At 36.1% G+C, this 72,089-nt stretch overlaps 4 protein-coding genes and 1 long non-coding RNA gene across 5 annotated transcripts; 1 reads left to right on the top strand and 4 right to left on the bottom strand.

Moving 5' to 3' along the window:
- Positions 1-18,959: 18,959 nt before the first annotated feature.
- LOC138896628 (uncharacterized) lies at positions 18,960-19,776 on the bottom strand. The gene is made up of 2 exons (XR_011409996.1): positions 19,580-19,776; positions 18,960-19,124 (listed from the first exon to the last, which is right to left on the bottom strand). It is a non-coding gene; the product is annotated as an uncharacterized lncRNA (long non-coding RNA).
- A 15,986-nt stretch (positions 19,777-35,762) lies between these two features.
- On the bottom strand, positions 35,763-37,569 carry LOC104114878 (early nodulin-like protein 1). Its single transcript, XM_009625417.4, has 2 exons — positions 37,213-37,569; positions 35,763-36,787 (listed from the first exon to the last, which is right to left on the bottom strand). Exons 1-2 carry the CDS (start codon positions 37,376-37,378, stop codon positions 35,940-35,942), a joined length of 1,014 nt encoding a protein of 337 aa, XP_009623712.1. The 5' UTR covers positions 37,379-37,569; the 3' UTR covers positions 35,763-35,939.
- A 5,639-nt stretch (positions 37,570-43,208) lies between these two features.
- On the bottom strand, positions 43,209-48,865 carry LOC104114877 (protein DETOXIFICATION 18-like). The gene is made up of 7 exons (XM_009625416.4): positions 48,426-48,865; positions 45,376-45,923; positions 44,784-44,870; positions 44,620-44,676; positions 44,093-44,331; positions 43,829-43,947; positions 43,209-43,503 (listed from the first exon to the last, which is right to left on the bottom strand). Exons 1-7 carry the CDS (start codon positions 48,720-48,722, stop codon positions 43,372-43,374), a joined length of 1,479 nt encoding a protein of 492 aa, XP_009623711.1. The 5' UTR covers positions 48,723-48,865; the 3' UTR covers positions 43,209-43,371.
- Positions 48,866-53,935: 5,070 nt separating this feature from the next.
- On the bottom strand, positions 53,936-57,782 carry LOC104114876 (protein DETOXIFICATION 18-like). Its single transcript, XM_009625414.3, has 7 exons — positions 57,255-57,782; positions 56,111-56,655; positions 55,595-55,681; positions 55,443-55,499; positions 54,599-54,837; positions 54,394-54,512; positions 53,936-54,151 (listed from the first exon to the last, which is right to left on the bottom strand). Exons 1-7 carry the CDS (start codon positions 57,549-57,551, stop codon positions 54,020-54,022), a joined length of 1,476 nt encoding a protein of 491 aa, XP_009623709.1. The 5' UTR covers positions 57,552-57,782; the 3' UTR covers positions 53,936-54,019.
- Positions 57,783-63,546: 5,764 nt separating this feature from the next.
- Positions 63,547-64,035, top strand: LOC138897011 (uncharacterized). Its single transcript, XM_070182962.1, has 2 exons — positions 63,547-63,822; positions 63,880-64,035. Exons 1-2 carry the CDS (start codon positions 63,547-63,549, stop codon positions 64,033-64,035), a joined length of 432 nt encoding a protein of 143 aa, XP_070039063.1.
- The last annotated feature ends 8,054 nt before the right edge of the window (positions 64,036-72,089 follow it).

The raw sequence follows: 72,089 nt of genomic DNA, 5'->3' as shown, positions 1-72,089 counted from the left end.
ATCTCGAAATGAATCGTCCTAGGGCGGCTATCCGCCCCGTCAGCCTCTGCACGGCCTTTACATTATCCACTACCGTGATATCCTCGATAGCTTTGATTTTATCGGGGTTGATCTCGATTCCCCGATTGGACACCATGAAATCAAGAAACTTGCCAGAGCCAACCCCGAATGCACACTTTTCAGGGTTGAGCTTTATATTGTACTCCCTCAGTATATCGAAAAATTCCTGCAAATATTTTAAATGGTCCTTTGCTCGCACGGACTTAACTAACATGTCAACAATATAAACTTCCATTGATTTTCCTATTTGTTCTTTGAACATTCGGTTTACTAGGCGTTGATAAGTTGCACCAGTATTTTTTAGACCGAAAGGCATTACGTTATAACAGTAGGTACCGTACTTAGTGATAAACGAGGTCTTTTTCTGATCCTCCGGGTTCATCTGTATCTGGTTGTACCCGGAGTAGGCATCGAAAAAACTGAGAGTCTCGTGGCCGACTGTGGCATCGATCATACAATCGATATTAGGCAAAGGAAAAGAATCTTTAGGGCATGCTTTATTCAAGTTTTTATAATCTACACACATTCTAAGTTTGTTTCCCTTCTTAGGGACTACTACCACGTTCGCTAGCCATTCGGGGTACTTTACTTCTCGAATAGATCCTATTTTGAGAAGTTTGGTTACCTCGTCCTTGATGAAGGCTTGTGTGACCTCGGACTGGGGCCTTCTTTTTTGCTTCACCGAATTAAATTTCGGATCCAAGCTTAGTCTATGAGTGGTGATTTCCAGTGGGATCCCTATTATGACAAGATGGGACCAAGAAAAACAGTCCATGTTAGCTATAAGAAATTGAATAAGCTTTTTCCTAAGCTCGGGACTTAACCCTGTGCCCAGGTATACCTTTCGTTCTGGCATGTATTCGATTAGTGTGGTTTGCTCCAGTTCTTCGACCGTTGATTTGGTAGCGTCGGAATCATTGGGGACCACGAAGGATCGAGGGATACCATAATCATCATCTTCGTCAGTCTTCTGCTTCTCTAGTTGGGTCAAGGCTAACATTTGTGATTGCTATTTGGTATCCCATTTTTCCTTCAAATTTGATCCCTTTGTCGATGAGAGTGATGATATCGGAATCACTTCATCGGCGACAAACATTTCCTTTGCGGCTGGCTGCTCCCCGTAGATTGTTTTGATTCCCTCTGGTGTTGGGAATTTTAGAGCCTGGTGAAGGGTCGAGGGTACTGCTCTCATGTTGTGGATCCACGGCCTCCCGAACAGGGCGTTATACCTCATGTCTCCCTCGATCACGTGGAACTTCGTTTCTTGGATGGTCACGGCCATGTTTACTGGCAGAATTATCTCGCCCTTAGTAGTTTCACATGCTATGTTGAATCCGTTTAGTACCAGGGTTACGGGCACGACCTGGTCCTGTACACCGAGTTGCTCTACGACTCTCGATCGAATGATGTTGGCCGGACTACCTGGATTAATTAACACACTTTTAACTTGAGTTTTATTCATAAGTATAGATATTACCAGTGCATCGTTATGGGGCTGCATGATTCCTTCTGCGTTTTCGTCATTAAAGGACAAGGTTCCTTTTGGTATGTGATCCTGAGCTCGAGATCACTTCTCTCTTACAATCGACATCTTAGTGCGTTTAAGTACTGGCCCCTGGGGGACATCGATCCCTCCGATGATCATGTGGATAACGTGTTGTGGCTCTTCTTGTTCATTTTGTCTGTTGAACTCTCTGTTTTTGAAATGATTCTTGGACGGGTCACTTAAGAACTCTCGAAGGTGCCTTTCATTGAAAAACCGGGCTACCTCTTCTCTCAACTACCTGCAATCTTCCGTTCTGTGGCCATGGTTGCCATGATATTTGCACATTTGATTGGGATTTCTCTGGGATGGATCGGTCTATAGAGGTCGAGGTCATTTAGTATATTTGATGCGTCCGATAGCGGATACAATGACGGATGCATCAATGTTGAAGTTATACTTTGACAACCGTGGTGCTTCCTTAGGTCCGGTATGCCTGTCGAAACCATTCTTGTTCATCAGCCCTCGATACCCTTGTCCTCGATCACTTTTCCTTTCACCTCGTACGGAGTTGCGTCCTAGTTCGCTGCCTCTACGATCTCCATTATACGGTCGGTATCGGTCCCTGTTAGACCTCGATTCTCGGTCGATGTCCCTTTTAATAACGGATCCAGAAGTGTTCCCCAACTTGGCGTCTTCGATTGATATCGATTATGTACATTGGCCCAGGTAATAACCGGGTACTCAGTCAAGTTCTGCTTCAACTGTTATGAAGCCATTGAGCTTCGTTCGTTTAGTCCTTGGGTGAAAGCTTGAACGGCCCAATCGTCCGTGACCGGTGGTAGATCCATTCGTTCCATTTGAAAACGAGATACAAACTCTCTTAGCATCTCCTTATCTTTTTGCCTACCTTGAAAAGGTCTAACTTTCTGATCTCGACCTTTATGGCTCTGGCGTGTGATTTCACAAAAGAATCTACAAGCATGGCAAAAGAATCGATAAAGTTAGGTGGGAGATTATGATACCATATCATTGCTCCCTTTGACAGGGTTTTCCCAAATTTCTTTATAATACGGATTCGATCTCGTCATCCTCTAGATCGTTCCCTTTAATGGCACACATGTAAGAGGTGACATGTTTGTTGGGGTCGATTTTGGAGCTGCGCTTGGGGGGAAAGGCTTTTGTACGAACTTTTTGGAATCTAAACCCTTCAATATTGGTGGTGCCCCCGGGATCTGATCAACCCTGGAGTTATAAGTTTCTACTTTCTTGTCGTTTGCTTTAATCCTTTTTTCTCCTGTTTCTATCCGTTTTGTCAGTTCCTCGAGCATCTTTATAATTTTGGGGTTAGTCCCCGATTCTTATTCATTTGACCTTACTATAGCTGGCCCCATTCTATGGGTGACTTCTCAGTGTGGACCGGGATCAGGCCTACTCGGTGCCTGGGTTTGGCTCTGCAACTGAGCTATTACTACATGTTGAGCTTGCAACATTTCGAAAATCATAGGCAGGCTAATCCCGTCTTCTCCAACATTTTGGGTATCTCGAACTACAGATCGAATTCCACCATGAATGTTGTTTTCGAGGTTGGAATGTTGGTTTGCTTCAATGGCCCCATGCGAATTAAAGTCAATTGGATCTACGGCCAGAGTTCCAACGGGGTCAACGAGTGGCCTTTCATCCTCGGGCGTCAGGTTGTTATTCTCACCTTGATGGCCAGTTTCATTGTCGATAGGTAGGGCCATTAACTGAGAATTTGTCATTTTCAGCCTGAAATCAAAAACACTTTCGAGAGAAAGTGTAACATAGTGTGTGTTTTACAGAGATTTATATCAAATAACCACTATTATGCTTATCCCCACGGTGGGCACCAAATTGTTTACCCGAAAAACGGATAAAATTGAATTTATACGTAGTTCTAAGGATACGTGATATAAATTGATACAAATTGGGAAAGATATGTAAATAAATATCAAAATTAGTTATAAAAGAGACGAATGCAAACCGAATGAACTAGTTAGCCTAAGCCTTCAAGTTTTATCACCTTCAAATTGAGTGAAGAATAATTGGCAGAAGAAACAATATGACTAAATATCAAAAGCCCAAAAAGGATAGTATTTGCTCTCTTTTCCTGTATATCTCAGAATGAATCTAATGCTCTACAAATGATAACAACTCTTAATATAGTGGGGGAATTTCATTTTGGATATAATTAAAAATACATAGTGGGGATCCCATGATAAATTAATTAATTAGTTTTTCCTTGATTCAAGCCGTGATTTCCGCCGAGATTCTTCCCCGCAGTTGCGGCTATAATGCCTTTTTTGTTTCTTGGCTCGGTCTCGATCTTGGCCGATCTCAATCTTGATCGGTCTTTGGGTCTCGAGTTCGATCTTGGCCGATCCGATATTGATCGGTCTCTTGACTCGATCTCGATTTTGGCCGGTTTCGGTATTGATCGGTCTCTGAGTTTCGAGCTCGATCTTGGCCGATCTCGATATTGATCGGTCTATGGGGCTCGAGCTCGATAATCTAACTTCGCATGATGGCTCGATATTACAATGATGAACCTTGGACCATCATGTTCCAATCTCGATTAGTCATGAGAAGGGCACACTCGGTTTTGACCGTATACATTTATGGGTAGATGGCAGGTTTATAAATTGTTAACTTAAAATTCTTTTGAAGGAATGTACGTATAATCATCAGTTCTATTGGAAATCAAACTGGAAATTGTCAAAACCAAAAAAAAAAAGCAACCTACTGACTGTTGAACATCTGTTTCCAAACTGATTAGCACACAAGAGAATTAAAATGAATAAGTATTTCAATCACGTTCGAAGCAAACATATTTAAAATAATTCCCCATGAACTAACGGTAAAGTTATCTTCGTGTAACATATATATTACGGGTTCGAACAGTGGAAGCAACCACTAATGCTTGCGTTAGATAGGCTAGGGGCGTATGCAGTGTGTTAGTTATGGGTTAAATTGAACCCATAACTTCCGACACAGAGTAAAAATTTATTAAAATTATAAAAATAATAGATATGAACCCATAATTTTAAAAATGTAATAGGTTCAATGTGTTTGCAATAAATTTGCGCAAAAAAATAAAACTGCAATCACAAACAACTATAAAGAAAAAATGGTTTTATTGATAAACATTGCAGGTTACAACTCTATTTATCCCTTGATTCTTCCCTCCAATTTATTACCCGTAATTCGAGAGCCTTAGCGGCGTATTTCTCGAACGCATGATGATATGCATCTCCTTGATGTATTTGATGATCAAGAAGCATGTAGCAACACTCCATTAAGATCTTGAATGTTGCTAGAAATTTGAGCAAGACATATTTGACATGTCTTTGATCTCTTAATAAATATTCCAAGAGTTTTATGAAATTTTGGAGATCGTATATTTGATCTTTTTGTGCATAATTCGGGAGTTTATGAAATTGCTGAGATCATCTTAATTTTTCGAGATCTTTTATTAAGGGAATATGTAACCCTTTGTTTATAGGAGTGACTTAGGGTTAGGGTAGAGTAGCCTCCACATTAGAGTTTTAGTAGAGTAGCCTCCAAGCAACCCTAATAGACTCCTAGGATTTCAAGAGTTTTGTAGTATATTGAATTTAGGATTTAGTTTGATCCATTAAAATTTCGATGTCTACAAAGGCTCCTACTTCAAGATTTATCGGGGTGTAGGCTTGCCGTAACTTGAAGATGAGACTTGAAGTACACCTTTGATCTTGTGTTGACTTCGACGAACAGGAAGCAAGAGATATTGCCCCCAACTAGTTTTGGAATTTGCAGACCTTGCTTTACGAGAGAAAGAGATGAAGGGCAGAATTGGTCCCACTAGGCATGCCATAATTTGTAAATAATAAATTTGGCATCAAGAAAATAATTGAGACCGAAAAATACTGCAACAATTGTAGTATTTGATTTCAAATAATATGAGTGTACAATTTCTATGAATCCTCTTATTCTTCTTTCCAATAGTAAATAAATTCAAGGCCCTTTGAGCTTGATCTTGAATCTATATTTGTTGACATGTACGATGATCTTGAATTCAACTAACACGAACTTTGATTTGAACTCGTACTCCTTGAATGTTGATTTGATATTTATTCTTGAGCTTGAACTTGATTTCTTGAAGATTGAAACTTGTAGAGAAATTTGCAGCGTTTGATCTACGAGCTCTCTCTTGCTTCTTGTTATAACTTCTGGTATCTTTTCTGGGTTATGAAGACCTCTATTTATAGTTATGGGAAGGGAAAGTTATGATAAGAACAAACTCTTTCCGACCAATCAGATTAAAAAGTGACAAGGCCGCATTTGATTGGCCAGAACATGTCACTTGCACAGGTAGCGCAATTTCATTGGCCATTTAATTTGCCTTGGCATGCCTTGTCATTTTGACACGTGGCATGATCCTACTGGCTCTTTCGTTTGACTTAGCGTGTCATGTCGTTTGACACGTGGTACCAAACTGGGCCTCTAGGAAGATGACATCTTGGGCTTAATGAAGTAGGCTCATCACTTTAGTCCAATTAAATGGGCTAGCCCAATTGATTAAGACTTATTTATTTAATCTATATATATTGGACTTATATAACTAATCCAATTATATTAGCCCACTAAATTTATTTGAACTAATATCTTGAAGTTAAAATATAGTCCAAATTATTTTATTGAATCTAAATTCAATAAAATATAAATGCTTACACAATGTTAAAAACTTTATGAGTTGAACTCATAAAATTTAAATTTTGAATCCGTCGCTTTGGAATAGGTTGTCTCCATCACATCCCTTGATGATGATAATGGAAAGGAATCACAAATTGCATACTGAGAAGCTGTATTTTCTTTCACCAAAACTAAACTTAAAAATACAAAATGATAGTACTATAACATTTGAAGTGTAAACAACACGAGGAAGATACATTTGAAGTACAAAGGGTAATTAATCAGATTCTCAAGGAACTTATAGGATGGAGAAAAGAGAGTTTGTTATTGTCGACTGAAATTAACATTCATTCTATGTTCCAAGGCCGGCTCAAGGGGATGCCAGTAAAGTAATTGCTTTAGATCCTCAAAACCAAAAGTTGAAGTTCCCAAACTTTTTCTATTATTTTATACTATATATTATAAAATTATTACTAATAAAAAGATTCTATATTTTATTCTTATTTATTTAGATAAATAATTTCAATTTCATAAAGACATAAAATACGTGAAAAGGAACAATTTGATGGCGGTATTGATAATTAAAGAAATAAAGTCTCTTATAGTATTTTTAGAGTTAAGTGTTTCTTATAAATAATGGATCAAGATATTTTTCACTTCAAAATAGACTTGAAATATTTCAAAGGTGTGAAATAAATTATTTTTACAATCAATTAATTTCTCATTTTTTGTTGCAATTGCTTTCGAGAAAGGCTTCCCAATCCATACTTGTGTGTCACATTGTATACGGTCAAAACCGAGTCTGTCCTTCTTATGACAAATCGATATTGGAACATAATGGTCCGATGTTCATCATTGAAATATCGAATCCATGATGCGAAGTTAGGTTGTCGAGCTCAAGCCCCAGAGACCGATCGATATCGAGTTCGATCAAGTTCGAGCACGAGACCCAGAGACCGATCAATATCGAGATCAGCCAAGATGGAGCTCGAGACCCAGAGACCGATCAAGATTGAGATCGGCCAAGATCGAGACCGAGCCAAGAAACAAAAAAACCGTTATAGCCACAAGTGGGGAGAGAATCTCGGCGAAAATCACGGCTTGAATCAAGAAAAAGCTAATTAATTAATCTATCATGGGATCCCCACTATGTATTTTTAATTATATCCAAAGTAGGATTCTTCCACTATATTAAGAGTGGTTATCATTTATAAAGGAGGACACTCATTCATTCACACATTCAGATTTACTGAGATTTACATAACATATAGCAAATATTATCCTTTTTTGGCTTTGATATTGATTCATCTTGTTCTCTTACCAATCAATCTCTATTCAATTTGGGTTTGTATTCATTCTTTTTACAGTTAAATTTCGATATATCTTTACTTATTTTTCCAATTTGTACCAAGTTATACCACGTATCCTTAGAACTACGTATAAATTCAACTTTATCCGTTTTTCGGGTAAACAATTTTACCAAGTTATATCACGTATCCTTAGAACTACGTATAAATTCAGCTCTATCTGTTTTTCAGATAAACAGTTCGGCTCCCACCGTGTGGATAAGGATAATAGTGGTTATTTAGTACGAATCTCTGTAAAATACACTATTTTACACTTGCTATTGGAAGTGTCTTTGATTTCAGGTTAAAAACGACGAACTTTCAATTAATGGCCCTACCTATCAACAAAGAAGTTGGCCTTCAAGATGAGAATAACAACCTGATGCCCGGGGATGAAAGGCCACTCGTTGACCCCGTTGGAACTCGGATCGTAGATCCAATTGACGTTAATTCGCATGTGACAATTGAGGCGAACCAACGTTCCAACCCCAAAAACAGCATTCATGGTGGAACTCGTTCTGTAGTTCGAAACACCCAAAATGTTGGAGAAGACGGGATCAGCCTGCGTATGATTTTTGAAATGTCGCAAGCTCAACAGGTAGCGATAGCTCAGTTGCAGAGCTAAACTCAAGCATCGAGCAGGCCCGAGCCCGGTCCACCCCGAGAATTCACCCACAAAACGGGGCCAGCTGTAGTAAGATCAAATGAACAAGAATCGGAGAATAATCCCGAAATTATTAGGATGCTCGAGGAACTGACAAAACAAATTGAGTCAGGAGAAAAGAAGATTGAAGCAAACGACAAAAAAGTAGAAACTTATAACTCTAGGGTTGATCAGATCCCGGGGGAACCACCAATATTGAAGGGCTTGGATTCCAAAAAATTCTTACAAAAGACCTTCCCCCGAGCGCAGCTCCCAAACCGATCCCCAAGATGTTCCGCATGCCCGAAATTCCTAAATATAATGGAACAACTTACCCCAACGAACATGTCACCTCTTACACATGTGCCATTAAAGGGAACGACCTAGAAGACAATGAGATCGAATCTGTATTATTAAAGAAGTTTGGGGAAACCCTGTCAAAGGGAGCAATGATATGGTATCATAATTTGCCGCCCAACTCTATCGATTCTTTTACTATGCTTGCAGATTCTTTCGTAAAAGTGCATGCCGGAGCCATAAAGGTCGAGACCAGGAAGTCAGACCTTTTCAAGATAAGGCAAAAGGATAACGAGATGCTAAGAGAGTTCGTATCTCGTTTCCAAATGGAACGAATGGATCTACCACCGGTCACAAACGATTGGGTCGTTCAAGCTTTCACCCAAGGACTGAACGAACGAAGCTCGATGGCTTCACGACAGTTGAAGCAGAACTTGATTGAGTAACCGGCTGTTACCTGGGCCGATGTATACAATCGATATCAATCAAAGATTAGAGTCGAAGACGACCAGTTGGGTTCCGGGTCTGTTATTAAAAAGGACATCGACCGAGATCAAAGGTCGAACAAGGACCGATACCGGCCGTATAATGGAGATCGTAAGGGTAGCGAACCTGGACGTAACCCCGTACAAAGTGAAAGGAGAAGTGATCGAGACCAAGGGTCTCGGGGGCTGATAAATAAGAATGGGTTCGACAGGCATACCAGACCTAAGGAAGCATCGCGGTTATCAGAATATAACTTCAACATTGATGCATCCGCCATCGTATCGGTTATCGGACGCATCAAAGATACTAAATGGCCTCGACCTCTACAGTCCGATCCAGCCCAGAGAAATCCCAATCAAATATTCAAGTATCATGGCACTCATGGCCACAGAACAAAAGATTGCAGGCAGTTGAGAGAGGAGGTAGCCCGGTTATTCAATGAAGGGCACCTTCGAGAGTTTTTAAGTGACTGGGTCAATAACCATTTCAAAAATAGAGATTTCAATAGACAAAATGAACAAAAAGAGCCACAACACATCATCCACATGATTATCGGAGGGATCGATGCCCCCCAGGGGCTGGTGCTTAAACGCACTAAGATGACGATTATAAGAAAGAAGCGATCTCGGACTCAGGATTACATACCTAAAGGAACCTTGTCCTTTAGTAACGAAGACACGCAAGGAATCATGCAGCCCCATAACGATGCACTGGTAATATCTATACTTATGAATAAAGCTCAAGTTAAGCGTATGTTAATTGATCCAGGTAGTTCGGCCAACATCATTCGATCAAGGGTCGTAGAGCAACTCGATCTACAGGACCAGGTCGTGCCCGCAACCCTGGTACTAAATGAATTCAATATGGCATGTGAAACTACTAAGGGCGAGATAATTTTGCCAGTAAACATGAATGAGACCATCCAAGAAACAAAGTTTCACGTGATTGAGGGCGGCATGAGATATAATGCCCTATTCGGGAGGCCGTGGATCCACAACATGAGAGCAGTACCCTCGACCCTTCACCAGGTTCTAAAATTCCCAACACTAGAGGGAATCAAAACGGTATATGGGGAGCAACCGGCGGCCAAGGAAATGTTTGCCGTCGATAAAGTGATTCCGATATCATTACTATCATCGCAAAGGGATAAAATTTGAAGGAGAAGCGGGACATAAAATAGCAATCACAAACGTCAGCCTCAACCCAACTAGAGAATCAGAAGACTGACGAAGATGATGATTATGGGATCCATCGATCCTTCATGGTCCCCGATGATTCCGACGCTACCAAATCAACCGTCGAAGAACTGAAGCAAATCACACTAATCGAACATCTGCCTGAGCGAAAGGTATACCTGGACACGGGTTTAAATTCCGAGCTCGGGCAAAAGCTTATTCAATTTCTTATAGCTAACATGAACTGTTTCGCTTGGTCCCATCTTGACACGACAGGGATCCTACCGAAAATAACCACTCATAGACTAAGCTTGGATCCGAAATTCCATCCGGTAAAGCAAAAAAGAAGGTCCCAGACCGAGGTCAACATGCCTTCATCAAGGACGAGGTAATCAAACTTCTCAAAATAAGATCCGTTCGAGAAGTAAAATACCCCGAATGGCTAGCAAACGTGAAAGTAGTCCCTAATAAGGGAAACAAACTTAGAATGTGTATAGATTATAAAGACTTGAATAAAGCATGCCCTAAGGATTCTTTTCCTTTGCCTAATATCAATCGTATGATCGATGCCACGACAGTCCACGAGACTCTTAGTTTTCTCGATGCCTACTCCGGGTACAACCAAATACAGATGAACCTGAAGGACCAGGAAAAAACCTCGTTTATCACTAAGTATGGTACCTACTGTTATAACGTAATTCCATTTGGTCTAAAAAATGCTGGTACAACTTATCAACGCCTAGTAAACTGAATGTATGAAAAATAAATAAGAAAATCAATGAAAGTTTATATTGATGACATGTTAGTTAAGTCCCTGCGAGCAGAGGACCATTTAAAAAATCTGTAGGAAACTTTCAATATACTGAGGGAGTAAAATATGAAGCTCAACCCCCAAAAATGTGCATTCGGGGTTAGCTCGGGCAAGTTTCTTGGTTTTATGGTGTCCAATCGGGGAATCGAGATCAACCCCGATAAAATCAAAGCTATTGAAGATATCATGGTAGTAGATAATAAAAAGGTCGTGCAAAGGCTAACGGGACGGATAGCCGTCCTAGGATGATTCATTTCGAGATCCTCAGATAGGAGCCACCGGTTTTTCTCACTACTTAAGAAGAAGAGCAACTTTGCATGGACTCCGGAATGCTAGCAGGCTTTGGAGGAACTAAAGTGGTATTTATCGAGCCTGCCACTGCTTCATGCCCCGAAAGTGGACGAACAGCTTTACCTGTACTTAGCCGTCTTGGAAATAGTGGTAAGTGGAGTCCAGGTTCGAGAAGAACGAGGTACGCAATTCCCTATTTACTATGTCAGTCGGACCTTAGGCGAGGCTGAAACTAGATATCCACACTTAGAAAAATTAGCGCTTGCTTTAATAAGCGCCTCTAGGAAACTAAAACCATATTTCCAGTGTCATCCGATATGTGTTGTAACAACTTATCCTCTTCAAAATATTTTGCACAAACCCGAGCTTTCGGGTCGATTGGCCAAATGGGCCATAGAAATCACTGGGTACGATATTGATTATCGACCCCGAACCTCCATCAAATCTCAAATTTTGGCGGAGTTCGTGGCTGACTTTACGTCGGCCTTCATACTCGAGATTAAAAAAGAACTACTGATAAAATTGGGTACCTCTTCAGGAGCCTGGACCCTCTTTACGGACGATGCCTCAAACGCGAAGGGTTTCAGACTAGGCATCGTACTAAAATCACCCACAAATAATGTAGTTAGACAGTCTATCAGAACTACAAAATTGACTAACAATGAGCCGAGTATAAGGCTATGATTGCAGGTCTCGAACTAGCTAGAAGTTTGGAAGCAGAAGTCATAGAGGCTAAGTGTGATTCTCATCATAAGCCCAAGAGGAAAATCCCGAACAAAAGAGGGATTTCTATAGGCCACGACCACCCCACTCGGGGACTGATACTTCAGGCAAGCTTGAAAGTAAAACGGAAAAATAAGCCCAAGACGCAAATACCGGACTAAAGAGGCTACTGTCGAATTAACACGAATCGGAGACGTCCGAATTCCGTAATAAAACAGGCCTTTGAAATCAATCATAAACCGGTTAGAAAGGTTACCCCCCGACAAAATCATAAAAGGCTTTGATAATATCAAACCTTGAAAACTCTAATGATTACAAAATTATTCGAACTCTCGAACAATTCCCTATTTCATGCTAAGGCATTACAAGTTTCGCAAATATGAATGATAAGAAACTCTTTCAAGACGGAAAGGGGACAAAGCCACAAACAATCCTTTTTTACAAAAACCTAAGGGTTACTTTACTTCGAATTCGAGCAAGCACTCACTCGACTATAAAGCCTAAGGGCTGTTTTCTGCTTTGAGTTCGAGAGACCGTCCTCGCTCAACTAAAAATCTAAGGGTTACTTTACTTTGAGTTCGAGCAAGCACTCACTCGACCATAAAGCCTAAGGGTTGTTTTCTACTTTGATTTCAAGAAACCATCCTCGCTCAACTAAAAACCTAAAAGTTACTTTACTTCGAGTTCGAGCAAGCACTCACTCGATCAAACGGCCTAAGGGCTACACTAGTTCGGTTTTGATCAAATTATCTGAACCCCGAACTTATAATACAACTTCATAAATTTATAAGGCAGAAGGGAAATAAAAGCAAGGTTAACTCGAACCCTCGAACACAATTTTGTGCTAAGGCATTTTCGACCTTTGTAAAGTGCAGAAAAGCAAAGGAAAAACACAAAAATCAAAAAGTCAAGAAAAGCCTTATGTTTATATTCAAAGGTTTTTACAAAATACCAAATCGGCCCCAGAATAAATACAAAAGAAAAACAAGAAACTTAAATATCCTAAGTGTCTTGGTCTTCATCGGAGGCCTCGTCCTCAGGATTTTCCCCGTCTTCAGATTCGCTCGAGCTATCGGAGTCTTTCTCAGGGAAGGCCAGCCTTCCACGTGGGTGGTAATTGATTCCTCAGGCGATAGGACTACCACGTACTTATCGCCCCAGTTGCATTCCTATTTTACTTTGTCGAGAATTTTCTCAGTGATTGAACATTGGTACCTTGAAACCGGCTCACATCGGCCCAGTACCGAAGAAGGTTTTTCAACCTTAAAATCAATGATAATTGAGCACCCTACCGGAACGAACTCCTCGGGGCGAGGCTCCGCCGCATCCTCGCCGCCGGCAGGTTGTGATGAAGAAGCGACCTCTTTTTGCGGCATCGTTTTGGAGGTTTTCGCCATTGATGAATAAAGGAAAAGAATATTAGGGTTATATACGATGTAAAGTATATGAAGCAGAGGGATTTTCTGAAGAAGATGAAGTGTATGAAGCATAGGGATTTTCTGAAGAAGGTGCAAGAATAGAGAAGAAGCTTTTGAGTGAAAAGTTTGGATAAGGATGAGAGTTTGAATATTTATAGCCTGGTGATGACGATTCAGAACCGGTAGTGGCCGACCAATGACTGACAGATATTTAATGCCTTGGTAGCTGGACCGATGGGACGTTTGTAACATACGTCATAATCGGGCTCATCGCTGACATCATCGTCCACTTAGTCGAAGATCGGAAATTCTTATCGTTTCTCGTCATCTTCTTTCCGAGAACCGAGGGGACTATCTGTATACTGTCAAAACCGAGTCTGCCCTTCTTATGACAAATCGAGATTGGAATATAATGGTCTGAGGTTCATCATTGTAATATCGAAGCCATGATGCAAAGTTAGGTTGTCGAGCTCAAGCCCTAGAGACCGATCGATATCTAGTTCGACCAAGTTCGAGCTCGAGACCCGTAGACCGATCAATATCGATATCAGCCAAGATGGAGCTCGAGACCCAAAGATCGATCAAAATTGAGATCGGCCAAGATCGAGACCGAGCCAATAAACAAAAAATCTGTTATAGCCGCAAGTGGGGAGAGAATCTCGATTGAAATCACGGCTTGAATTAAGAAAAAGCTAATTAATTAATCTATCACGGGATCTCCACTATGTATTTTTAATTATATCCAAAATAGGATTCCTCCACTATATTAAGAGTGGTTATCATTTGTAAAGGGGGACAGTCATGCGAATGCAGTGGGTCTGATGGTAAGAGGCGCCACTACAGTTACATGAGATGAAATTTTGACTCATCGCTTTATAACCAACAATCCTTGATGAAAAGCCATCTTGAATGTGTGCCTTTTATGTTCTTTTTATTTTTTTTGGTATTTTTTCGACTTTCCACTTGAGCGAAGATGATGAGGAGGAGGAAAGGTTGAGTGAAGGCTGGCTGTGGAGAAGAGGAAGTAAGCAATATGCGGAGGAGTTTCAGGTTTAATTTCATCCTTATATGCCGGGGTTTACATGAACCGGGTTGATTCGATTTTTATTAAAATCAAACCAAATCAATTATATCGGTTTGGATTGGTTCGGTTTTGTCGGATTTTTGGGTTTTTTTTTTTATTACATGAATATTATTTCAATCTTACTTTGTTAAAGTTATAGATAAAGTTTTGATAAGTGAATATATGTTTAGTAAATATCGAGAAAATTGACAAACATATGATTCATTAAAATATTCTAATAGGAGAATTTTTTTAGTAGCACATAATAGTTATTTTCTTAGTCGTCTACCAACAATTTTTGTTAGTGTACGCTTTCAAGGTTAACACATGAGAGGATTCCAAATATTTTTACATTTAAAAAAAAATTCAATATAAAGTCTTAAAAATAGATATAAAATTTATATATTTATATGTCGGTTTGGTTCGGATTTTTTTATTCAATACCAAACCTAGTCGGGTTTTTTAATCGAATTGGTTTGATTTTTCGGTTTGGTGCAGTTTTGTGATTCAGTTTGATCACCCCTACTTATATGGGTTTAAGGGTTTGTGTAAATATGTTTTCAAAGGGGCGGAGATAGAATTTCAGATATACGGGCGGCCGAATTCAATAACTTTTGCTCAAATAATTTATTTACATTAATTTTTTATTAAATATATATACATACTAAATTTAAAACTCAATTATTAATATTTGAGTTTACGTCGCCATCCTAAAATCTAGAACTCAAAAAGTCGAAATCATGGCGCTGAGCTCTCTTATATACATGCATAGGGTAAATGCCAAATGCAAGAGTCGTGGCTATGCTTCTTCAATATATGGATTCCGCTTGTCCTCTTGCATTCAAATATAAATCAACGAATTTAATTAGTAATACCGGGTTAATTAGTATTTTTATCGAATTAGTAACAACATTTATAAAGGAATTTATTATATATAAATATAATTTTTAGTTTTTCTTAGACAATTAGATCATTTAAATTCTTCCTTAGTTCTGTTAAATAATTATAAAGATAAAATTTTCCTTCTAGCCAATCGAACATTTTTACTCATTTACCAAATTCCAAAGAGAAAATCACTTATTTTATTTATGAAAAATATTTCTCAGAAAAACATAAACAAAGCACACCCTACATGCAGGGGCGGATGTAGTCTTTTGACTACGGGTTCATCTGAATCCATAACTTTTGGCACAGAGTATAGATATATATATATATGTAAAAATCTATTAAAATCTAAATAATATTAGATTTGAATCCATAATTTTAATGGCATAATTAATTTAGTGCAAAGCTGAACCCATTAAGTTTTTGTCTTCAATCCGCCGTTGTCTACATGTGAATAATTTTTGTTGATTTTGCTGGTTATGGCTACTTATCAAAGTAGAAGAGAAATTGTACTCATTTCTAAAATGACTTTATAAGCAATTTTGTTAAGGATTTGTTTTATATTTTTGTTAGTGTACATGGATTTTCATATTGTGTAATTTAACATGTTGCAGAAGATTATTGGTCTTAATTCACAAGTTACTAGTTTCATTTATAAATGATTACTTTAAACCAATTTATTATTAAATGAGAACAACTTGTGAATTTGACTTTTACAACTTGTGGTTGTCACAAAAAAAAAAGACTTTTACAACTATGGATAATATTAAAGAATTAATTTCATTAAGTAGATAAAAATTATATTTCCGAGTTTCCTACATATGCTCATGGACATACATTCACAATCACAATCCCATTGTACCGGCAAGAAGTGGTAGCAATTAATAATAAGATTAAGTTATATACACGGTTAATGAATTTTTTTATGTTATTTATAGGTTGAAAATTGGTTATTTTACTATTCTATTTTCTAAGATATTATATCAAATTTGATATAAAGTCTTATCTGTTGTTGTATATTTAACATTAATTCGAATGTTAAACAATTATTTACTTTTGTTAGTCACGTACATAACCTCATAAAGAAAAATTTCAGTAGAATAATAATTTTGCCGCCATCAAGAAATTGAACTTTGACCAAATTTGCTTGCTGGAAAAAATATTTATATTATCAACAATTAAAATTCCACAAGGATATATATCCACCGAGACACGTTGCCAAATCAAATAATGTACGAAACAACAATAGACTTGGACATTCTTGTTAGCATCTTAGACTTTGGTTCTTTATTTCATTTTCTTTTTTCACTGTGGGTGCCAGACTGCTTATTTGTAAATGAATTTAAGTTATATATATTGATAATGCGATGAACTTTTGACATCACGATTACAATTTAATTTATGACAACATGTTACTTATCATCTATTTTAATTAACTAATCAATGTAATGAAAAATTACTATAATTCATTTTGAATGATATGATTGTGTACATAATTTATATAGTTATAATTGTTAGTAATCTGCATTTACAAAGTAATTTTGGAAATAAAATACCGTATAAACAGAAATGTGGAAGAAACAAAATTTAATTCGATCTCACTGAATTCACAGTGTTTCCTTAAGGAACTTAACCCCCCCTTAAAACTCGAGGTTGTGGATTATTTTTTTCCAAGATAGAACGGATTATACACTAGTGTAGCGGTACTTCAAACCCTAGTGTTTCAGCGAACACAATGATCGGTAGCAAATCACACTTACTGTTGCTTTCTTTGTAGTTAAACCAATGCATAAGAAAAGGGGGAGATTTCAGAATTTTCGTAAGAAAAAATTTGAGAGAACGGTCTGTTATTTATAGCCAACAGGTTGGGTTTACACGAAGAGGTGCAACTCTTCAGAATGACATTTATGACTGTTCGCGTATAAACGACCATTATGTAAATGGCTATTTACGCAAAATAAAACGGAAAAATCAAACGAGGAGGAAAATTAATTTACCGTTACAAAAACGGCTAATTTGGATTAAAATAATATTACGTTAATCTTAATATTAATAAATAAAATTGGTCCAAAAATTAATCAATCAAATCATTTGACCGAAGCCGAGCGAGCGACGACGACGGCGCGAGACTTGCCTTCTTCTTAACTCTTTAAGAGTTAGAAGAAGAACAAATATATATATACCCATCAAATCTCTTTTTCTCCTCCAATATGAGACAATATCCTTTTGTCAAAGAGGAAAATTCAAATATTTTTTTTTTCCTCTCTTTTTTTCCTCCATTTCCCATTTACTCTTTATTTTAAGCTAAACCAAATTGAAGCCCAACAATAACTTAAACTTTATATATGTAAGCAGGGGGGACCCACATAGGGTCAAGAGGGTTCATATGAACCTAATTCGTCGAAAATTTTTGGTATTTTATATAAGTTAAATTCTATAAAGTTCATATATAAGTATTGGTTGAACCCACTTAACTGGACATGTTTGGAGAAACGGTCCAGCGGGTTCAAAACGAAGCCTTGGTCGCGAGTTTGAACCTGCTCGCAGTGCTTAGTTGTGTCACTGTGTATAGTTTTTGCCTTGTTATATTTTAACATCGTGTATACTGCACAAGTGGACGTGAATGTCCAGTTAATTGGGCCTAATCAATAGCTAGCCTTGTTAGTTAAATTCTTCTTTTTCCTGTGTTTTATTTTATTTTTATTATTTCTACTTTATTGTCTATTTTATTTTATATTTGATCTCTTTATTCAAATCCAACAGGAAATATTCTACAGATCTATTTTACTTTTTAAGGATCAAAATTTTCTAGAAAAGTGAAATAACATTTCTTTACTAAAATATGCAAGTGCAGTCTTTGAAATTTAAAACTATGTTATTTTATCTTAAATTATTTATTTATGTTATACTGAAAGTGCTAATTTACTTTATAAGCTCTCTTCTCTTATAGATTGCATTAGTTTAGTTTATGTTATAACTCTTTATTTTTCGTTCTCTTTTGTTTGCAAATTAGTGACTTTGTTCTTTATCAATAAAAAAGTTTAGATTTTGTCAAATTTCTTAGAGTAATAAATTTCTAAATTGAGTAAATAGATTTTTAGTTAACGTTTAACAAATGGTTAGATTAAATAGATAATTTGTTAATATTTTTAGCTAAAGTTAGTGGTATTTGCTAAACATTTTAAATTTTTTGCTCAACTTTTTTTGAAAACAGAAAAACGAAAAAGGGGTGTCGACCGCAACTTTTTCAAATGATTCATTTTGTGGTAGCATTATGATTTTATGGCCCCAAAGAAAAAAGAGTATCGATAATTTTTTTACTTATCGGTACCGTCCACGTTATTTTTTATTGAACTCGCTTGCTTAAAATTTTGAGTTCGCCACTATACGTAAGTATCCAAAATAAAGCTCAAGTGTTACATGAAGATTTCATAGCCAGCCTTTTTATTAAGCTGTCATATATTTGGATAACTAGATATGTGTTTGCCCGGGCCCAACAGATTTGTTCATGAAATATGAAATACATTGATAAATTTTACTTTTATTCAATAAAAAAAGAAGTGAAGAAGCCACGTAAACTCAGATATGACAAAGAGATAAAAGAACGCAAAAAGTAACATAGGAATGTCAAAACTAAGAGATTTCCTTGAGGAAATATGTTGTCAAAAAAGAGAGGAAGCACACAAAGTATTATACCCTGTTATTTTGCTCCAGAATTGGCATCAATTAGCCTCGCCCTCTGTCTATTTTCCTGCAAAACATTTAAAAGAGCATATAAGTTTTTAGTATTCCTTAAATAATCAACTTTCATTGGCTAAGCATGCTTGAAAATTTTAAACATTTATATATTTGTTTACTATATATATATAGTCATTCTTCAAGTATTATGCGGTCCATCTTTATCTGCCGCATAAAATTTTATTTCTTGAAACTAATAGATTTCATTTCAGGTTTTTATTATGTTTCATTGCAGATGTAAGTATCATTTGCGCACCTATATGTTTTCAAGAAGTACAAGTATTCAAATGTTGCTGATTAGGCATTATTTCCATCATCAATGATACCTGGAACTTTTTCTTATCCTCTATTTTCCTCAGTTCCTCCTGTATTTTTACTTTATGCCCCTTTCTATCATTAGATCATGCCTCATAGAGCAGATAAAATAATATGATAAAACAATTTAAATTTTCACTTAAATTTGCTTACCTTTTTCTCAAGAGTGAGACTGCTGAATATTAGTCATATGTCTAAGATCTGCCGGATAATCATGTCTCTTTGTAAGAAGCAAGAGCATTGATTTGGTTATCTATAAGGGTTTTTTCTCTTTCTATTCTAAAAGTATAAAATACAGTAAAAATATGAAAAAGATCTAACATATCTATTACTATTATATTTACTCTTTCTTATTTCTTTTTTGAAAAGGTAAAAAGATAGAATTTCTTACATCTACTCAGTTCTTTTTTGCTAATTCATTGATTCTTTAGTTTTACCTAACTCTCCCACCACACAAAAAAATACTAAGATATAACTAATTGTTTACCTGTGTGCTATTCTTCCTCACATCCTTATACATTTGGATTTCGTTAAACTTCCTAAAAGTAGCAATTGAATTACAAGACCAGACTGTAGCCTAAGAGTCATATCCACACACAATCCAAAGTAGAATGCTATAGCGCACACATAATCTCTTATTACAACAATCAAAGTAGAAATGGATTAGGAGTCAAAAAGCTATCTAAGCTATTTGATTACCACTCTATATAATGCAATTAACATATTTTTAAACAGAGATCCATACTAAGTTCCAGGTATTAGAAGAAAAGATATATATATAAGAGACTATGTACGTGACGTTAGAAAAAGCAAAGTGCTCAAGTCTATTTTACCTTGGGAATTCCAAATTCTATTACTGGAATCTTTTCATGTGCATTTTACTTTGAGAATTTTAAATTCTATTACTGAAATCTTTTCAAAGCTAGGATCCATTAAATGACAAAGAAATCTCGGAGCTCTAGAAGTTAAGGAATTCATATCTTCTAAGGCAACAACATAAACCTAACAAATGTAAGCCTTGAATATCTGTTATTAAAATGGGGATGCCCTTTGGATGACTTTGAAGTGGCATATCAACATGAAACTTAAATTTTCCAACTGTAAGCCTTGAATATCCGTTATAACATTATATATCAATCATTCCAATGATATGAAGCTACACACAACCAAGTAAGCTGGGCATGTCATACTCATAAGTAATTTGGGCTTTAATACCCGATTATAGTAATAAGAGATTTAAATTTTGACACGGAATACTTGCTTTTTTGCCTTGCAAATATCAGTGATTTTTGCAAGTCGATATATTGAGATATATATTCCCCCAATAATTGCAAGAGTCGGAACTTTTCAATCAAAACAAAGAATAGAAACATTAAGATGAATATTCCTTTTCTCCATTACTAATGCTGTTCCTGCAGCATCCATCAAAAATTTATCGGTGTCTCGATCTAAATTAGAGGGAAATTTTCATAACCAAAGTGGTTTTGTTACACAATGAAGACAACAACTACAAAAGGAATTCATTTTTCCCTGTAATGTAATTTAAATCTATCTTATCATGTAATATTTCCAATTCAGGAGTCACCACTATTTGTATCAATATTTCTAACTCAAAACTATATATTCTTTTTTTTCTTTTGATAAAGATTGACTCTTTTAAACTACGAGATCCTTGTCTGAAATTATCATTGACAATGAAATACCAAAATAGTGAACACATACTTCTCGATGTAATTTTTGCAAAGTCACTCGATCACCAACTTTGCATCTCTCTATTTTTAAATTTCAGTATACCATAATGGCTGACACAACATCAATGCACAAGTGAAGGAAACTACCGAAGATTTAAGAGCAAGAAACGATAAGATTCTAAACTTCTTTTTGAATAAAAGAATGATGCTCCAACATTGTTATTACCAAAAAGTCACAAAAGAAAATAAAGTGAATGAGGCTTCAAAGAATCTTTACAAATTTATTTTCTTTTATGTTACTTTCTCACGTAAATCTATGATTCAACAAGCACTATTGGATGGAGCTGCAAAGTTCATTGTAAGACACCAGACAATTTTTCTTTTTTAGGATTGCTTATAGTTCTAATTGGACTCCTTATCTTCTTAGATAAATGCCTACCACAAATTTGATTTTTCATTCTTGTTTCTTTCATTTTATTTATGTTCTCTGACTTTGTATCTAAATTGATGTGTTATTAATCTAATAACTTTGGATATTTTTTTCACAATGATACATGAATAAAGTAGTATCTTTTTCAGTTTAACATATTTAAATCTCTTGTTCCCCTTCTTCCTAATGGACTGCGAGGACTCTTAGAAAGAAAGATTATCGTACTGGATTATCCTCCTTAAGAACAGACTTTTTTCTAAGTTAAAATATTTAAAGCTCCCTAAGCATGCATATATTGTTAAATGGAAGTATGTGTTTGTCATCAACTTGATGCTCTTCCCTCTTTCTGTAAAATGCAGGAAAGTTTCCTCACATGTTATGTTAAGAAGAATCAATTAAATGCTAATTTTTAACAGTAAAGAAAAACTAACCCGTTTTAAGTAAATACCAAGATCACATTAGGTTTTGCTGCACAATGTTTTCACACAAATTATGCATCAATATAGACAATTTTGTTACTAATCAATTTTAGTTTCTTAATTGGTTGACTTATGGAAATATCATATATGCCAATACAAATTTTATAAAATCATTAGAGACATCTTCAAAGCACCATATTAAAAAAATGCATGAACTTCTAACAAAAGATGTCAACACGTCGATACACAAACCTTTACACAACAGCAGAATTATCATTCGGTATTATGACATCAAGCTTTATATGGCGACTCTGTTCCATGAAAGCTCATAGCTAGGCCAATATCAACCTTCAAGACAGATGCAAAACAAATTATTATAGAAAAAAATCTCAGTCAAAATCGCATGATAGAGACCATGGGAGTGAACACGACAACTTAAGTTGGAGGGTAGAAAACAAAACTACGAATAAAAGTTCTGAGCATTAATTTTTATAATTTTAAGATGCATATATGCAAAAATAGAGTTTTCCTCTCTGATTCTAACTCTCCAAAATATGAGCTCATTCATCTATCAAATTTATTTTTATGTTATAGAAGAAAATTAAAAAATAAAAAGGGCAAATGATGCTACTTAAAATTCAGAAATAACACATCAAAAATAAAATGTGATAGCATTCACATATTGGTCGAAAGTTGTACTCTTTTGATCCAGCAGGACCCGAAAAGGGTATCGCTTCAACTATTACAGTAACAAATTAGAAAATATTAAAACCATCATTAAAACCCGAGTCCATTTCTCGGAAGGTCACTGAAAGAAATTGTTTATGAAAGTCACTTTACTTTACTTTATTTTGTAACTGGAATGTCATTATATTTTGACAATTGTAACTCAAAAGTCACTCTACACTTTTAGGACATATTAAATATTAAGTTTTCATATTTCTTTTTCAACCCAACCGTTAAAAGATTAAAAACACCCATTTTAACCATGACCCAACCTGCTAAAGGAAAAATCGAAAATTGCTTTGACTCGATTATTTCGTAACAAATTGAATTAAGCAATTGTAACTCATTAAGTGACAAGATAAATGTGGATCAGTTTTTGAAGTATATAAAGAATTAAGTATAGATAATTAAAAATTATTGAGTAAATAATGAATTGAGTTCTCGCCAGTGTTGGAGTAGAAGGAGTTTATCCCTCTCTAATAAGCAGCGAACCAATTTCTCTTGCAATTCAACCCAGTTTGAAATCAATCAATAAAAAGGTTCTCATAGCACAATGGCTGGGGAATAGAATAGACGACAGAGCAACTAAGTAATAAAAGAGAAGTAAGAATGAGATGCAGTTTACATTCATATGGTCTTAGATGAGACGGAAATTCATGAAATAAACAAATGTAAATAAATTTAAATGGAGAAAGAGAAGAATAAATTTAGATGAGAGGAAATTCATGAATCATAGGAAAATATCAGGAATGGAACAAGGATCTGTTAAAGTTACAGTAATTGAAAAACTTTCAAGTATCATCTGTGATGAGATTAAAACCTATTCCAAAGATTGATTCCTTTTGGAATACTACCACAAATTATTAAATATTAAATGGAAGTTACGACTATTATTATTTTGATATGTTGTGTATTAGGTTCTTGACATGTCTTCGGCAAAGATGATAATTTCATCTTCAGCTCATACAAATATTTTTCACGGCAATTTATAAAGAATTATGATCGAGGAATCCATATCCTTAATGTGAAGATGAAAATATATCGACGACTTAACTTATAGTTACATCTTAAGCTATGGTTACATCGAAAGAACACTCAACTTCTCTTTATTATATTAAAAACAAGAAGTCTTAGCGAAAATATCGTTCATATTTTTATCTTCTAAAATTAAGATTCGCAAACATTAAAATTCAAAAATAAAATACTGATAATTTTATTACCATTTAAAAATTGAATATTATTAGATAAAATTATAATTACTAAATATTTAAAATTTGGTATGAGCTAGGATTAACAATTCGAATCAACAAGAAAATAAAATATTTTCTTATGTGAGAATAAATAATTACATGTTTGAATTAACTATTAATGAAATAATTCAATTTAATTTGTTTACACATTTATCATATAAATAAAATTATTTTTCATATTCACATAATATGCACATAAATTATGCCTTTAAAAGCTTGTTTGGATGGTCGTTACATATTGTATTGTATCGTATTGTTACTTTAAATACGATGTTTGTTTTGGTTGTTACTTAAATTTTATTGTATCATATCGTTAAATCCGTCGTTACATAATTACGAAAATGTGCCACTTTATGCAACGACCGATTTGGTGTGGTTGCGTCGTTATCTTGTCTTTTTCTCTCATCCCACCTTCACTATTATTAAATAATTTTATTTTATCATTTACCCTACCTTTTTATATAATAAATTTATTCCGTGTCATAATTTTTCTTTATAATATTGCATATTTATTCTTCATATTGCTGGTGCATGATATCATGAAACAACGGCAAACGATACAATCTATCCAAACATTATATTCATCAAACGATACAGTACAATACAATACAATATATTATGAAACGATGTCTAACAACCATCCAAACAACCTGTAAGAAGAGAATCGGCAACAAAAGAAATCAAAAAATGAGAGAAAATTTGGTTATAATATAATATTAAGAATCAAATTAATTAAATTACTATTAATTTAACTATTATTCACTTATCTGACACTTTTTTAAGCTTTTATGTATAACACAAATGTAATATTTTACATAATATTTGCATAATTTTAAGAAGTTATATTTATTGAGTTAGATACACGCGTAACGTGCATAGCCTAATACTAGTATATATATAAATATAAATGATTTATGTGGAACGACTTCCATAAAATTAAATCTGTCAACAACACATCAATGTGAATAATATAGTATTACAATTCGGACAAAGTATACACAATAATAAAATGATGGCATGCGTCAATCGAACTTTGTGTGGTGTAAGACGTGATGTGACATGCCTTGTATATTACATACATGGGTCCTCGTTGGTGTGCCGAGGTACACGTTTTTTTCTTGTCGCATATTAAGGCCCGTTTGGCCATATTTGTTTTTTCCATTTTCTTCCGAATTTGTTTTTACTTTTCGAAATCAGTATTTAATCATAATATTTTTTAATTTTTACTTGAAGATAAATTTTAATTTTTTTAAAAAAATTTAAAAACTTCAAAAAATTATTTTTCAAAATTTTTATTTCAGATCACTCACAAAAATTAAAAACAGTCCAAAATTGTATTCATGTAACACAACTTTAATTTTCAAAAATCATTTCACTTGTATTTTTTTTTTTTTTTTACTTTTTTCGGAATTTTATAATTCTTATGTCCAAACACCACGACAAGAGTGTGTTGCTCTAGTGGTGAGCACCCTCCACTTCCAACCAAGAGTTTGTAAGTTCGAATCACCCCAAGAGCAAGGTAGGGAGTTCTTGGAGGGAGGGAGCCGAGGGTCTATCGGAAATAACCTCTCTACCCCAGGGTAGAGATAAGGTTTGCGTACAAACTACCCTCTCCAAACCCCACTAGTGAGAATATACTGGGTTATTATTGTTGTATTGTTGTATTGTTGTTATGTCCAAACACCCACTAAGCTTGTGGCAACACGTGTCTGTTGAAGAATGAGTCGGCGACTCCTAAGCAGTGGCTTGGTTAAGGGAATCCACCGGAGTCGTAGCGAAAATAAGTTAAATATTAATTTAAAGTTAAATTCATTTTAAATATAAAATATTTTAAAAATAAATTAAATAGAAAAAATTATCACATAAAATGAAACATAAGAAAAGAGAGAGTAGTAGGTAGCTATACACGTATATTCACATTAATGTGCTAATAGAAGCGAATTTTGGGTGTATTGTACGGGTTCAATTCAACTAATTTTATATATATATATATATATATATATATATATATATATATATATATATATATATAAAATAAGATCACAATTATTTTTAGTCCACTAACTTTAGATTACGAAGCAGCTTGTTTGTGCCAAGAGCATAACACAAGCAGAAATTCTTAGAAAATGTTACAAAGTTAGGAGTAGTCGAGTAGACCTTAATTGTTGTTTAATTACACCTTATCTTGTATATAAGTGTGATTTAAAAACTCCTATTTTAGATTATCTTATATTGAGCTGGAATGAAATAAATTCTGATAGAACAAAACGGATATAAATATTATATTAACAATTTGAATTATTTTTTGAATCAAGACGTACGTAATGGAATAATCAGTAAACTATCTACACGTGTAAAAGCTAAAGTTGCTTGATGTTCAGACCGTGGGGCCCTCAGTCCATTATCCTAATTGGAGAATAGATTCTCAAGTCTCAACATTGCAAAGTCCAATTCGTTTGATGTGCAATTTTTATTTCCACCACACAATAATATAACTTAAGGAATGGATAGTTCTAGAGCTAACGTGACGTTCGAATTAGGAATTTCATTTGTTTAAGACAACAATACAAAGAAAAAATAGAAGAGAAAATAAAATTGTATAGTCGTTTTTAAAATTATATATATATATATATATATATATATATATATATATATATATATATATATATATTGTTTATCCAAAAAATGGATAGAGTTGAATTTATACGCAGTTCCGAGGATATGTGGCGTAACTTAACTACAATATATATATATATATATATATATATATATATATATATATATATATATATATATATATTGTTTATCCGAAAAATGGATAGAGTTGAATTTATACGCAGTTCCGAGGATATGTGGTGTAACTTAACACAAAATGTAAGGATAAATGGAAATGTAAATATAGATTGCAGAGAATGCGAAATAGATAAGGTTGTCAAGAACAATGAATCTTAGGATTCAACAAATAGAATCAATCTAAGAAATCTGTAAGAACGATTCTTTACTGTAGAAGAATAGAGCACTTTTATTACAATGTAAGCCTGAGAAAAACTTGTTTTACAGAAATGGTAACCAAGCCCTTTTATAGTGAAGGGATTTGGCTTTAAGTATAATAAAATAAATATTCAGTGGGAGACCCATGATAAGTCAGCTTTTCCATAATATCTGCTAAGATTCTCTCTAGTGGGATTGCAACGGCTTTTGTCTGCGAGCTCGATCTTGCTTAGAACCCTCGATTTTGGTTTGAGCTTGATTTCGGCTCGAACTCGTGATCTTGGTTCGAGCCCGATCCTGGCTCGAGCCCTCGAATTGATTCGAGGTCAATGTTGGTTGGTCTCTAGATTATCAGTATGATAGATCTACTCTGCATCATGGTTCGATTTCGATTCGAGCTTGATAATGATATCGAACTCGACACGGATCGACCTCCCCGGGTTCGAGGTTAGTTTGTTCCATCTTCGGGATCTTACTTCGATAGATCATCGTTCGAACTCGATCGGACGTGCTAAGGCCGAAATCTATTTCGACCGTATACAGATAGTCCCCTCGTTTCTCAGAAAGAATGTGGCAAGAAACGATATTATTTTTAACAGCTCGATCGGATTATATCCTGTCGTTTCCATCGGGTTCGACCATGACGCATCTGGTAGCTGTCCCGTCGGTTCAGTCTTTCAAGGCATTTAATGCATGTCAGGCGGTGGTCGGCCACTACTGATACTGAACCGCCATCGCTTAAACCTATAAATAACCCTTTCTTTTATCTTTTGCCACTTTTACATCTTTTATCTTCCAAGTTCTTCTTCGTACTCTCCAATTTACCAGTAAATCTGTGATTTCTTTCTGCAAAAGCCCCCCTTCAATTCTACCAAATCTTTGTCACTTTCTTCTATTCCTCACCTTTGAATTCGAAAATGGCGAAAACATCGCAAACCATTCCTCAGAAAGAAAAGGCTTCATCTTCATAGTGTGCCGTTGATGAGACACCGGTAGAACCATGGCCTGAGGAGTGTGTTCCCGGGGCGTGTGTCCTTACTTCAGATTTTAAGGTCGATAAAGGTTCATCGGTCCCTGGCCGGTGTGAGCCGGTATCGAGGTACATGTGTTCGATAACCGAGAAACACCTCGAACAGCTAAAGAAGGATTGCAATTTGGGTGAAAAAGAAATAATAATTCCTACCCCTGACGAAGATATCACTTCTTACGTGAAATGGTTTTTGAATGTGTATACTTACCCTTTCACTTTAGGTCCCCTCGATTCCGTTATTATTGACTTCTGTCGACAATACCAGGTAACCCTAGGCCAGGTCCATCCTTCTTTGCGGCGGATCGTTATCCTGATCCGATATTTTGTGAGCAAAATCGAGGGGATGTCGTTCACCCTCGACCATCTTATCCGATTGTACCGTCCTCGACTTTTTCGAGGAGGGTTAATAAAACTTCAGTGTCGGGCTACCAAGGCTCTGTTCTCGAGTATTGACGAGGACAAGGACCAGGGTTGGATGGGCAGGTTCGTTCGAGTAAGGATTTCGGACCTGTTTCCGACTGAAAAGATGACCTTTCCCGAGGAGTGGAATATGAAACGTAAGTGTGATCTTGCTGTTACTTCTACTTTGTTCTTTCATTTATTCTCTCATTGACACTCCTCTTTTTGTGATATAGCGGTTCCCTGGATGCCCGGAGCAGTTTCCGATCTCAAGAACTAGGTACGAGCCCTTGTTTCGACCTCCACATACGCCGAGCGCTCATGGCGTGATTTGTCAAAGGGTCGGTGGGAGGCCAAAAATCACGGTAAGCTCATTTCTCGGACTCTTTGATGATCCGAACGAGGTGGTTTTCAAAATATTTTATTAAGGTTTTCCATATGCAGGTTTAGGTAAAGACGCGGTTTTGAAGCCCTTGTCCAATGAGGAGGAAATTTCGGCCTCTGTCCCAAAGCCTGTGAAGGAAAGTAAAAGGAAAAGAGCCTCGGTTCTCGAAGATCCAAAATCGAAGAAGAGGATGGCTCGTAAGCCGAACAAGAATGTCATTCCTTTGACCGTGGAATCCGTTCTGCGTCTAAGGGATGAAGATGATGAAGAAGAAGAAGAGAATGATGAGTCCGCACTGGCGGTCCGAATAAAGAGAACCACCTATGCCTCATCGTCGGCTGGATCGATGATGCTCCATGAGGCTCCGCCTCGAACTAAAGATATACTGGAGAAAGATTCGGGTAGAGTCCCCGAACTATCGGATATCGAAGACGCGTCTCATCGGAGTCAACCGGCAGGGGATATGACCGAAGAGGCCCTCGAACCCCTTCGAACCAAGAAGAACGCTCCAGGCTATTCATTTGGGGCAGCAGCAATCGAGGATTTGCCTACCTTTCCCACTTTTTCCGCAGGGGTGATTCGGGAAGCTCAAGCTCTGGGAGCCCTCGATCTAGACAGGCCTCACGATGAAGATGATCCCTTTCGTGACCTGTTTACCGGTATTTGAGGACGTTGCTGGTGCTGGTGATGAATCGGATCTTTTTCACGGATTGCGGCAGGCTTTGATCAGGTGAGCTTTTAAAATTATTTTGTCGGTACTATCTTTATGTTCGTTTTTCGTTAACTTCGCTTCTTGTTTCTTTGTAGGCAGCGAAAGTTCATCGAGAACAATGTTCTCGATCCCAGAATGAGCTGCATCGATACAAGGCTGACCTACAACGGGCTACTGACGAGAGGAACTCCCTTAGACTTTCCTTAGGGAAGAGAGAAGAGGAAATAAAAGACCTCCGAGCTGAGCTGGCCAAGGCTTATCGAGATCAGACTGATTTGTCTGAGCAGGTAATGATGCTTTTGAAAGCCTACGGGCTACTTTTATTTCGAGTTCGATCAAACACTCACTCGACCATTACGCCTATGGGCTACATTACTTCGAGTTCGAATCATTCACTCGACTAAGCCTACAGGCTACTTTTATTTCGAGCTCGAGAAAACACTCACTCGACCATTACGCCTACGGGCTATATTACTTCGAGTTCGAATCATTCACTCGACTAAGCCTATGGGCTACTTTAATTTTGAGTTCGAGCAAACACTTACTCGACCATTATGCCTACGGGCTACATTACTTCGAGTTCGAATCATTCACTCGACTAAGCCTACATGCTACTTTTATTTCGAGTTCGAGCAAACACTCACTCGACCATTACTCCTACGGGCTACATTACTTCGAGTTCGAATCATTCACTCAACTAAGCCTATGGGCTACTTTTATTTTGAGTTCGAGCAAACACTCACTCTACCATTACGCCTACGGGCTACATTACTTCGACTTCGAATCATTCACTCGACTAAGCCTACGGGCTACTTCTATTTCGAGTTCTAGCAAACACTCACTCGACCATTACGCCTACGGGCTACATTACTTCGAGTTCAAATCATTCATTTGATTAAGCCTACAGGCTACTTTTGTTTCGAGTTTGAGCAAGCACTCACTCGACCATTACGCCTACGGGCTATATTTCTTCAAGATCGAATCATTGACAACTAATAAGCCTAAGGGCTACATCGCTCCAAGTTTGAGTAAGCGCTCGCTCGGTTACAGAGGCTGAAGTCCAAATTTGATTAAGTTGTTTAAATCATTGTGAAAACATTCATAAGGGATGAATAAAGTCCTCACAAGACAGGAAACAAAAACAGAAGCAAGTCGGCAAAAAGGGAGATATGTCTATATACAAATTTATCTGCATGGGTGATTACAACGTAAAAACTAAGAACTAAACTTCTCGGTCAGGAGCAGTCTCTTCTTTATCAGGCTCCCCCTCATTTTTGGATCCGCTCTTGCTCCCATCGTCATCGTCATCACCATAAGAAACCAGAGCTTTAGCATCGGCTTCAAGTTCTTTGGCCCTTTTTATCTCTTCAGCGAGATCGAAACCACGAGCATGGATCTCCTCGAGAGTTTACCCCTTTGTTAAATAAGCGAGCTATTTCCTCTCTTAGTTGCTTGCAATCTTCCGTTCTGTGGCCATGGGTACCATGATATTCACACGTTTGATTGGGATTTCTTCGGGCAGGATCAGTCTGCATGGGTCGAGGCCATTTAGTGTCTTTGATGCGTCCGATGGCTGACACGATAGCGGATGCACTAATCAAAGCCGCTCTTACTCATAAGCCCCCGAGAATTTTATCCTCGATCAATCCTTCGATTATTCCGAACTGCATTGCATGCTGAATCGTTGTTCACCCGATCTGCGACGTATGGTCGATATCGGTCTCTGTTCGACCTTTGTTCTGTGTCGATCTCCTTTTGGTTTTTAGTAACTGTCATGTTCTGATGAACGGGTCCGTACGGAGCTCCCAACTGATCATCCTCGACCCTAATTTTCGATTGGTATCGGTTGTGTACATCTGCCCAAGTTATCGCTGGATACTCGATCAAATTTTGTTTCAACCGATGTGATGCTGTCGAACTTAGCTCGTTCAACCCTTGGATGAAAGCTTGTATGGCCCAATCGTCTGTGACCGGGGGTAATTCCATGCTTTCCATTTGAAATCGGGATACGAATTCCCTCAGCATTTCATCCTCCCTTTGCTTTACTTTGAAGAGGTCTGATTTCCTTGTTGCAACCTTTATGGTACCAGCATGTGCCTTTACGAATGAATCTGCTAACATGGCAAAAGAATCGATGGAATTCGGCGGTAAATTGTGGTACCAGATCATCGCTCCCTTCGAGAGGGTCTCCCCAAACTTTTTCAACAACACGGATTCGATCTCATCGTCCTCCAAATCGTTGCCTTTTATGGCACATGTGTAAGAGGTGACATGTTCGTTAGGATCGGTCGTACCGTTATATTTGGGAATTTTGGGCATACGAAATTTTTTGGGGATTAGCTTCGGCACCGCACTCGACGGAAAAGACTTTTGTATGAATTTTTTCGAATCAAGCCCTTTTATTATTGGTGGAGCCCCCGGGATTTGATCGACCGTGGAATTGTACATTTCCACCCTCTTGTCGTTGGCTTCGACTCATTTTGTGAGTTCTTCGAGCAATTTAGTAATTCCGGGAGTAGTCCCCGATTCTTGCTCGTTAGATTTCACTATGGCAGGCTCTGTTCTGGGGGTGACTTCTCGAAGTGGATTGGAATCTGACATGCTTTGTGCGCGAGTTTGGCTCTGTAGCTGAGCTATCGCTACTTGTTGGGCTTGTAGCATCTTGAAGATCATACGTAAGCTGGCCCCGATTTTTCCTGCGTTTTGGGTGTCTCGGGTTACGGATCGAGTATCGCCCTGAATGCTTCTTTCCGGTTCGGAACGCGGATTCGCCTCCAAAGCTATTTGTGAATTGACATCCAATGGTATTTCGGCTCGAATTTTGGATACTTCAATTCGAGCCTCGGTGCCATCGTTAATTAACCTTCCGGCCCCGGTGCCAAGTTGTTGGTTTCATCTTGAAGGCCGGCTTCGTAATCGATCGGTGAAGCCATTTGATTGGTGGTTTTTCATAGCTGATTCGAAATTTAAGATGTTTTCGGAAATAAGCGCAAAGCACAATGGCGTATTTTTTCAGATTTGTATCAAATAACCACTGTTATCCTCGGCCCCATGGTGGGCGCTAAACTGTTTTTCCGAAAAATAGATAGAGTTGAATTTATACGCAGTTCCGAGGATATGTGGCGTAACTTAACACAAAATATAAGGATAAATAGAAATGTAAATATAGAATGCAGAGAATGCAAAATAGATAAGGTTGTCAGGAACAATGAATCTTAGGATTCAACAAATAGAATCAATCTAAGAAATCTGAAAGAACGATTCTTTACTATAGAAGAATAGAGCACTTTTATTACAATGTAAGCCTAAGAAAAACTTGTTTTACAGAAATGGTAAGCAAGCCCTTTTATAGTGGAGGGATTTGGCTCTAAGCATAATAAAATAAACATTCAGTGGGAGACCCATGATAAGTCAGCTTTTCCATAATTTCTGCCAAGATTTTCTCTAGTGGGATTGCAACGGCTTTTGTCTGCGAGCTCGATCTTGCTTAGAACCCTCGATTTTGGTTTGAGCTTGATTTCGGCTCGAACTCGTGATCTTAGTTCGAGTCCGATCCTGGCTCGAGCCCTCGAATTGATTCGAGGTCAATGTTGGTTGGTCTCTGGATTATCAGTATGATAGATCTACTCTGCATCATGGTTCGATTTCGATTCGAGCTTGATAATGATATCGAACTCGACACGGATCGACCTCCCCGGGTTCGAGGTTAGTTTGTTCCATCTTCGGGATCTTACTTCGATAGATCATCGTTCAAACTCGATCGGACGTGGTAAGGACGAAATCTATTTCGACCGTACACACACACACACACACACACACACACATATATATATATATATATATATATATATATATATATATATATATATATATATATATATATTATGTATGTTATATACAAGAATTATACAAATTTTATATATTTTTTTGGCTATCAATTATAAATAATTTCTGGCATGGACTAAAAGTGACAAAAGCAAAAAAGGGGAAAATACTCTTATCGCTGCTAATATGGTGGGATAAATGAGATATTCCATATTTAATTACAATTCTTGGGTTTTGAATTTTAGGAATGAGTCGAGCGTCTATTGAAAACAACCTCTTTATCTTCACAAGATAGGAGTAAGATTTGCGTGTCACACTATCTTTCCCAAATCTCATTACGTGAGATTACACTGAACGTGTTATTGTTGTAATTGTTGTACGTTGAGTTTTAGGAATAATTTTTTTGATAGGAAGTACTCCTTAAATATATCTTACGAAGTGCAAAATTTAATTAATTGGGTAAGTAGATTTCGTATATCAGTTGTTAAAAGAAGGGCATTCCTTTACCTTCTTATCTTTGATGCTTAAGTTTTAGTATATGCGCATTGGCTTCCAAAACCTGTATATCTATTTAAATATTACATTTAGACCTCTCTATAACAGACATCCTCTATAATAACACTTTATTATAAGGGACAAGTTTTTTTTGAAATTAGTTTTTTATGTTATATTATAATATATGTTCCCTATAACAGTATTTCACTACAATAGCTAAAAAATATCGAAACAAACAAAATTATTAGGGATAGGCTTCACTGTGTATCCAAAGGAATGAAGCAGAAAATTGGGTTCTCTTTGAAGTTTGATCAGAGAGTGCTTGCCATAGGGCAAGTTGGCAACTTATATTATTGTACAACATGACAAAAGTAGGTAGTGATTTATTTTTCTTTGATCTGTTTTTTCTTTCTAACTCGATTGAGAAGTACAAGTAATTTGCTTAAATAGCTACAACAAAGAGATTGAGGACCAAATATATTTAGGATGGGAAGGACACGTTACCATTTTTACTTTGTTAAACTCGTAACTAACTACGAAATTTTTTGTTAAATATATGTATTAATACTATAAAAAAACTGATAAGTAGGAAAAAAAATAACAACACTCTAGCGTATTGGTTATGTTCTTGATTTTACTCTAAGTGGTCGTTTGGTATGAGGTATAAGAATGTATAGTGCTGGTATAAAAATTTAATATCACCTTAATACTTTGTTTGGTTAGGAAACCTGGTATAAGTTATCCCGGGATTAAAATTAGTACCGAAATAACTTATACCTTGTAGAGGGTGGGGTAATTATTGCCGGGATAACTTATACCTTCTTCTTAGAAATTATGCAATTGTCATTTTTAATATAACATACCAAACAGTGGATAAAAAACAATATCAGGATAACTAATCCCAACATAACTTATCCCGGCATAAGTCGTATTCAAACCAAATGACCCTTAAGGGGTTAGAGGATCGAATCTCAAGTAGCACGTGTTTTTTTGCAAATATTTGGTATGACCTTTTCTAAAAATTGTGATAATTGAATTCAAGATATTTTCTAACTTAATACTCAATAAAATCAATGGACTACGACTTTATGTCCGTAAAGGATAACAATCTCGGAATAAGATATGAGATTATTTTATATTGCATTTGATTATGAGAATTAATTAGTCTGAGGAATCATTTTGTACTAAAATGATAGATTAGTTATCCCGTATAAAAAAGGACGAAATATGTAATAGCATAAGCTATTCCAACTCAAAGCATATTCTTATTTATCCCATCCCACCGACCAAAAGGCAAAATTTTCAATTCTTTTCCAATGGTATTAATTAGCATTTTCCAAAAGCAAAAACAAAGAGTTGAGTTTTAGCTTGTTACAACACTTTATAAGGACCATTACGTAAGCATTAATTTAACATAAAATTTTGGAAGGCTGGTCAAACAAAAGTAATATCTTTGTTTAATTGGTACTTAAGTTAAGTTTACATTATTACACTAAAAAAGAAAAACTGTCTCTACGTTCCAGCTTGCTCTTCTTGGCAAAGTAAATTTTCTAAGCTGCAACTGTCCGATTATAAATTTTGCATATCAGCTAAACAATAAATATATCAGTTCGAGCTCCATTAACCAGAAGTATCAGGTTCCAGGTATCCAATAAAAAGCGCTATCCTTATACAATATGATCTAAGTTAATTAGACCAATGAGTTTCAAATGTTAGATAATTAATAATAAGAGAAAGAAATATACTATCATAAACAAGATTAAATTTCATATATACACTTCGTGTGACCTATAATGTTACGAGTTGAAGCTGTAGAAATAATTAATAATACTAGCATTAAGATAAATTGTCTATATTATACCTTTGAAGTGCGATCCTTTCTCGAATCGTATGTGAATGTGAAATGCTTTGACGAAACTACCTTTTTTTATTTTTATTTTTTATGAATTGTCAATTTAATGTCAACGACAATACAACAAAAGATTAACATAATAACTAAATACTGCCTTTGTATATATCCAAAACTCCCAACAATTCAATGTACCAAAAATCAAACAAAACACAAAAGAGAAAAAAAAAAAAAAAGAGAAAGAAAACCAAACTAAGTAACTACATAATTTAGTATTTTCTCTCTCTTTTTTTTTTGGGGACTATTTTCCACTAAGGAGAAACGACGAATCCACCGAAAACTATAGTCAAAACGATTGACATCAATACAGCTGAAGGAGTAAATGCTTTTACTGCTGAATTCTTGCTGTTGGGCGTTGAACCAGTAGGTGACTGAATATCCGCCGGCGGTGAGTTCCCACCGCCGGTTTCCGGAGCAATACTTCCCGGCGGTGACTTCCCTGGTGATCCCGACGTACTTGTTGCCGGAGGAGAAGAAGTTGGAGATGATGATGATGAGCCACTCGATGAAGGCGATGGAGCTGTTATGGCTCCGGATGGTGAAATAATCGCCGGTGCCGGAGATGTCGCCGGAGTTATTGACGGCGATGGAGAAGGTGATGGACTATTGATTGACGGCGCATGAGATGTTGACGGAGATGTAGCCGGAGAATTCGCCGGAGTTGGAGCATTTCCTGGTGATGAAGTAGGTGTTTGATTTACAGGAGCAGGAACTGGAGATGTTGCCGGAGTTGGAGCATTTCCTGGAGATGAAGTAGGTGTTTGATTTACAGGAGCAGGAACTGGAGAAGTAGCCGGAGATGTCGCCGGAGATGTTGCCGGAGGAGAAGCTACTGGACCATGAGCTGGAGTTGAGGGGGTAGGTGGTGTAGGAGAAGGAGGAGGAGTTCTAATAGCTAAAACAACAATAATTAATTTTTGTGATCCTTTTTCACAATCATTTTTATTTCCGCTAATAAAAAAGAAAGGACCAGAACGATCAAACTTGAATATAGAATTGCCATCTTCCATTTTCTTGATTGGATTATCAGTGTTGCACTTGTCATAATCATCCTTGTTTACTACTAACACTGAGTTTGATCCTTTCTTGTACTTGAACACTACATAAACCAAACACAAAACAACTAATCAACGCATGTTTAAATAAGATGATCACACATTTCAATCAGAACTTTAAGATTACGAGCACATATTTTAGACGAGATGGTCAATCATACAATTTCAAAAATAAATATCAAGATTACGAGCACATATTTTAGACGATATGGTCAATCATACAATTTATTCCGAACTTAAAAAATAGAAACACATCTCTTAAACGGGATGATTATACGAGTCAATCAACAACAACAACAAATCGAGTGAATTCACAAGTAGATTATGAAGATGGTAGTGTATACGAAGACCTTACCTTTTGGAAGAACAAAAAGGCTGTTTCCGAGATCATACAAGTCAATCAGAACATAAAAAAAATTTACGAGCAGATCTTATAAATGAGGTGATCACACAGTTAAGCAGAACTTACGTAAAGTGTCATTGACTGAGAATCTCGTTCGTTCAGCCCAATTGTTGTAATTTTCGGAAGGGTTAGGAACCCAACCATCTCTTCCACCAACGTAGAATTGATAAGCATAAGAAGAGCTGATCAAACAAGCAAAGAAAATAACTGAAAGATGTTTCTGCAAAGCCATGAATTATAATAACAATTTCTTTGACATAAATGTATAAATACAGAAAAGAGAAGATGAGTGATGAGAAAAAGGGAGAAAGAGAAAACTTTACGAAAAGTCTTAAGCTAGAAATTAAATTGCAAAAAGGGGAAATAATTAAATAGAGAAGAAACTGAAATATAATTAAGAAGAATAGTAAGAGGAAATTTTCTAGACTGATAGGTTTAAGAATTAAAATGGAGTAATATATAGTCTATACTAGGAGAGGGGCTAGGGGTTGGGTTGGGTGGGTGGGTGGGTGGGGGTTGTTGTTGCAAAGGTTACCGTTGCAAAGTAAAGAAAAGGCACTTCAATTTAGAACAAAAATGTGTTTGTTAAAACAATAAACTGGAATAATGTGTTTTGGGGGGGGGGGGGGGGGGGGCGCAAAAGTGTGAATGGATTACATATTATACACGTGGAGAAAGGTTAAGGACATAACGGTAAGTGTATTTAATTAATTAAATGGGTTTCGGGTTTGATTATTGACAAAGTAAATAGAAAAAAACTTTACAAAAGTGTGAATGGATTACATATTATACACGTGGAGAAAGGTTAAGGACATAACGGTAAGTGTATTTAATTAATTAAATGGGTTTCGGGTTTGATTATTGACAAAGTAAATAGAAAAAAACTTTACAAAAGTGTGAATGGATTACATATTATACACGTGGAGAAAGGTTAAGGACATAACGGTAAGTGTATTTAATTAATTAAATGGGTTTCGGGTTTGATTATTGACAAAGTAAATAGAAAAAAACTTTAGGTTTGATAGTGATCTGCGAGCCACGTAACACTCGGCCTAGTTTGGATTGATTTAGTGAAGAAAAATGGTCGAGATCGCTGAGAAAAAGTCTAAAAAAAAAAAGTGAACTTTTTGAACAAAATTTCTAAAGTTGTAAAAGAAACTAGAACTATTTTAACGAAATTTTATGAACCTAGTTTAGACGTATTGTCTAATTTTTTAGGAAGGTCTCACACAATGTAGTAACTTTAATCAAATTATCGAAAATTTTAGAAGAACTTGGACTAAAAAAAAGGTAGCTCGCAGAATTCGGGAAAGGGTCATATCCCAAGGGATGTAATATAGACAACCCACTCTAATACTAGTATTAGTGGCTTTTCTCACAGCTCAAACCTACAAACTATAGATCACGAAGATAACTTTAAAGTCAGCTCCAAGATTCTATTCAAGAAGAACCTGAACTATCCTATAAAAATTTCTATGGCCAAGCTTTTAGATGTTCGGAACCTGTAGTATAAATTTTTTCATCTTTTTGGTGTCAAGCGCTAGGTTATATTTGCGAAACTTTTAAAACATAGACAAAAAATAAAAGGGCAAATATATAGACGGCTCCTTAAACTTGGCTCCAGTTTTCATTTTGACACCTTAATTTAACGCTTTTCCTATTGAACACTTTAATTCTATTTTAGTGTATACCATTTAAACATAATGCATGTCCGGCCAAAGGCAGAGGCGGATCTAGGATTTAATTCTTATGGGTTCAATTTTAAATTTTTTAACATTGAACTCATTATATTTTTAAAGTTATGGGTTCAGATTTACTATTTTTACAATTTTAATGAATTTTTACATATAAATTTTTACTCCGCATCGAAAGTTATGGGTTCAGTTGAACCCGTACATAATATACTACATCTGCTTCCCAAAGGAGCGTTATGTCCACACATAATAAGCGCGTGAATGTTATTAATATTTGCTTAGGTGGATATTCCAACAATAAAAATAAAACCCACCCGTTAGACCCACTTTAAAACACCCGATTTTTTCATTTTTTCTCTCAAGAATACCCTAATTCCTCTTTCGTCTTCTTCCCTTGCAAATTCGCCATTTTTTCCTTCTACCGAAACTTAGGTGTCCAAGCTTGAATCTTGATCTGATTTATTCCTCATCTTTTTCGTTTATCAGTTCCATGTCACAAAAATCAACAACTTCTCGCAATGGAATGAAAATTTGCCACTGTGAATTTAATGCGGCACTGACTATATCATGGTCATCTGCAAACCCAGGTCGCTGATTTTATGGTTGTAAATTGGTAAGTCGATCGTATTGTTTTTGTTAGACCCTTGAATTTCTTAATAAAGAAATTTATTTTTAATTTTTTTGGCCGCATTACTTTTTGAATTTTGTAGGGACGAGGTGGCTGCAAATATTTCAGATGGTATGATGATGAAATGCCTGACCAAGCTAAGAAGGTTATACAGGGTCTGTTGAAAAGAGTCGAAAGAACTGAGAAAACAGTTGGACGGTTGAAGTGGTTATTTGTTGTGGTGTTGTTGTTGTTTCTATAGATTTGGCGTTGCTGATGCTGGTGGTTTGAAGAACAATGTAGTATTTTTATGATATGCTGGTGCTAATAGTGTTGTAGTTGCTGCTATTAGTTCAAGAAAAATATAGTATGTTGGAAGTAGGTACTAGGAATTTGGCCTTTTGTTAATGTACATTATCTTGTTATGAATGAAATGGAAATGACCAGTTTTTAATGCAAATTTAAGTTCAGCTACACATCCATAATGTGTTATGAATGAAATGCAAATTCATATTCATGAATTGAAAACATAACTGCCTAAACATTCCATTGCATAATGTAATGGACTAGCATTACATCCAAGCTAAAAAAAATAGAGCATTGTTTTGATCTATAAATTACAAAAAAATAGAACATTGTTTTCCTAAACATATAACTGCCCAAACTAGTAAACTCTAATAGAGCATAACTGCCCAAACAAAAAACTGGTAGTGACATCTTAGATAACATAAATAAAAACTAGTCTGCTTCACAGTGTAGATGCAACTGAACTTGTTTGACATGAAAAACCTTTTTCCTTGCTGCACTCATTTGCTGAAGTTGTGACCTTGTCACTGCATTTCTTCCTTTAAACTTCAATCCGGGGGCTTACATCCAATGTCTATGTTAGTTGCACATGTATCCTTGAATGTCCCAGCTGATATGACTCTCTCAGATGATATACCAGGCTGTAAAATACAATGAATTAGTAAAAAATAGAACAATTCCAGCCCACAAAACTGCATTATAATAAACTATACACCCTTACATTCAGGATAGTAGTTCCAGTCATAGTGTCAGTGAAATCCCAAAACCAGTATGCCTTGGCCTTTTATGTCCAATGGTTGCTGCATTAACTGAGCCTCCTCCTAGTGTAGTTCCTCTTCCTTTTCCCCTACCTAGTCCATGGCCTCTTCCTCTTCCTTTACCAAGCCCAGTTAATTGGTTGTTGCTTTGTCTTTTGATAACACTTGTATCCTCACATATAGAGGATGTATTGCTTTGTTGAGATGGCATTTCCTGAGATGATCTTGGTGGAGGTGGTGACATATTTTGACTTTGTTGAGTAGCACTTCTTGGAACATGTTGACAGAAGTAAAAGAAAAGAATATCAGAATTGCAAAAAAAGAATGTAAAAGACAGAATTACAATTATCAGAACTTACCCCTTTCCTGCATCCAGATTTGTTGTGTCCTGTTTGTTGGGAGTTTGAACAAGTCATCTTTACCCCTTTCTTTGATAGTTTACCATGCTTTTTTCTTGGTTCATCCTTGGCTTTTCTCCTACATCTCTTTGGTCTACCCAAACATCAGCTAGATTTTCCTCAGACACAGATGTGTTATCTGCATCACTTTCTTGGACATTTATATCCTCTGGAACAGTAGATGTTGCCCTAGCCTCTTTATTTAATATATTTTTACTTGGTTCAACAACTTCTGGCCCACATAAAAGGCCACATGGGACAGTCTCATCAAGCAACACAGGCTCATTAACTGCATGCTTAATATATAAATCTAAATGATCAAGATGATTAAGGTGACAAACTATATTATACAGTTGTTCATCATTTTCAATCAAGACAAAGTCATTAGATTTAGGATTAATTAAATAAAAACCCTCTACCTCAGCATAATCCATATCTTCTGTGTAGGACAGAAGCTCAAAAAGAGAAGAGTGGTTCTTGTCTATCATGTGACCATCCTCACCCCTCTTTCCTACATATCTCGGGACAGGATCCTTGACAATATGTCTACCATGGTGAAAATCGACAAGAATATATTCGTTTGCAGACATGTCTAGATCCTCAAAACTTCAGTCACGACCAGCTCCAGTTACGACCAACTCCATTCACCACCACGGTCAAAAGAAGCAAACGATTACCCGTGTATAATGGCCAAATAGTTGACGGACAGTTGAATCTAACTCAAAATCGATGAAGATTCCATCGGGAATCGGTCTCAATGTAGTTTATTAGGGTTTATTAGGCTAAAGAAAGGGGATTTTGGGTGGAAGATCGATTAAGTGAGGTGAGGTATGTGGGTAAGGTAAAAATGGAGTTTTTTATCCGACCTGGATAAATAAGCACATGTCAGACTATTATTGGTATGTTATTTCACGTGGAAAGCGTTTAAAAACACGCGCTTAAGTTTTTACAGCCCGGTCATGCATTGTGTTTAAATGGTATAGTCCAAAGTACAGTTAAAGTGTTCAATAGGAAAAGAGCTAAGTTAAGGTGTCAAAATGTAAATTGGAGCCAAGTTTAAGGGGCCGTACACTTATTTGGCCAAAATAAAACGATAGCCCAAAAAGGGTCATTTGAGTAAATCCACCCCTAAATTTTGGGTTTCCTGTGGCTAGCCCAGTTGGCAGTACTATAAGTGATGGTATAAAAAAGTAAAAATAGCACGAGCTAGCAAATTTTAGGATTAGTAATTAAAAAATGGTGTATTATCACTTTTAGTCCGCGTCAGAAGCTATTTATATCTGGTAGCCGAAAAAGTGTATAAATTTATATAATTTTTGTATATAACATACAAAATGTATAAAAATAAAAAATATACAAATTTTATACATTTTTCAGCTATTATTTTTATAGCGGCTATACAATGTCATTTTTCCGTTGAAAAATAGTCAGCGTTTACGAAGTTATTGAAAAATAGCCACTATTTTGCTAAAATACGAAAAGTTCTAGCATAATATGCTGGATTATGGAGCTCATACGTATAAACTTCCATCATATTATGTTGGAACTCCAGTACACAAAAAGTTTCAGCATAATATGCGGGATTATGGAGCTTCTGCATATAAACTTCTAGCATATTATGATAGAATTCTAGCACATTATAAAATTCTAATATATTATGCTGGAAGCTCATAGGTAAAAAAATCGAACTCCAGCATATTATGGTGGAATATTTCTGGATTTTGAAGTGTGTTTTTGTTCATATTTTGTCTTTACATGAAAAGTGGCTAAATTTTGATTACTTTTGGAACTGTGACTATTTTTAAGTTACCAATTATAAATATGACCATTTTTTATTTTTCCCTATAAAAAGTAGCCAATATTGAAAATGTTTAAGGTTAAAAGTCAAAAGAGTGTTGCACATAAGTCAAGCGAAAGACAATACTTGTTAAAATTGAAGTTTTACCCATGGGGCGCGAGATCAAAAAATTAAAAGTGGCACCGAAGTGTGTTATTTGTGCAAATCACCCAAAAGTAGCTGTCATCCTCAGTGAAGAATGAATACTTAAGTGATCCTTGATGATAAATTTGCATAAATTTTGTTAGGTTAGATGTGGATTTGTATAAGGAAAGACCAAATCAGACAGTTTGGCAATCAGGTTTTCGTATAGCAGGTATTAGAATTCAGTGCAGATAAAGTTAACACTCCTATCTCGTTGTAAGACATCGATTAGAGACGAATTCTAAATTTTAATTTGATAAGTTTAACTTTCAAAATTTTTAGCACTAAAATTACATATTTAAAATTATGAGATAAAAATTAAAGAGTTCAGAATTTAAGGCATATGCAATAAGCCCTCAATCATTAATAACAAACAAGCACGCCAGTGGCCAATACGCAAGTTATTGTCGAATTAATTTCTCACACGATCACTCAACTAATATAAATTTTACAAAAAAAATCAATTCTCATGAACTCAATCTTAAGCTAGAAGTTCACTTTCTCTATTGCTTTTTGTTGAGCCCTCTACTTTTCCCCATTTAGTAAACAATGTCAGCAGCAATAAGCCACAAGCTTGGCTAGCTAGACCACATATCAAGCCCATCCACAAACCCTGCATCAAAAAATAACATTTTAATCAATTAACTATACGTCAATTATATCTAGATTAATCGCTATTTAATATATTAAAATCCAAAAACAATATATTAAAGCCACCGGATGAAGCCAACGTTCAATTGCGTTCAACACATTATTGACCTTTGACACGTAGCATAGGCATAAATGTTAAATAATCACTAAAAGTTTTGACGAATATTAGTTTTTTAACTCCTAATTTTAAAATATAAAATGAATTTAGTATTTAAAAAAGAGTTTAAATCAAAGATCCGTCTATTTGAATACGAGAGAAAACCGAGCATGCTGTGCACTTGAATTACCTGAGCTTGTAGTTTAAACTTGAAAGCAAGGAGACCTGCTATTGGCATGCCAATGACATAGAATGTTGCCAAGTTGATGCACATAGCCAAATGTTGCCACCCACATCCCCTAGCCACTCCTGATCAATTTAATTACACTTTTAGTAAGGTTATTTTGAAGAAGAATTAACACAAATAGTCGCACACCCAACCGCTTAAACTAAAAATAGCCGGTAAATGTATAATATATGATAAGTTATGTATATATGTGTCTAATAATCTGACCTGATAAAATTCCTTGAAAGAAATCGAATACAAAGGATATTAACAGTAGAGGCGTCATGGAGGCAAATTTGTTAATTATCTCCGCGCTATCACTGAAGAGGCCAGCCCAGACATTATGACCAAAAAATAGAGCCAAATCAACTATAAGAGCAAGAATAATAGATAGCTGGAGTGTAACAGCCATAGCATGTTTAGCTTTGTGTGGATTTCCAGCTCCTAATTCATTTGCCACCCTAGTGCTGCAAATATATTTGGATACACATTTGGTATTAGTAACAAACAAGGGATAACTCAAAAATGAGTAGTCAAAGAATTTTTACACTATTATTGACTGCACGAAGTGGTAAAGTAAGGAAATTCGATAAGGGTATTCAAATTTTGAACACTCTTTGTTAGTGAACTATGTAAGGGTGTTCAGAGTCTATTTTTTTTTAATCAATAAGAAGTGATATTTTACCTTATATACACATTATAGTTTTTCGACGAAGGGTGTTCAGTTGACCAACGAGGACAAATATATAAATTACCTTGCAGCTGCACTCAGACCATAAGACATCATGTAGGCAATGGCTTCAGTGTTTACACTGGAAAGTTACAACCCAAAACAATTGGTATCAGCTAGACTAATTAAAATTTAACCTTAAGTAATATAAAATACTATAATGGTTTAAAGCAAAGAAGCTTTAATTACCTCATTGCAATAACAGAAGTAGTTGTTTCTGAGTTTTTCATCAAACCAGCCAATAACACAAGAAGCTCAAAAGCCCAGTACTCCAAACTGTGTACACATCAAATTGGAAAAGATTTACTCCTTATTTACACAACAGTGTCAAAGAATTTCACCCTATCATTATAGTTTTACCATCTGTTAAAGGTGGAAACGACACCAGGTAGCCACTCTAAAGGACTGCTATTTAAGAATTAGCCGGTGCATCCTCAATTTCAGTTTTTCAGTTTAATTTTTCGGGACAAAAATGTCCTAAATTGTCCAGAATTTTAGTTTAAAATTTTAGGACAAAATAACTACTAGCTAATCTCTAAATAACATCTATGAGAATGACTATCTATGCACTTTCCCCGTGTAAGTCACTTACCATGTTACCAATATCCAATCTTACTACAGAAAGTTACCTGTTATTAACTTCTAATTAAATTACCTGATAGTGTAAAAATTCTCTATACTATGAGCGTACAATAGTTAAACTCATTGGGAATTATGTTACGGCTTAAATGACAATATTTTCTTTTACTAGAATAACCAAATTAACAAACATGATACTCACCAGACCATAGCAGCAGAGGGCAAAGCCAACTTCAAGTTTGTAAAGATTTGATGAAATGGCTCGAATGAGAAACCATACTCCCAGATATGGCTGAATTTTTCGGAGAAAAGTACGTATAGACCTAACATAAGAACTGCAATCCAGATTGAAATGGAAGCTGCTAATGATGCTCCCTTGAAACCAAGACATGTCCAATGAACTAAAGTGTAGGCAATGCCAATGTGGATAACTAAAGTTCCAACTGAGCACGCGACAAGAGGTATGATAATCGACTGAGCCTGAAGAAATCTCATAATGTTTTGCAAGAAACCGTATGCAAACAATCCAGGTATAAGAAATTTCAAGAACACCCCTGCTTCTTTTGCTATGTCGGGATCTTGATGAAGTAAAATCAGTATCATATCAGAATACCACCAGATAACGGCAATCACTATTGAAAATAAGAATGATATGATACATGATGTCTGCAGATGTATCCCTAGCATCCTGTACATTTTTGCGCCATATCCTTGGCCGCATAGTGTCTCAAGGGCACCACTTAGACCAACCTAGATTATTGTACATTAACAAGATTAAAACTTGTTTCATTCAAATTTGAAGCATAGGGCAAAATGAAAAAGTTGAATCTCAAACTTGGACTTTCTTTGATCGTCTCTTTTAAACATCACTTGATAAACAAATTAGTGTGCAAAAGATGGACGCAAAGAAAAAATCAAATGCCAAAGAAAACACCATAGACTCATAGGCGAATCCATTATTTGGACTTTATGAGTTCTGATTAGGAATACTACCACATCTCCTCTAATTTACTAAGTTTATTTTTGTACTTAGTGGGGTTTTTAACAGACACACAAGGTTTAAACCAAAACTACTGTATTCAGATGAACTCATAGCAGCAACAACGACGTAACCACATACAATGAAGATAAGAGTGGTCATTTGAACACCCTCGTCGAAAATTATACTACTATATGTAGAAGATTATACTTTCTATATAAAAAAATAGCAGTTTTAAAAAAATGGAGTCTTTCCTCCCACCCAATCTCTTCTTCTTTTTCTAACCCTTCTTTTCTTCATTTATAACAGAGATAGCCCCTTCGCGAACAACCCTCAAAAACCATCTTCGGCAGAAAAGGATCCACGCACCCTCACGCGCTACCGGAAGGAGTTTTCCAGCGGTCCACGCGCCGGTGTGTGACACTGTTTCCGGCTAGAATTTGGGAATATTTCTTCAGAACAACCTCTTCTCCTCGCAAATCTGAGCCTATCCATCCAATTAAAATCAAATTCCGACCACTTTTAAATTTTTCGGTGTGAACAGTGTTTTCCGGCATTTGAGTACTGCAGAACCGGCGTCGTTTTGGGAATATTTCTTCAGAACAACCTCTTCTCCTCGCAAATCCGAGCCTACCCATCCAATTAAAATCAAATTCTGACCACTTTTATATTTTTCGGTGTGAACAGTGTTTTCCGTCATTTGAGTACTGTAGAATCCGACGTCGTTCAGTACCGGAAAATATATTTTTCCTTCCACTGTGATTATTGAGATACTATCCTTTCCTTTAAACTCTCTTAAACAAAAGTTATTTCTTATGGGGGAAAACATAATTTATTTTATTGGTTTCAAATCTTTTGAAATCACCAGATGGACCTCCAACAGTGATACATGGTTCGATTGGGTGGAGAGAAGTCGCAATATGATGAGACGCTCCACGCTAAGCAAAAAGACTATGGAATGGGTCTGTAATGTGCTCAAAGAAGCTTCTAATGACCAGAAGAATGTGGTACGGAGATGAAAGAATAAGGACAAACTAACTGAATATTTTTGTATTAGGAAGTACAATGACCATGGGAGATACATGAGTATATTGTCTTTGAAAAGAGACAATCGTGAGGTCATTATAATCCCTGAACTTGCTTTGAATGGAGGATGAAGAGACGTTGCTTTTAAGATAGAAAGGTTTATTAAATACTCCTCCCAACTCAATTTCACAGGGCCACCCAGACTTTCTGAAGCAAATTACCCTTATGCCAAAGCAGTACAAGAGAGTAAATGGCAATCAAACATCTTTCATGAAGCAGTTGCTAGCACTAATAAATGAGGCATCATGATCCTGGAGTCAAATGGGATGAAGTACAATGGACTTCTGATAAGATGTATCATTGGGTACTTTGGGAAGGAAACAACTTAGAGACCTACACTATCATAAATTCGAAGATGGGGATGTATAACGTGGAAAACAACATTTGGAGTGAACATGTATGAGATGGCTGAGAATCTTTTTATGTTTGAGTTCCCCAACAGAAACATGGCTGAGCAGATTCTCCAAGGAGAATGGAGGTGGAAGAAATTCAAGCTTTATCTCGAATGGTGGAACCCCATCACCGGTTGTCTTTCCAACTCCATATCTGTCAAAAGTACTTGGATCAGAGCCATGGGAGTCCCCCTACATCTGTGGTCACAGAACATTTTCAAAGAAATATAAGACCTTTGTGGTGGGTAGAAATATATGAAAGAAGAGACAGAACTCAAAAATCATCTCAAGTGGGCAAGAATTCAAGTAGCAGGAGATGGCCGGAATATACCAAACGATTCGGATTCGAAATACTACCACATCTCCTCTAATATACTGAGTTCGTTTATTTTTTGTACTTACTTAGTGGAGTTTGTAACACACATACGAAGTCTAAACCAAAATTACTGAATTTAGATGAACTCATACAAGGTCTAAACCACCTTAACAATAACCACCTTAACAATACGAACGAATAGCTCGTTTCAAACCAACTTTCAAAGCATAAGCTCATTTTTTCTGGAGCAAAATTTGGGCGGATTACGATCCAACCATTTATTGATTCAACCCATTTTAACATATATATAGCTAAATGTAATAGCAATGAAACTACAGTAATAGATTTGATTATTTGATATATATATATATATTAAATCTTGAACACCCTTAGCGAAATTTCTGACTTCGTTACTACTGATCACCAGTATCAGTAACAATATAAGTATGAACGTATCATTTAGGAAGAAAGATGCATACCATAAAAGCAAGACCAGAGACCACAGCCCAAGAATTACCAAGATTTGAAGCAGCAAGTTCAAGTTTACCAAGATGTCCAGCAAACATGACAGATACAAGGTTGATGAAGTAGAAACTACTCGTCACAACGATCATTGGTAACGAAAACAATATCTGATTCTTTGCTTCTTCCATGTCAATTACTTTATTCCACCACCTGTTTGTTGCTGCTGCCGCCGCCGCCGCCCGTCCTTCGCCGGATAATGCTGGCGGCAAAAGGGGACTTTTAAGACTACTTGATGAGTTGTTCATTGTCATATCTTTGCTACCTGTGCTTTCACTCTCTCTCACTCTACTTTGATCTCCTGTTACTTCCCTCTTGGGCACGAAATATAAGGAAAAACTTATTATCTACCAACCGCAAACTTATTATCCCTTACATGGCACTGTTTGGATTTCAATATTCAAATTTCTTAATTTTGATCTTGAGTTCGATATAATATGTTGAAATCTTTTTAGAACAGTTTACAAATTTGGAAATTACGTTAAAAAAGTACTATATGTCTCAATAATTAATAATTCAAAAGACACATAAAAATAGTGCATAAAAATTTGATTTGGGTCTCAAAGTTCGAATAGTGCCACGTAAATTGAGACGAAGGGAGTCGAAGGGAGTAGTACGTACTTTTAAAACTTGTAGCGTTATCATAATATTTGTATAACGTGTATTAAAAATAAAATGAGAAGTGTAAATTAAGTAGTTGCCTAACTTAGAATGATATCATTTTCTTTTAAATGAACTAATAAGAATATAATGTCATTGGTTCTTAAACAAGAGGAAACAATTATTTTTGGAAGAATACACTATATAGCATCTTTTAAAAATAATAGTCGGCAAATTATATATTTTTTGTATATTATATTTTATACATAATTAGTGTATATTTTTTATATATATATATTTGACTAGTTGATATAATTATTATTAAATGTATAACTTGCCCACATGTTTTTCTTGTTTGCTTCTTACAACAATAATAACAACTCAATATAATTATACGTGTGAGGTTTGAGGAGGATAATGTGTACGTAGATTTTACCCTTTCCCCGAAGACTTCGGATAAAAAGACTGTTTACGAGAGACTCTGGCACAAAGAGATTGAAAAAGAGGCGATAGAATAATGACAACCACATGCGTCTAACACAGGTCTTGTTTGCTTCTTAGTTTACCAATATTAATGAATTCTCTAATGAGACAAGTTGTCGAGTCGTTAAAGACGTGCATTTACTATGCCAGACTTCTGTTACGTAAAGAAAGAAAGTTAGACGTACGAGAAGGCCAATTCATTGAATATAATTGATGAAATGACAGAAAGGGAAATATGCTAAAGCCACGTGAAGAAATATACACTTTTAAGATTGTATATATTATTGGAAAAAAGTTATCAAGGCAAAAGTTAATTTCTAAAAAGCTTTTAAAGATTTTTCCCAAAAAAATATTTCTAGAAAGCTATCCCAAACACTTTTCGAGTTCGCTACCTAACTTACTAGTAAATGAAATCAGAGAAGAGTCAAGAGTACTTCGTTTTTATTCTTCAATTCTTAAGTAAAAGTACTACAATAACAATAATTCTAATGTAATATCATAAGAGGGTTCTAGGAATTATAATATATACGGAGACCTTATCCTTACTTGTGTGAAGGTAAAAATGACGTTTTCGAAGATCCTCGACGCAAAAAAAAACATAGGCACAATATAATTCAAAATAAAGTATATTTTCTTTACTCATGTTAACCAGTGGCGGAGGTAGGATCTTCACGAATGGGGTTCAAAAAGAAAAAAGTTAAAAAAATTGTAGCTAGTGAGAATTGAATCTATGACCTTACAATGGGTTTGAACCCCATTGACCACTAAGCATCACTTTTGGGCTGTGTCAAGGGGATTCAAAACTTAATACATAAAGGTAAAAAATAAATTTTGCCTTATATATATATATATATATATATATATATATATATATATATATATATATATACGGTGTAATTTTTCGGCAAAAGGGGTTCGGGTGAACCCCCTTTCGCCCCCCTAAATCCGCCCCTGATGTTAACACTTGCTCTCAGATAAAATGTTGGCACTTATGAATATTGGGTAAAATATAAATTATAGGTCCTATTCCAATTAAGAGGGTGTTTGAATTGACTTAAAAGCTCACCAAACCAGCTTAAAAATATTTTTGGGCTTATTTGCGTGTTTGGATAAATTATAAAAATGCTTTAAGCCAAATACTTTTAAGCTAAAACACTCAAAACAAGCCAAAAGCAATAAGTTAGGGGCTTTTTGGCTTATAAGTCCCTTATGTTTGACCAAGTAATTTACCTTATTATTCCTTTCACTTTTTCTAAACCCAAAACTATCTTTCCCTTACTAATTAAATCCTGTATCATCTAATAGTCGTTTTCAAGCTTTCTGCTGTCATTCCCCAAAATTTTATCAATTTCTTTGAAGTTGTAAACGTAAAGCCAACGGTAGCTTTGTAAATATTTGGTATATTCTAATATTTTGAATACATTGTTTTCTTTTAGCTTCTTTTTTGGTTCCATAACATTTTAAAAAAATTGCTGCTGAATCCTTCATTTTTAAATTGGTGAAACTATATTCTAAATCAAAATTTTCAATGAGTCTACATGTTAACCTAGAATTTGAAGCTATGAGCGGAAAAAAAATATTTTTTGGTGAAATAATAGATTATTGCATGTTATTTAAATAAATAATTTATATTTAGGCAATCAGTTTATATTGAAAGTGAACTAAATTATAATTTTTTTTTGTATGTGTATTAATTTAGAATAAAATATTATCGTAATCATTTTTTTTGTAGTGTTAACAACTTTAATGATATTTCAGTCATTTTAACATAAACAAGTGCTTACCAACACTTATTTACCAAACACTTCAATAATTTTTTTTTCAGATTCAGCACTTTTATCGAAACACTTAACTGCTTATTTATAAAGCAAGCTCAACACTTAAAAAGCGCCTTTAAGCACTTATGCTTAAAAGTTACTTTTTAAGCCAATCTAAATGGGCTCTAAGAAACATAGACTCAATTACACTTGGTCAAATGTCAATTGAATATCTCGGGGATATTTACGTGAATAGCCAGTTAAATATACTGTTTATCATTTCTAGTTGATATGCACATATTTTACATGGATACACATATTGAGTCGAGGATTTATCGGAAATAACCTCTCTACCTCACATAAGGTATACCCCACCCTCCTAAAATCCTATCTGCGTACACCTCACACTCCTAAAACCCTATATGCATACACCCCACCCTCCTAAAACCCTATTTGTGGGATCACACACTAAGTTTGTTATTGTTGTTGTTGTTGTTGTTGTTATTATTGTTGTTGTTATTGTAGTAGTAGTATACACATATTATATATGAATTATGCATATATTATACATTCGCTATTTTTAGTTTAAGCGGTTGAATAAGCACCTTTTTAGATTAATTTATTGGTTGGGGCTGAGGCCAACTTACATATTACTACATAGACTTGATTAAAATCCCAATAAATGTTAGGTTGATTCATCTAATTTGTGTGTACGGGTAAAATCATGGGCAATGTCTACCCCTACTCGATGAGATAACTAAGGGGAGCACGGATCCACAAGATTGTAATCGAGGTCAGAGACCCCTCGTATCGAGACTCAAGGAGAGTGAACGAGATATCCGATATCGGACATGGCAAAGCGACGCCCCCAGACCAAGTATAAGTTCTAGACCTCGGGAGATACGGTGAACGGTTATGCAAGACGGATTGAAGGCCGTAATACTCGTCCTCAATCGGATACCACGATGCGAATCTCGCTTGACATCGATTATGGATCAACAATTACTTGAAAAAGAAGATTTTTATCATTTCTAGACTTATACTAGGACTGAAATTCTTCTACTATATAAATGAGAAGTTTTTCTTAGTGTGATACATTGTAACACACAATTCAAGGCAATAAAAAGTTTACTTTTACTACTGTTAACGACATTATTCACTTGTTATGTTCCTTATTCGTGACTGGGCTGGAACCGAGGGTCCGATCGAGGATGAACTCACTATTCAATCTAAGATCAGTCCTGGTCTTAACATTGCGAATGGTTTGATCGTTTATTTTATCTTTAATTTATTTATCTATTATTCTTAATTATCCGTATTGAATTAAATTACGTATCCTTTAAATCGCGTACAAATTTAATTGTTATCCAATTTGGGAGTAAATTAACAATTTGGCTTTGCAAAATAAATGTACCTCGTTTATTTCAAGCCTAAATAACAAAAGGTGACTTGACGTATTTCTTACACGTTTTTTCTTTTCATTAGATCTACCAACCACAAAGAGAAAGACAAAGAGGTAGTTGTGTAATAGCAATTCATGTGATCCTCATGCTTCTTTCACATTCGCTAATTATAGCGTGCCAATGGCTTTGTTACTCTTTACATAATAAAAATTAGCAAAAGCATGCCCCCCCCACATAAAAATCTGTTGATAATAAAATCTAATTTGTTGATTATTACTTAAAAATTAAATCTTGCTCTATGATCCAGTTTGATTTTGTAGTTCAAATAATCTTATACCATGACGTATCTGGAATATTAATAATTAGTGAAATAATCGAAAATGACAGATTTTGAGGACTTGGGAGGCAGGAAAAGGAGGAGGGAGAGGAGAAATTTTTGAACTAGCGCCTGAGTAGGGTAAAAGTTTATTCACTTGGGTGTTTATATGAAATTAATAAATGCATATCATATGTTGTTGATTATTGTATATTAACATGATTTGGTCTAAACACTCGATCAGAGTCACGTGTAGAGGCAAAGATTGGATCATAACATGTGTATACGAAGAGGTGAAAATTATCTATAATTTTATGTTAGTCCGTTCATTTTTATTTTAAACCAACTTTAATGATAGTAAATAGTCATGAAGTCCATCCCGTTCTAGATTCAGTAATAAGATGCCTATAGAAATAATATTTACGGTAAATAACATAAATAGAATATATCAAAACACGGTAGTCTACGAGAAAGCAAAATTTGTGAGTAATTCACTGATGCTTTTAGAAGGAAAATAGTATGTGAGAAACAATAGAAAGCGTGATCGTTGTTATAATAAAGTGTGCAAATTAAAAGATAGGGCTTCTCTTTAGGTTTATAGTAGTCTCTTAATTATTTTACTCGAGCTATCAAATGTCGAATTCCTTATTACAGTAATATTACTTTATTATAATTTTTCTCTTATTGAAAAAAGTTTTTCATGATTGAATATGATGATTGGACCCGTTGCGCTGAGGCAACATCCGCCATTATATAACATTACTGTTCCTAATTGGAGAGTTAAATAATTTTTCTTAAGATGTGTTTTGAAGCAACAGTAGAGTTGCTCTTCCGTTAACTCCTAAGTCATAAATCGAGACGTGAAAACAATCTCTTAAGAAAAATAAAAGGCAAATATAAAGACAATATTTTTGTTGTTGAATGAAAGACGTTAAATTAAGACAGGAAATTAAAGAGTTTCAGTACACAAAGGGTCTCATAAATGACCATGCTTAAGCTTGAGGTTCAATTTCTCTATTGCTTTGTGTTGGGCCCTCTACTTTTTTCCATCTGATCAACAATGTCAATAGAAACAAGCCAGAAGCTTGGCAAGCTAGACCACAAATCAAGCCCACCCATAAACCCTGCATCATATATTTTTTCATAAAAAAAAAACACTTTAATCAATTAACTATACCTCAATTCTATATTTGTTACCATTAAATATATTAAAATCCATAAATGGCAGTATATCAAAACAACAAAAAGTTTGCGGAAAAACAATATGATATGAGTATGGATGAAGCCCGTATTCATCACGTTTAAATTCTGAATCCGTCTCTAGATACGTGAGTCCACAAATAAAGCATGGTTGCACTTGAATTACCTGACCCTGTAGTTTGTACTTGAAAGCAAGGACGACTGCTATTGGCATGCCGATGGCATAGAATGTTGCGAAGTTGATGCACATAGCCCAACGTTGCCATCCGCATCCCCTAGCAACCCCTGATCAATTCAATTATAATTTTATAAGGTTTAAATCCTAAATTCGTCGGATATCATGAATATTATTATAGAAATTAAAATCTAACCTGATAAAATTCCTTGAAAGAAATCGAATACAAAGGATATTAACAAGAGAGGCGTCATGGAGGCAAATTTACTAATTATCTCCGCGCTATCACTGAAGAGGCCAGCCCAGGCATTATGACCAAAAAATAGAGCTAAATCAACTATAAGAGCAAGAATAATAGATAACTTGAGTGTAACAGCCATAGCATGTTTTGCTTTGTCAGGATTTCCAGCTCCTAACTCGTTTGCAACTCTAGTGCTGCATATATATTTTAAATACACATTAATTTAGCATCATAATTGAGGGATAACAAAAGGAAGATTTAACTTATATACATTTACGGGTAGTGTATATAATTGTTACATTATATATGCATGTTAACATGTTGTAGCAAGTCACGCTTATCGTTTTTGTAACTGATCTAACAAATCACAGACAAATTACCTGTGATTATTTCTTATGTAATATTAAAAAAAAGGCAATCCGGTGCACTAAACTCCCGCTATGCGCGGGGTTCGAGAAATGCTAGATCGCAAGGGTCTATTGTACGCTGCTTTACACTACATTTCTACAAAAGGTTATTTTCACGCTCGAACCCGTGACCTCCTGGTCACATGGCAACAACTTTACCAGTTATACCAGGGCAGCCCGATGTACTTAGCTCCCAGTATGCGCGAGGTCCAGGAAGGGTCGGACCACAAGAGTCTATTGTACGCAGCCTTACCCTACATTTCTACGAGAGATTGTTTTCACGACTTGAACCCCTGACCTCCTGGTCACATGGCAACAACTTTACCAGTTACACCAAGGTTCCCCTTCATTCATACTAGTTAAACTCATAAATCATAGTACTAGTTATTTACCTTGCAGCTGCACTCAGACCATAAGATATCATGTAGGCGATGGTTTCGGTATTTACACTGAGAAATCACAACCAAAAGAATGTCAATTAGACTATGATTTAGCTTTCAAGAATGTGAAAATGTGATAATTTAAAGCAAAGAAGCTTAATTACCTCATTGCAACTACAGAAGTAGTTGTTTCTGAATTTTTCATCAAACCAGCCAATAACACAAGAAGCTCAAAAGCCCAGTACTCCAAACTGTGTATACATCAAAATTGGAAATTACGGTTAGAAATATAAGCAGGGGCAGACCTATAGTTTTGAATATAGGTTCAATTTAATCCACCATTTTTTTTTTTGCTTATACTACAAATATATTTGTGAAAAATCTTGAAAAGTGTTATAAAGATTCGAGTCTGGAAATGGAGAAGCCCTACTAAGGAGCGTTTCTCCCTTTAACGAACCCTACGGTGTCCGTCCCAGAATATGAGAAGGGGCAGACCTATAGTTTTGAATATAAGTTCAATTGAATCCACCATTTTTTTCTTATATATACTACAAATATATTTGTGAAAATCTTGAAAAGTATTATAAAAATTCGAGCCTGGAAATGGAAAAGCCCTAATAAGGAGCGTTTCCCCCTTTAACGAGCCTATATTATCCGCCCCAGAATATGAAGTTACTCACCAGACCATGGCAGCAGAGGGCAACGCCAATTTCAAGTTCGTAAAGATATGACGAAATGGCTCTAATGAGAAACCGTCCCAAATATGGTTGAATCTACTCGAGAAAAACACGTACAGACCTAACATGAGGACTGCAATCCAGATCGAAATGGAAGCTGCTAATGATGCTCCTTTAAAAGCAAGACCAGTCCAATGAACCAAGGCATAGGCAATACCAATGTGGATAACTAAAGATCCCACTGAACACACGACGAGAGGTAGGATAATTAACTGTGTTTGAAGAAATCTCACAATATTTTGCAAAACACCATATGCAAATAATCCAGGCATGAGAAATTTCAAGAACACCCCTGCTTCTTTAGCTATCTCAGGATCTTGACGAAGTAAAATAAGAATCATATCAGAATACCACCAGATAACAGCAATCACTATTGAAAAGAAGAACGATATGATGCATGATGTCTGCAGATGTATTCCCAACATTCTGTACATTCCTGCTCCGAACCCTTGGCCGCATAATGTCTCAAGTGCACCACTTAGTCCAACCTAGATTGTTAGTTAACAAGTTTAGAATATTTTTTTCCAGCATAAAAACACGTTTAGCAAGTAATCAGCACATACTAGTAACAACTTGTTTGGATGGTTGCTATGTATCATTTCATAATGTATAGTATAGTATAGTATTATAGTATAGTATAGTATTATACCGTATCATTTTGATGTATACAATATTTGAATAGATTGTATTGTTTGCCGTAGTTTCATTATGTCATGCACCAATAATATAAAAAATAAACTTGCAATATTTTAAAGAAAAAGTAAGGTACGAGGTCAAATTATTATATAAAAAGGTAGAGTAAAGGATAAAATATTATTTAATAATAAGGAAGGGCAAGATGAGAGGAAAAAAAATAAGATAACGACGCGACCACACCAAATCGGTCATTCCATAAAGTGGTACTTTTCGTCGTTACGCAACGACGGAATTAACGAGACGATACAATAAAATTTAAGTAATAATAAAAAACAAACATTGTATTTAAAGTAACAATACGATACAGTATACAATACACAGGTAACAACCATCCAAACAAGCTGTAACTATGGAAGTTATAAGTCTTATTAGGAGGAAATTCCATACATACCATGAAAGAGAAACCAGAGACCATAGCCCAAGAATTACCAAGATTTGAGGCAGCAAGTTCAAGTTTACCAAGATGTCCAGCAAACATAACAGACACAAGGTTGATAAAATAAATGCTACCATTCACAACAATCATAGGTAACGAAAACAATATCTGATTCTTCGCTTCCTTTACATCTATTATCTTATTCCACCACCTCTGTTTTGTTGGCGCGGCCGCCACCATTTCTTCGCCGCCAGATAATACTGGCGGCGGTAACTCAGGACTTCTCACATTTGAGGAGTTATCTATAGCCATTGTTTTTGCTTCTTAGTATGTGCATTCGGTATTTTAATTACGTGCCAAATGACTGTTTTTCCTATGTTTTAATTTCTTATACTATACCGTTGTCTTAAAGCTCAACAAAAGTATATATTGGAGGAAAATGAGAATGATTTTGAGGACTTAAGAAACTAAAATAGGGAAGCTAACTCTAACTCTTTTAGTTCTAAGACAGAAAGAAAGAAGTAATCTACAGATAGTATGTGAGAAAGAAAAATAGTATGTGAGAAGAAGTAGTGTTTAATTAACAAGATTCACTTGAAGAGGCAAAGATTGTGGATCTTGCATCTGGATAAGGACAAGTGGCCGTTTATATCGTTTAGACCAACCTCAATACTAGCTATATATGTGAAGTTCATCCCATTTTAGATTTGGTAATTATGCCTATGCATGTAAAATTTACTCGGCGGAATAAATGCGACAACCCCTTAAATTTATCGATATATTTTATTTAGGCAGTCGAATTAAGGCTTATTCCAATTGAGCACCCAATGTCATGATAAAGTATTCCTATTAAATACTTTCGAGACTCGAACTTTTGAAAAGATTTTGCGTGTGTTCTCACGCGCTTATTACGTGGATAAGTTAACCACTTAAAATATATCATCTCCTTTACTTATATATATAAGCCTATTACAAACAAAAAACAAGACCCTAAAAATGAACACAATTAATTTAAAACAAGATCTGCTCCATTAAAGAAAAGATCTTCTCTGTTTAAAAGAAGAAAATGAAGAGCCATTTTCACAAAATCTTTCAAGAAGAAAAAAAAAGGACATCAAGTGTCTATTGGGAACATTTTATTATCTGTACAGCTGCTCAATTCGAACAAGCTTTAATTCGAGAGTTTAAATGAAATATGCTGGCAAGTTTAAGCGTTTGTCGATTCTGCCAAATTACTCCATCCGACTCATTTTAGTTGTCATGTTTCACTATTCAAATTATGTAACATTTGACAATATTTTAAAACGTATTATTTTTATTTATATTGACATGAGAAAAAATATAATTTGTAATAGTTTTTCTATAGTTTTGAGTATCCAAATTATAATTTTAAAATATTGAGTTAATTTAATTTAATATAGCTCCAAAAATTAGTCAAATTGACACTCTAAAAGAAAAACTCGACAACTAAAAAAGGGATAAAGGGGTTAATATTTACGGTAAGACATAACAGACTATCACGATCCAAAATTCAACTAGTCGTGATGGAACCTAAAGGTAAGACAATTAACAACTATCCAATTTAATGAGATTTATTGAGACAAATAAATGATAGAATAACTGAATTTTTATACATTTCCCAAGGACTGGTAGTACAAATCATGAGCTTCTAAGATTTAGAGTTTACAAAGCTGGTATGAAATAAATACATCATCTATTGGAAATATACATGAACGGATTTAAAATTCTAAAGCTACCAAGATAAAGAGGCAGCTATGACCGGAATTCCCGCCATACACAGTGACATCAACATCCAACATTTGCATGCAAGGTGTAGAAGTGTAGTATGAGTACAACCGACCCCATGTACTCAATAAGTAACAAACCTAACCTTAGGTTGAAAGTAGTGACGAGCTGGAACAAAGGTCGGAGTCCAACACTAATAGCCGACAATAGTGCACAACAACATAATAAAAGTGATAAAAGAAGTAACTCAGAGATATAATGCTCAGCTCGTTCACAGTTCCGGAAAATAGGCATGCTTTTCAAGTATATCAGTGAAAACCCAAATCTTTTATCGAAATCACCAAAATATGAGTAAGTTTGTAAAACTGTGATTTTTTCCAAAAACTTTCAACAACAGTTAAGAAGTCTCATTATCAGATGGCATGAGGAAAGTACATCTCTATACCTATATGTCAATGTGCATGTGAATGTCATGAGTGTCACTATACCGTACAACATGAGTAAATGCATCTCTATGCGTGTATGTCAAGTATGCATGCCAACTGTAATACAATGCGATGATAAAGCCATGTGCATACTCTCGGAGTATCAATGCACTCAGTCCTCCCAAACTCAATCCTCACAGTCACTCAGCAATCGCACTCAGTACTGTACATGTCAGATCTAACCCAGGGCAGATCCATCCCAAATGCAAATAGATCCAGGGCAGATCCATCCCAAATGCAAATAAATCAGGGCAGATCCAGCCCAAATGCAAATAAATCTAGGGTAGATCCAGCCCAAATGCAAATAAATTCAGGGTAGATCTACCCCAAATGCATTGAATCAATAGTAACTGCGCTCATTGTGGGTGTGCAGACTCCGGAGGGGCAGATCCAGACTAAACGCTATAATAAGTCAAATCCTAGCATGAATTAATAAAGCCTGCTGCGGCGTGTAGCCCGATCCATAGATGTCACTCACAATCAGGCCCTCGGCCTAACTCAGTCATCAATCTCTCTAGTCTCTCGGGCTCACAATGTCATAAAAATTAGCCCCAAAATGATGATGTGATATATCAATAAATGGTAACAAATACTGAGATATGATATGCAAATGAATGCGTATGACTGGGTATGTAATTCCAATGTAAGCAAATAACTCGACAACAAAAATGACCTCAATGAGTCCCAACAGGATAAGCATATAGCCTAGACATGGTTTCTAATATGGATCACAACTCAATTACTCTAGCACGTAAAAATTTTATAGATACAAATAAGATTAGGTAACTACACAGTACCACATAAATAACCAAGTCACAATTCACATGGTGCACGCCCACACGCCTGTCACCTAGCATGTACATCACCTCAACACCAAACATATATCACGTATATTCAAGGGTTCATACCCTTAGCACCAAGTTTAGAAGTGTTACTTACATCGAACAAGAAAAATCTATTACCGAGCAAGCCAAACGATGCTCCAAAAATGCCATCCCAAGCGTACCGACCTCCAAACGACTCAAAACTAGCAAAAAAATAACTCAAGAACATCAAATAATACTAAGGGAAACAATTCCAGATGATAAAGGTCAAATCTTGAATCAATAGCCCAAAATCAACCAAAAAGTCAAATCCGGGCTCGCACTTCGGAACCCGATAACCAAATCAAGCCCTCGGCCTCACTCAGTCATAAAGTATGCTGTAGGTGGGCAGCCCCGATCCACACTCATCCTCACAAATCAAGCCACTCGGGCATTTTAGTAAAACAGGGCATTCGGCCCAAAATATTTATATGCATCAAAATAGAGTCATAAAACTGAGTTATGATATGCAATGAAATGAATATGACTGAGTATGAATTTTTAATTTAACACAATAATTTATAGCAATATGACCTCTGTGGATCCCAATAATACTGGCACATAGCCTCAACATGATTTTTAATATGCTTTTCAGCTCAATTTCTTTGACAAATAAAACCGCATGGAAAATGCCAAGATTATTTAACTATAAAATTTCACAGAAATAATTATGTCATAATTTCTATAGTGCACGCCCATACGTCCGTCACCTAGCATATGCGTCACCTCCCAACAATTCACAAAATTCATATATTTAGGGTTCATACCCTCAACTCCAATATTAGAAGAGTTACTTACCTCGAACAAGCTGAATCCAATATCGAGCAAGCTAAATAATGCTCCAGAAATCCCATTATGTGCGTATCAACTTCCAAACGGCTCGAATCTAGTCATAATTAATTTGATTCAGCCCACAAAATTTATAGGAATTAATTCCATATCAAAATACTAATATTTTCACAAAATCCGAAATTATGCCCCAAAGATCACCTGTGGGGCCCACGTCTCGAAATCTGATGAAACTCACAAAATATGATAACCCATCTAATTACAAGTTCAACCATACTAATTTCACTCAAATCCGACTCCAAATCGGTATTCAAACTTGAAAAGTTTGTTTTGTGACATTATAGAAATTTCCTTCTATTTCTCTTGAAGATTCAAAAATCTTACACCAAAAATGAAGATGAATTCATGGAATATAATCACAAGGGAGTTAAGAACACTTACCCCAAGTTGTGTGAAAATTTTCCTCTCCAAAATCGCCCAAACCGAGCTCCAAAATGTCCAAAATGAGAAAAATTCTCGGAACCCTCATTTTTAAACACTGCCCAGGCATTTCCGTACCTATGGTGCCTGGACTGCAACCTGCGCATCTGCATTTGCGGACAAGAATGCGCGCCTGCGGAAAATAGCCTGCCCTCTTAAAACTCGCATCTGCGGCGATATTCTCGCATCTGCGGGCTTCGCAGATGCGCATTCCCCTTCGCACCTGCGGCCTCGCAGATGCGGCAAATTCCTCGCACCTGCGAGCACTGCCCAGTCCCACTCTTGGCCGCTTCTACGGCTTATTTCACGCACATGCGGCTTCGCACCTGCGATCAAAATCTTCGCAGGTGCGATCACACCAGTAGGCAGCAGTTCCAGCATTTCCTTAAGTCCAAATTTGATCCGTTAACCGTCCGAAACTCACCCGAGGCCCCAGGGACCTCAACCAATTATATCAAAAAGTCCCATAACATAACACGGACCTACTCGAGGCCTCAAATCACACCTAATGACATCGAAACGACAAATTACTCCTCAATCCGAAATCATTGAACCTTGAAACTTCAAATTCTATAACTTACGTCGAAACACATCAAATCACGTCCGATTGATCTCAAATTTTGCACACAAGTCACATTTCACATTACGGACATATTCAAATTTCCAGAAATGGATTCCGACCCCGATATCAAAAAGTCAACTCCCCGGTCAAACTTTCCAAAAATTCAACTTTCGGCAATTCACTCCAAATTCCACTACGGACCTCCAAATAATTTTTTGGACACGCTTCTAAGTCCAAAATCACCATACTGAGCTATTGGAATTATCAGAATTAAATTTCGAGGCCGTTTATACATAAGTCGACATCTGATTACTATTTTAACTTAAGCTTTAACCCTTGGAACTAAGTATTTCAATTCATTCCAAAATCTAACCGGACTCGAACCAATTATTACCCCGGCAATTCACACAACAGATGTAAAGTAATATTTGGACAGTAAAGAGGGAAGCAAGGTTGTAATACTCAAAAGGACCGGTCGGGTCGTTACATAAGAATAAGGACTCCTTACTCGAAGATAATTCTATCCTAGTTAAGAGAGGAGTTAGAAGTTGAACATAACTAGAACTCTTCCACCAAGGAAGAGTAAAGCAATAGACTTCTAGTTATTTCTTATTCTACTAACTCTATATATTGTAGGATGTTCTCATGTTATAGGCACACACAAACACTGAAGTTAAACAAGAGCTGAAAGCACAATAGCAAGGCATATTGCAAGAAATTCCTGTGTGATTCAAGTGTGCGAACCTGAAGCTACATGAACCAGATAGAAGAACCAGTTCCAAGTGTCTGTCTTTTATTCTAGTTTCATTGTAGTAGGGCTTTTGAGTTGTACCTTTTAGCTTTATCTAGAAGCAATTATACTAGGTACTTTGAGTGTAGTATTCAAGTTAGAGTTAACTTGAAATTGTCGCAACAGTCTGAGGGTGGTTGCCACATATGGTTAGGGGTAATCCTTACGTTTACAAAGAGTTTTGTAAATGCTGTTTTTGGCTTAGTGATTTAGTGAAGTGTTGGGAAAATGTTTACTAGGTAGTAAGTCGTGGTTTTTTCACCTTTTGAGCCGGGTGTTTTTCACATAAAAATACTTGTGTTCTTTACTTGCCGTATTTATTATTCCGCAATAATAGTATAAGGAACACATAGAAGAACCAGGTCCTTCTATAATATGTGAACGCGAAAAATTGGACACCTCACAAATCACCCCCCTCTTATGTGGTATAGAAGTATAAAACATCAATTGGTATCAGAGCAGGTTATCCTTGAAGAGGCTAAAACCTTAGGAGAAGATCAAGATGAGTGCACCACCTGGAAATTGGGAAGGGCAATCCACTGCTAGGCCACCACTCTTTAATGGCTAGTACTACTCTTGGTGGAAGAACAAAATGAGAGATCACATTCAAGGAAAAGACTATGAGCTATGGGACATTGTCACTGATGGTCCACTGGCAACCTTGAAGAAAAATACTGAAGGAGTAGATGCGCCAAAAACAAGAGTGGATTGCAATGCTGAGGACTTGAAGAAGTGGGAGAATGATGCTAAAGCCAAGAAATGGCTTGTTTGTGGGCTTGGTCCAGATGAGTACAACAGAATCCAAGATTATTCCACTGTTAAGCAAATCTGGGACACACTGCAAGTGGCCCGTGAAGGAATGACTCAGGTAAAGAGATCTAGAGGAACTCTACTGTATTCTTAGTATGAGAACTTATTTATAAAGGATGGGGAAACCATTCAGGAGATGTACACAAGGTTCACTGCATTGACAAATGAACTAAAATCTCTTGGAAGGATTATCCCTGAAGAAGAGAGGGTTGAGAAGATACTTACTAGGGTCTTGCCAATCACTTGGGAAAGCAAGATCACTGCCATCTAGGAGTCAAAGAACATTGCCACTCTCCCACTAGATAAATTGATTGGGAATCTCACTGCCTATGAATTTAGGAGACAAACCATAAAAATGGATGTACCTAAGAAGGAAAGGAACTTGGCATTCAGAATCACTGAAGGTTCTAATTTGGAAGATGATGAAATGGCTATGACCACCAAAGACTTCAAGAAGTACCTGAGGAGAGGAAATGGTTCTTCAAGAAGTGGAAGCTACAGCAAGGAAAAAACTCTTGAGAAGCAAACCAATGATGGCTGCTACAAGTGTGGAAAGATGGATCACCACATCAAAAATTGTCCTTTTTGGGAAATTGAATGAAAGAAGGAAAGAGCTGAACGAAGGAACAGGAAGAAGGAACATATTCAACCCAAGAAAAGCAACAACAAAGGATCAACCAAGGCTATGATCGCTGCTTGGGGAGAAAGCTCAGATGAAAGATCAGATGATGATGATGAATGGGCACTTATGGCCATTGGAGAATCAGATGAAGAAACTGAGATAAGTGTCTTTCATCTCAAAGATAAGATTAAATTTTTGTCTAAAGAAAGGTTATCTAAGTTACTACTAGAGCTAATTGATGAATTTGAGGATGTGAATAATGAAAAGGAGCAGCTGTCAAAAGAATGTGTGATTTTGAAAGCTAAGTGCAAAAACCTAGAACATAGGGCTTGTGAAACTGAAAGTGAAAATACTGTGTTGAAGAACCAGGTTCATGCACTCGACATAATTGTCCTAGAACTTAGATCTGAAAATCTAAAATTGAAATTAGAAACAGGTAAAAAGACAGCTGATCACACACAACTCACTTTAGAGGAAAATATAGGAAAAATGAAAGGTGAGTTTTATAAGAGGGATGGACAGGTAATAGTCCTAAAGGAGGATCTGAACAAGGTAAAGCATGAGCTAGACAGAACCTGTAAATAGAACAGGTCCTTCGATGCACTTTCATTGCTACAAGAACATCATAGTAGCAATAGAAGATGACTTGGCTTTGGGAACTCTGCACCTAAGTGGGATCCCAAAAGTAAGTACTTCACACTCCCTGAGAACAAAATTTGCACACACTGTGGTAACACTGATCACTATAAGAGTGAATGCACTGCAAAAGAGAAGGCAGATCAAAAGAACAAAAAGTTTGTTCCTGGAAAAAATAGGCTGCCTAGTTGGGCTAAAAAGAATTTGATTTATCCTTTTGCCTATAGAAAAAGACCCAAACTAGTTTGGGTTCCTAAGACTAACCACTGATTTCCTTTTGCAGGTCCAAGTAAAGGGGCGCATCCAGATATGGTGCATGGATAATGGCTGTTCAAAGTACATGATAGGAAGCAAGAACGAGTTCCTTTCTTTTGAGGATCTTAAAAAAAGTAATGTCTCCTTTGGAAATAGAAAGAAAGGTGAGATCATTGAGGTTGGAAAGGTAGGTAAGACTGATTCTCACTCTATTGAGAATGTCTACTTAATAGATGGACTGAAGTACAGTCTAATAAGTGTATTATAATTGTGTGATAGAGGTAACATGGTAGCCTTCACCTCTATAAAATATTTTGTGATTAATCTTACCACTGACAAGATAGTTTTGCAGGGAAATAGAGTGAACAAAATATATGTTATGGATCTGTCCACAGTTTCAGTTTCAGATAATGAACTCACTTGCTTAAGTGTGTTGGATAATGATCCCCTCCTTTGGTACACGATACTTGGACATCCAAGGACTTAGTGATAGGGCTGCCTAACATTAAGTTCAAAGAAGATAAAGTTTGTGAGGCTTGTGCAAGGTAAGATCCTCTTTCAAAAGCAAGAAAATGGTAAGCACTACCCGGACGATGGAACTGATCCATATGGATCTTTGTGGACCAATGAGAACATTGAGCAAAGGGGGTAAGAGATATGTTATGGTGCTTTTTGATGATTACTCTAGGTTTACTTGGACATTGTTTTTAACATCTAAAGATGAAGTGTTTGACATGTTCACTTCTTTTGTTAGAAAAACTCATAAACAACTAGGTAATCAACTTGTATCAATTAGGTCTGATCATGATACTGAATTTAAAAATGGTAAATTTGCTGAATTTTGTGATGTGCATGGCATAGATCATAACTTTTCTGCTCCTAGGACTCCATAACAAAATGGAGTAGTTGAAAGAAAGAATAGGACATTGAAAGAAATGGCTAGGACTATGCTTCTTGCTAGTAAATTGCCCCATAGCTTCTAGACAGAAGCTGTGAACACTGCATGCTACGTTATAAATAGGTGCATGACTAGACCTCTTGTTGAGAAGACTCCCTATGAGTTACTTAAAGGGAGAAAACCAAATATATCCATCTTAGGGAATTTGGATGCAAGTGCTTTGTGCACAATAATGGTAAAAACTCTCTAGGTAAGTTTGATCCCATAAGTGATGAGGGAGTATTTTTGGGATATTCTTCACATAGTAAAGCTTATAAGATTTATAACAAAAGAACCATGTGTGTTGAAGAAAGTGGACATGTGTTTTTTGATGAAACTAACATTTTCTGAGAGGCAGGAACAAGATGATGAAGCAATCAGACTGTTAAGAAACTCAAATGAAACCACAGCCTAGACTGAAGCTGCACCAGAGGAAGGAACAGGTCCTTCCACCTAGGGCAACCTAACAAGTAGAACTGAACAAAGAGGAACTGATCCTTAAACCTCGAGGGAACCTGTCTATGAACTTGTTCCTCAAAAACAAAATATTGAAGGAACATTTAGGGGAAACCAGCTGGTTGTGAAACCTTACAAGTATCAAAGTTCTCATCCCATTGAGAACATAATCACTGATCCAACCTCTGGTCAAAACCAGATCCTCTTTGAAGAATCTTTGTGCTTTTGATGCTTTCTTATCTCCTATTGAACCTAAGAATATTGCCGAGGCTTTGCAGGATACAGACTGGGTGAATGTAATGCAAGATGAACTCAACCAATCTGAGAGAAGTCAAGTTTGGCATCTGGTACTAAGACCCAATGACATATTAGTAAATGGCACAAAATAGGTCTTCAGAAACAAACTTGACGAAGATGGAACAGTTACAAGGAACAAGGCAAGATTGGTGGTTCAAGGATATAGTCAATAGGAGGGCATATATGTAACGCCCCAAACCTAGGGAGGCGTGGCTGGCACCCGGTGTCGTACTGGCCCGAGCGAACCCCTCTGTAACTTAGGTCGAGTTGGCTGAACTCATTCTTTTTGTAACTATCATGGGCCAACATGGCCACAACTCATAATGTATAACTGTAAGTGCGCAAATGCTGTATTACAGATCCATCGTACTTAAAACATGAATACAGACGATCATCAAGGCCTCCGACATACTGTACATAATGAACTTGTGTCTATAAAGCCTCTAAGAGTAGTTTACATCAAACGGGACAGGTCCCCGACCTACCCATAAATGTGTAGTAAAACTCTGACATGATGACTTATAGACTCGGCTGCACTCCGAATGAAGTGGAGTCTTATCGATCTTTCGCTGAATGCTAACCTCGTCTACTATGAGGGTTCGACAAACTGATTTCCTACACCTGCATGCATGAATGCAACATCTACAACAAAAAAGACGTCAGTACGAATAATGTACCGAGAATGTAAGGTACACTTGAAACATAACAATAAGTCAACATTAATGAAAGAGATATAAGAATCAACCTGAACCTTTGAAGTGCCACCGTATATGCATACTAATTATACTTACATATATAATGCCTCTTTGGGACTATTATCAATATCGTAACATGACTGCCCAACTGATCAGTGGTAACTGCCCAACCGGCCGTAGCTCGGTGGTAAATGTATAACTGCCCAACTGGTGGTAACTGCCCGAACGACCGTAGCACGGTGGTAAATGCATGACTGCCCGATCGGTCGTAGCACGATGGTAAATGCACAACTTCCCAACCGGCCGTAGCTCGGTGGTAAATGCATAACTGCCTAACCGGCCATAGCATGATGATAAATGATGATTCATGTAACACTACATTATGAACATTAATAGCGGAAAATTGCATTTTGACGTTATTGTTATTGTGTCGGCTATTCGGTAATGTTCGAAGTTGTGTAGTGGATGGAAATCATTGGAGTAACTTGGATATATAGTTGTAGTTGTCATTGATATATGTTTTAAAGGAAAAAAATATTGGAGAAGTATGCTTGATAAACATAGCTGAGCTTGCTCGTTGTATCATATAATGGGTTTAGCCAACTCGACCTATGCATGTTCTAGTTTTAGTCGAATGATCATGAGTTACAGAGTGGTTTGCCCGTGCCAGTAAGGCACCGAGTGCCAGCCACGCCCCCTAGGTTTGGGGCGTGACAATAGATTATGATAAGACCTTTTCTCCAGTTGCAAGATTTGAAGAAATTAGACTTCTTACAGTATTTGCTGCTTACATGGAATTTACTCTCTATCAGATGGATGTCAAGAGTGCCTTTCTTAATGGCTATCTAAAGAAAGAAGTGGTATCATAGCAGGTCGTGTCCTATAGAGTCTACAAAGCCGTGCCTAGTAGAGTCTCACTTATAGGTGTGTTGCGCGCTATATTTATAATTGAGAGGCTATAGGGCATTTGGGAAATGTTACCCTTCTTTTGTTTCCAGATCATGCCATAAAGCTGAGTCATAAGAAGTCAGTATGAAGCTTTCGCTGAATTTTGTATGCACCAGTGGTGCAGGTATCACAGTAGAGCTTTAAGGTGTGGATGTAATTCCCACCTATGTGTAAGGGGGGGGGGGGGGTTATGAAAGCGACAGAAGATACGATACTAATTGAAAGGTAAGTAATGTAAAGGTGAAAAAGATATGAGATACTCAAGTGCAGAAGGTTGTGAATAGTCCAGACTTCAAATAGAGGTTGGGTTTTAGTTTAGTTTATACAGGAGACTCTGGCAAATGTTTTGTAAATATCTAAGAGTTAACATTCGAGGACGAATGTTTCTAAATGGGGGAAGGATGTTACATCCCGTACTTTTGAGCGTTGGATTTGTCGTAAGATAATTGACATAAGTTCAAGAACAAGATTATTTTTGGGGTTATAAGTATTTATGCTATTTATAACAAGTTATAAGTAAATTCGTGAAGGTCAGAGGGTCAATGAATCGAATAAATGAGTTTCGTCGAAGTTTGTCATTTTGGGATGAAAAAACGGTCCAAGCTATAATACCCTATATTTATGAACTAGTACACTACAATATACCATGTGACCATGATAGTAAGGTATATAAAGTATATTAAAAATGATTAGTATTTAAGTGAAAAGAGATTTAGAAATTAATTATGTGTGTAATTAGTTAAGTTGGAAATTATAGTGGAAGACTAATTTAATTGAATTATTGAGTATATAGTTGGTGTAGTGGATAACATTCCACATGTCACATGGTGGCAAAAACATTAGTGACTAATCTACACCCAGAAGTGGTAGTGGCACTATTAAACTCAATGTCTCAAGAGAGAAGCTAAGGAGGATATGTGTAAATGGAAAAAGGTTACAATTATGTCTCTTGTTTTACTTGATTTGAGAATGAAATTGAAGAATAGATAGGTTCAACATAGTGTAGAAGAAAAGAACATTATTTTGAGATTATATTCAGCAACATGAGCTCAAAATTTCATGAAAGCAAAGTGTAATTTTTCTCAAAGACAATATACGGGTTTTGTGCACCGCCTCGATCTCGTTGTTCCGTTTTGGTGCATTGGTTAATACGGGCTTTCTTTGATATGAAATAAGGTTGAATAAGAGTATTTCTTGGCAAATAAAGTAAAAGTTTTCCTCTCCTTTGTATATTTAAATTCGTCTAGGTCATGGCTAAATTGTGGAATGAGAATTATGGAATTAATAGTGAAAAATCATATTTTGACGTTGTTGTTATTGTGTCGGCTATTTGATAATGTTCGAAGTTGTGTTGTGGATGGAAATCATTGGAGTAACTTGGATATATAGTTCTAGTTGTCATTGATATGTGTTTTAAAGGAAAAAAAATATTGGAGAAGTATGATTGATAATCGTAGCCGAGCTTGCCGCTCGTTGTATCATAGAATGGGTTTAGCCAACTCAACCTATGCATGTTCTAGTTTTGGTCGAATGATCATGAGTTACAGAGTGGTTCTCCCATGCCAGTAAAGCACCGGGTGCCAGCCACGCCCTCTAGGTTTGGGGCGTGACAATAGACTATGATGAGACCTTTGCTCCAGTTGCAAGATTGGAAGAAATTAGACTCCTTACATCCTTTGCTGCTTACATGGAATTCACTCTCTATCAGATGGATGTGAAGAGTGACTTAATGGTTATCTAAAGGAAGAAGTGTTTGTCAAGCAACATCTGGGTTTTGAAAGCAAGACATGTCCTGATTATGTGTACAAGCTTGACAAGGCACTTTATGGGCTCAATCAGGCTCCAAGAGCATGGTATGAAAGATTGTCAAAGTTCTTGCTTGAGCATGGCTTCAAGAGAGGTAAAATTGACAATACTTTATTCTTGAAAGAAAAAGGTAAAAATCTCTTGGTAGTTCAGATATATGTTGATGATATAATCTTTGGAGCAACTACTGATAAGTTAAGTAAAGAATTTGCTAAACTAATGGAGACTGAATTTGAAACGAGTATGATAGGTGAGCTTAATTTCATTTTAGGCTTACAAATTAAATAAAATTCAAATGGAACTATGATCCATTAGTGGAAGTATGTGAAAGAGTTGCTTAAAAGGTTTAAAATGGAATACTCCAAATAAATTGACACTCCTATAGAAACAACCACAAAATTGGATATAGATGAACCTAGTTTATTTGTTGATCAGAAGTTATATAGGGGAATGATGTCGCGCCCCGTTTTCTCACGAAAGCGGGTTTCGACATATGACAACTCTTTTAAAGGAAGGTAATTAAAAGAGAATAGTCGCCACCTAAAGACTTTTAAGGTGCGTTAGGGCACCTATTTACGAATAACTCTGTTTTAACTAGTCCGTGTCACCAAAGATCGGGTAAGAGCTCAAATTACCTCAAAGAGATGGTGTTAGACACTCTTCGAGGTCCAACACTGTGGGTCCCGATCGAACTTTAAACTATGTGGATTAGAGAATTAAGCTAGGTGATCAAATAAATAAAGAAAGATGTAGGAGTTGAAAACTCTATTATAACATAAGAATTAACTATATGACTAATTGATATAAGTCTTAAAAAATAACAAGTAATACAGTTGTGTTGATTTATGACTAAGTGTGAACAACAAGTATATAAAAGGATGGGGGGCCTAAGTTTTTTAGCCTAAATGATCACCCCGTGCAACATAAATAATACTTCGCAACTCCCTTATGGTAGGGGTTGCTCATATTATTCAATGGGCACAGACTATCATCTCCTGCCACCCAATTACTATGTTGAAGTTATTACTTAAAGGCACTCTAATTCAATTCTAAACCGTATCCTATGCGTGCACTGCCCGTCACATGCATATGGTCTAGGAGGCTTTGGACCTACTATTAGGTAGTTCTAGACTTTACTTAGGTTGCTCAGAATGATAAAACTAGGCAACATTCAAAACATATAGGACTACACATAATCAACACATGAGGGCTCAAGTTTGTCTCCTCATATAGACACAGATGCATGCAGGCAGTTATGAACTCATGCCAACGATGTTCAGATTATTAGGTAGGCCACGATATATAGGCAGGCTTGGGGTCAAGGTATATTAAATTGTTCAAGACCTATAGGCATGATTTTTATGTGATTGGACGATTCAAAAATACATAAAGTCCTATAGGTAGTATTTCTAGGCAGATTATCTTGACAAAGCGGTTGATTTTAACATATGACCCTATAAAAGATCCTATATGCATGATTTCTAGGTGAGTGGTAGCACCCTATAGATATGATCTCTACATGATTTGCGTCTAGGCAGTGAGGCCATTAAAATGCAGATTTACTTATTTTTATCCCTATAGGCATGATTTTTAGACGAGCTATGTAACAAGAAGAGAATAACAACAAAATATCTGTTTTTAATTAATCAATTCAAGATCCTATAGACATGGTA

Source organism: Nicotiana tomentosiformis, chromosome 8 (genome assembly GCF_000390325.3).
Source record: "Nicotiana tomentosiformis chromosome 8, ASM39032v3, whole genome shotgun sequence".
Lineage (NCBI taxonomy): Eukaryota > Viridiplantae > Streptophyta > Magnoliopsida > Solanales > Solanaceae > Nicotiana > Nicotiana tomentosiformis.
The sequence above is the reverse complement of the archived record's forward strand: the minus strand, read 5'-3'. Positions and strand labels throughout refer to the sequence as shown.

Excerpts from the sequence above, each read along its gene's own strand:
- LOC104114877 (XM_009625416.4), bottom strand. The coding sequence starts at position 48,722 with ATGACAATGAACAACTCATCAAGTAGTCTTAAAAGTCCCCTTTTGCCG. Across the intron at positions 45,924-48,425 it reads TCTCTGGTCTTGCTTTTATG|GTTGGTCTAAGTGGTGCCCT; the intron begins GTATGCATCTTT and ends ACAATAATCTAG. Across the intron at positions 43,948-44,092 it reads CTTTCAAGGAATTTTATCAG|GAGTGGCTAGGGGATGTGGG; the intron begins GTCAGATTATTA and ends TAAATTGATCAG.
- LOC138897011 (XM_070182962.1), top strand. The coding sequence starts at position 63,547 with ATGAGAGATCACATTCAAGGAAAAGACTATGAGCTATGGGACATTGTC. Across the intron at positions 63,823-63,879 it reads CCCGTGAAGGAATGACTCAG|GATGGGGAAACCATTCAGGA; the intron begins GTAAAGAGATCT and ends TTATTTATAAAG.
- LOC104114876 (XM_009625414.3), bottom strand. The coding sequence starts at position 57,551 with ATGGCTATAGATAACTCCTCAAATGTGAGAAGTCCTGAGTTACCGCCG. Across the intron at positions 55,500-55,594 it reads ACTTCTGTAGTTGCAATGAG|TGTAAATACCGAAACCATCG; the intron begins GTAATTAAGCTT and ends GTGATTTCTCAG. Across the intron at positions 54,513-54,598 it reads CTTTCAAGGAATTTTATCAG|GGGTTGCTAGGGGATGCGGA; the intron begins GTTAGATTTTAA and ends TGAATTGATCAG.
- LOC104114878 (XM_009625417.4), bottom strand. The coding sequence starts at position 37,378 with ATGGCTTTGCAGAAACATCTTTCAGTTATTTTCTTTGCTTGTTTGATC. Across the intron at positions 36,788-37,212 it reads CTCAGTCAATGACACTTTAC|TGTTCAAGTACAAGAAAGGA; the intron begins GTAAGTTCTGCT and ends TGGTTTATGTAG.